General features: G+C 45.9%; 4 protein-coding genes across 4 annotated transcripts; 3 read left to right on the forward strand and 1 right to left on the reverse strand.

Moving 5' to 3' along the window:
* Positions 1-7405: 7405 nt before the first annotated feature.
* On the forward strand, positions 7406-14441 carry LOC123151313 (probable E3 ubiquitin-protein ligase XBOS36). The gene is made up of 5 exons (XM_044571040.1): positions 7406-7882; positions 10243-10302; positions 12911-12982; positions 13092-13725; positions 13823-14441. Exons 1-5 carry the CDS (start codon positions 7703-7705, stop codon positions 14200-14202), a joined length of 1326 nt encoding a protein of 441 aa, XP_044426975.1. The 5' UTR covers positions 7406-7702; the 3' UTR covers positions 14203-14441.
* Positions 14442-20015: 5574 nt separating this feature from the next.
* Positions 20016-21457, reverse strand: LOC123151314 (uncharacterized). The gene has a single exon (XM_044571041.1). It carries the CDS (start codon positions 21211-21213, stop codon positions 20557-20559), a length of 657 nt encoding a protein of 218 aa, XP_044426976.1. The 5' UTR covers positions 21214-21457; the 3' UTR covers positions 20016-20556.
* Positions 21458-43547: 22090 nt separating this feature from the next.
* Positions 43548-46159, forward strand: LOC123151629 (V-type proton ATPase subunit e1). Its single transcript, XM_044571310.1, has 3 exons — positions 43548-43778; positions 44519-44566; positions 45876-46159. Exons 1-3 carry the CDS (start codon positions 43681-43683, stop codon positions 45937-45939), a joined length of 210 nt encoding a protein of 69 aa, XP_044427245.1. The 5' UTR covers positions 43548-43680; the 3' UTR covers positions 45940-46159.
* Positions 46160-46702: 543 nt separating this feature from the next.
* Positions 46703-48289, forward strand: LOC123151694 (uncharacterized). Its single transcript, XM_044571362.1, has one exon. The coding sequence runs from the start codon at positions 46744-46746 to the stop codon at positions 47890-47892; it is 1149 nt and encodes a 382-aa protein (XP_044427297.1). The 5' UTR covers positions 46703-46743; the 3' UTR covers positions 47893-48289.
* The last annotated feature ends 23800 nt before the right edge of the window (positions 48290-72089 follow it).

The raw sequence follows: 72089 nt of genomic DNA on the forward strand, positions 1-72089 counted from the left end.
CAACGTTCAAGTAGCTTAATCCAGGCTTTCCATTGAAAAACACTTTTCAAATAACTCTGCATGCTTTCTAGAAATTCTACGTCATTTCTGATCAACAATATGTCAATAACATATATTCATCAGAAATTCTATAGTGCTCCCACTCACTTCTTTGGAAATACAAATTTCTCATAAACTTTGTATACACCCAAAATCTTTGATCATCTCATCAAAGCATACATTCCAACTCCGAGATGCTTACTCCAGTCCTTAGAAGGATTGCTGGAGCTTTGCATACTTATTAGCATCTTTCAGGATTGACAAAAACCTTCCGGTTGTATCACATACAACCTTTCCTCAAGAAAATCGTCGAGGAAACAATGTTTTGACATCCTATTTGCAAGATTTCATAAATAATGCAGTAATCGCTAATATAATTCCAACAGACTCTTAGCATCGCTACGAGTGAGAAAGTCTCATCATAGTCAACTCCTTAAACTTGTCAGAAAAAATCTTAACGACAAGTCGAGCTTTCTTAATGGTGATACTTACCATCATTGTCCGTCTTCCTTTTAAAATCCATCTGTACTCAATAGCCTTACGACCATCGAGCCGTTCTGCCAAAGTCTACACTTTGTTTTCATACATGGATCCTCTCTCGGATTTTATGGCCTCGAGCCATTTATCGGAATCCGGGCCCACCATCGCTTCTCCATGGCTCGTAGGTTCATTGTTGTCTAGCAACATGACTTCCAAGACAGGGTCACGTACTACTCTGAAGTAGTACGCATCCTTGTCATCCCACGAGGTTTGGTAGTGACTTGATCTGAAGTTTCATGATCACTATCATAAGCTTCCACTTCAATTGGTGTAGGTGCCACGGGAACAACTTCCTGTGCCCTGCCACACACTAGTTGAAGAGACGGTTCAATAACCTCATCAAGTCTCCACCATCCTCCCACTCAATTCTTTCGAGAGAAATTTTCCTCGAGAAAGGACCCGATTCTAGAAACAATCCTTATTGCTTTCGGATCTGAGACAGGAGGTATACCCAACTGTTTTGGGTGTCCTATGAAGATGCATTTATCCGCTTAGGGTTCGAGCTTATCAGCCTGAAACTTTTCCACATAAGCGTCGCAGCCCCAAACTTTTAAGAAATGACAGCTTAGGTTTCTCTAAACCATAGTTCATATGGTGTCATCTCATCGGAATTACGTGGTGCCCTATTTAAAGTGAATGTGGTTGTCTCTAATGCCTAACCCATAAACTATCGTGGTAATTCGATAAGAGACATCATGGTATGCATCATATCCAATAGGGTGCAGTTATGATGTTCGGACACACCATCACACTATGGTGTTCCAGGCTGTATTAGTTGTGAAACAATTTCCACAATGTCTTAATTCTGTTCCAAACTCATAATTCAGATATTCATCTCTATGATCATATCATAGACATTTTATCCTCTTGTCACGACGATCTTTCAACTTCACCCTGAAATTACTTGAACCTTTCAATAATCCAGACTCGTGATTCATCAAGTAAATATACTCAATATCTAGTCAAATCATCTGTGAAGTAAGAACATAACGATATCCACTACACGCCTCAGCACTCATTGGACTGCACACATCAAAATGTATTACTTCCAACAAGTTGCTTTCTAGTTCCATTTCACTGAAAACGAGGCTTTCAGTCATCTTGCCCATGTGGTATGATTTGCATGTCTCAAGTGATTCAAAATTGAGTGAGTCCAAACGGTCCATTTGCATGCATATACACTAATAGACATGGTTCGCATGCCTCAAACTTTTCAAAAACGAGTGAGTCCAAAGATCCATCAACATGGAGCCTCTTCATGCGTTTTATACCGATATGACTTAAGTGGCAGTGCCACAAGTAGGTGGTACTATCATTACTATCTTATATCTTTTGGCATGAACATGTGTATCACTATGATCGAGATTCAATGAACCATTCATTTTAGGTGCAAGACCATTGAAGGTATTATTCAAATAAACAGAGTAACCATTATTCTCCTTAAATGAATAACCGTATTGCGATAGACATAATCCAATCATGTCTATGCTCAACACAAACACCAATCTCGATGGTAGAGGGAGCGTGCGATGCTTGATCATATCAACATTGGAAACACTTCCAACACATATCGTCAGCTCACCTTTAGCTAGTCTCCGTTTATTCCTTAGCTTTTATTTTGAGTTACTAACACTTAGCAACCGAACCGGTATCTAATAACCTGGTGCTACTAGGAGTACTAGTAAAGTACACATCAACACAATGTATATCCAATATACTTCTATCGACCTTGCCAGCCTTCTCATCTACCAAGTACCTAGGGTAATTCTGCTCCAGTGGCTGTTCCCCTTATTACAGAAGCACTTAGTCTCGGGTTTGGGTTCAACCTTGGGTTTCTTCACTAGAGCAGCAGCTGATTTGCCGTTTCATGAAGCATCCCTTTTGCCCTTGCCCTCCTTGAAACTAGTGGTTTCACAAACCATCAACAATTGATGCTCCTTCTTGATTTCTACTTTTGTGGTGTCAAACATCGCGAATATCTCAAGGATCATCATATATGTCCCCGATACATTATAGTTTATCACGAAGCTCTAGCAACTTGGTGGTAATGACTTCGGAGAAACATCACTATCTCATTTGGAAGATCAACTCCCACTTGATTCAAATGATTGTTGTACTCAGACAATCTGAGCACAAGCTCAACAATTGAGCTTTTCTCCTTAGTTTGCAGGCTAAGAAAATCGTCGGAGGTCTCATACCTCTTGACGTGGGCACGAGTCTGAAATCCCAATTTCAGCCCTCGAAACATCTCATATGTTTCGCGATGTTTCAAAACGTCTTCGGTGCCTCAACTCTAAACCGTTTAACTGAACTATCACGTAGTTATCAAAATGTGTATGTCAGATGTTCGCAACATCCACAGACGACGTTAAGGTTCAGCACACTGAGCGGTGCATTAAGGACATAAGCCTTCTATGAAGCAATGAGGACAATCCTCAGTTTACGGACCTAGTCCGCATAATTGCTACTATCAACTTTCAACTAAATTTTCTCTAGGAACATAACTAAACAGTAGAACTGAAGCGCGAGCTACGACATAATTTGCGAAGACCTTTTGACTATGTTCAGGATAATTAAGTTCATCTTATCAACTCCCACTCAGATAGACATCCCTCTAGTCATCTAAGTGATTACATGATCCGAGTCAACTAGGCCGTCTCCGATCATCACGTGAGACGGACTAGTCAACATCGGTGAACATCTTCATGTTGATCGTATCTTCTATACGACTCATGCTCGACCTTTCGGTCTCTTGTGTTCCGAGGCCATGTCTGTACATGCTAGGCTCGTCAAGTTAACCTAAGTGCTTCGCATGTGTTCCGAGGCCATGTCTGTACATGCTAGGCTCGTCAACACCCGTTGTATTTGAACGTAAGAATCTATCACACCCGATCATCACGTGGTGCTTCGAAACGACGAACTTTTGCAACGGTGCACAGTTAGGGGGAACACTTTCTTGAAATTATTATGAGGGATCATCTTATTTACTACCGTCGTTCTAAGTAAACAAGATGCATAAACATGATAAACATCACATGCAATCAAATAGTGACATGATATGGCCATCATCACTTTGCTCCTCTTGATCTCCATCTTCGGGGCTCCATGATCATCATCGTCACCGGCATGACACCATGATCTCCATCATCATGATCTCTATCGTCATGTCTTCATGAAGTTGTCTCATTAACTATTACTTCTACTACTACAGCTAACGATTAGCAATAAAGTAAAGTAATTACATGACGTTTATGTTGACACGCAGGTCATAAATAAATTAAGACAACTCCTATGGCTCCTGCCGGTTGTCATACTCATCGACATGCAAGTCGTGATTCCTATTACAAGAACATGATCAATCTCATACATCACATATATCATTCATCACATCCTTTTGGCCATATCACATCACATAGCATACCCTGCAAAAACAAGTTAGACGTCCTCTAATTGTTGTTTGCATGTTTTACGTGGCTGCTATGGGTTTCTAGCAAGAACGTTTCTTACCTACGCAAAAACCACAACGTGATATGCCAATTGCTATTTACCCTTCATAAGGACCCTTTTCATCGAATCCGATCCGACTAAAGTGGGAGAGACAGACACCCGCTAGCCACCTTATGCAACTAGTGCATGTCAGTCGGTGGAACCAGTCTCACGTAAGAGTACGTGTAAGGTCGGTCCGGGCCGCTTCATCCCACAATGCCACCGAATCAAGATTGGACTATTAACGGTAAGCATATTGAACAAAATCAACGCCCACAACTACTTTGTGTTCTACTCGTGCATAGAAACTACACATAGACCTAGCTCATGATGCCACTGTTGGGCACGTAGCAGAAATTCAAAATTTTCCTACGTGTCACCAAGATCCATGTATGGAGACATCTAGCAATGAGGGAGGAGTGGATCTACATACCCTTGTAGATCGCGTGCGGAAGCATTCAAGAGAACGGGGTTGATGGAGTCATACTCGTCGTGATCCAAATCACTGATGATCCTAGCGTCGAACGGACGGCACCTCCGCGTTCAACACACGTACGGAGCAGCGATGTCTCCTCCTTGTTGATCCAGCAAGGGGGGAGGAGAGGTTGATGGAGATCCAGCAGCACGACGGCGTGGTGGTGGAAGTAGCGGGATTCCAACAGGGCTTCGCCAAGCGCTGCGGGAGGAGGGAGATGTGTCATGGGAGAGAGAGGGAGGCGCCAGGGCTTAGGTGTTGCTGCCCTCCCTTCCCCTCACTATATATAGGGCCAATGGAGAGGGGGGGCGCAGCCTTGGCCCTTCCTCCAAGGAAGGGTGCGGCCAGGGAGGAGTCCATCCTCCCCAAGGCACCTCAGAGGTGCCTTCCCCCTTTAGGACTCTTCCTTTCCCTTATCTCTTGGCGCATGGGCCTCTTGGGGCTGATGCCCTTGGCCCATACAGGCCAAGGCGCACCCCCTACAGGCCATGTGGCCCCCCGGGGCAGGTGGCCCCACCCGGTGGACCCCCGGGACCCTTCCGGTGGTCCCGATACAATACCGGTGACCCCGAAACTTGTCCCGATAGCCGAAATAGCACTTTCTATATATAATTCTTTACCTCCGGACCATTTCGGAACTCCTCGTGACGTCCGGGATCTCATCCGGGACTCCGAACAACTTTCGGGTTACCGCATACTAATATCTCTATAACCCTAGCGTCACCGAACCTTAAGTGTGTAGACCCTACGGGTTCGGGAGACATGCAGACATGACCGAGATGACTCTCCGGTCAATAACCAACAGCGGGATCTGGATACCCATGTTGGCTCCCACATGCTCCTCGATGATCTCATCGGATGAACCACGATGTCGTGGATTCAATCAATCCCGCATACAATTCCCTTTGTCTATCGGTACGATACTTGCCCGAGATTCGATCGTCAGTATCCCGATACCTTGTTCAATCTCGTTACCGGCAAGTCTCTTTACTCGTTCCGTAACACATCATCCCGTGATCAACTCCTTGATCACATTGTGCACATTATGATGATGTCCTACCGAGTGGGCCCAGAGATACCTCTCCGTCACACGGAGTGACAAATCCCAGTCTCGATTCGTGCCAACCCAACAGACACTTTCGGAGATACCCGTAGCGCACCTTTATAGTCACCCAGTTACGTTGTGACGTTTGGCACACCCAAAGTATTCCTACGGTTTCCGGGAGTTGCACAATCTCATGGTCTAAGGAAATGATACTTGACATTAGAAAAGCTTTAGCGAACGAACTACACGATCTTTGTGCTAGGCTTAGGATTGGGTCTTGTCCATCACATCATTCTCCTAATGATGTGATCCCGTTATCAACGACATCCAATGTCCATGGTCAGGAAACCGTAACCATCTATTGATTAACGAGCTAGTCAACTAGAGGCTTACTAGGGACATGGTGTTGTCTATGTATCCACACATGTATCTGAGTTTCTTATCAATACAATTCTAGCATGGACAATAAACGATTATCATGAACAAGGAAATATAATAATAACCAATTTATTATTGCCTCTAGGGCATATTTCCAACAGGGCCCTGGGCCGTCGCCCCCCTGCCCATGCCCCAGGGCCGGCCCTGCATGAGCTCAGGAACCTTCTGACAATTTTTTTTGACATTGGTAGTATATATGAAGGGGGTTCTGGTTGTATGAAATCAGATCATGCATGCGAGTGAAGAGTACGTATTGATGCACTTGGGGTTGAATGAAATGGTACTTGTCTCTCTCTGTGCATGGCATTGGGACCCAACATGCTATCTTGGGATTGTTTTCTATTTTGCGGGAAAATTGAAAGTCGATTGAATTGGTTGAGACATGTCTTTCAGTACATAAGTTTTCTACAAAAATCAGGAAAAAAAGTTATTCCACAAAAGGCACTGAAAATGATCGGAAAGCCTTGACTACTTATTAACCAGTAAATAACCTTTAAAAATAAACTGATGACAATGAAGGTGATAAAACCATAATAGTGTTTCATTTCGGTGAATAGACACGAAATGCAAGTGGCAGAAAGTGAAGGGAACTGACGCTACCAAGTGGAGAAACTTGATCCACTAGCTAGCTAGATTAGTTGCACCCGTGAGTTAGTGCTAAGTGGGGGTTGGCCGATACTTACATCGATCACACTGTCATACACTTACGAATATATCTTGCACGGTCTCTTTGGCTGTGGATGATTTCGACACACTGTAAGGAGATCTTTTCCATGCCAACTTAGCACCACACAACCAGGTGTGCAACACGTCGACTCTTTTGGCGCTAGGGTTGACTCTTCATAGTTCACCGTTTAACACGAAGGGATGGTACTATATATGATCGACAATGAATTGACTTGTAGCGTTTTCAGTACAATTTTATGCATGCCTCACTTTCACTTCCTCGGGACATTCTCCGACCATAGGATGCAATCGAGATGATACCATGTTGGCGAGCGACACTTTGTTGATAAGAGCTTTGGAGATTTGTCGGCGCGTATATTTTTTCTTGGAGATCGACCCTTCACTTGTTGACCGACGCCCCACTTCGACATGATACTCCGGAGTCACTTATAGCCGGCACCCGTCTTGTTCGACCAGACAGTCTCCATGCGGCGCCAAAGATACACATCACTTCAAAAATAACATTTGTAGGGGGTTATTTCTGAAGCTACCCCTAGGCCTAAGTGGTGGGCATGCGAGTGAATCCACGCAAGTACAGGGGTTAATGTGCAAAAGCAGCCATGCACAACTAATCAATACACTAGTGCCCAGCTGTCTGGCCTCATACACTGACACCAAGATATCTTAACAGTGAGAGAGGAAGAAGGGAAAAAGAATTCTCTCATGGGTCAGGATCACACTAAGCCAGAACTAGAAGAGTGCACATATAAAACTTTCTAGGCTAGCCGGAAGAGAAATGCACGAGAGATAGACACAAATCTCAGATATATATGTGGTGACCTAGTGTTAGGCTCACACGCAGCTAGCTCACCAGATTCAATCTCCTTTGCCAACAACGACCGGAGAAGTCCCGTGAGCTTAGCTCTCCAGCTAGCGACGGGGCGCCGGCCGGCGGGTGCGCTTGCTGCGGGGTGTGGGCGGCGGCGGACGAGGCATCGACCGATCCTGTACGCATGGGGAACGCGCTGGGGTGCGCCGGGCTGGGCGAGCGGCTGGCCGCGGCGGCGAGGGACGGCGACCCGGCGGAGGTGCGGCGGCTGCTGGCGGCGGACCCGGGGCTCGCGCGGTGCACAGCCACCTTCGGCAACCTCAGCTCGCCGCTCCACCTCGCCGCCACCAAGGGCCACCACGAGGTACGTACGTACGTGCACGTGCCCTCGCGCGCGCGCGCGCCGGCTTGCCGGCCGGCGAGATGGCCCGACGACCCGCTCGCTCGACTGCTCGTACGCGTGTCCTCCGGCATCTCGACGCCGGCCACCGCCGCGCGCGCGCCTGCCTGCCTGCATGCGGATTTGTTTCCGTTTTGCATGGACTAGTTCAGCGGGTGCAATTTGAATTCAAAACCATGCAACGCGCGGGCCTAGTTCAGCATGCCATTTATTTTATTTCTTTATTACAAGTTCAATGTTCAATATGGCTGGTGCTTTACGGATTTTTTTTTTTTTTGCAATGGCAAGATAAGTTGCATTTTGAAAACCGACACTAGATGCCAACCCTACAAAATTCAAACTGCGAGTCTAAGAGTGTCCATTAAATTTGAGGCTCATTGACTAATAACTATTCTTTCCGTCCGAAAAAGCTTGTTCCATAAATGGATGTATATAGCACCAAGTTAGTGCTACATACATCCATTTGTGAAACAAGCTTGGGACAAAAAAATTTGGACGGAGGGAGTACACAAGCTCACATCATGGTGCTCAAAATATATATATTCGTGAAAAGCCGAAATAAATTCAACGAAACAAAACGTAGAGAAAACAAGTGGCCCGGATTAATCAGCTAGTACGTAGATCCCACATATTGATCCTCCTAGTAATGTCTCGAAAGGTACCACCATATCCAATTTGTTCCCCAAATTAATTATCATTACGGACACCTATCTAGCATAACCACCGTAGCTTTAACTTAACCACGGACAAAACCGTGAATAAATAAAATAAAATAAAAATCGCGAGTCGATCGACAAGAAAACCTGCCGACTCCACCATATGAGATTTGATTTGGGGTGCATGCGTGCGTCCTCCGGCTGTGGTTTTCCAAGCAAGCACGACTCATTTTTCCTTGGTAGAAAATGACCCCTTCGTCGTCGTGTGGCCGAAAATTCACGGCAAGGAGGTCGAGTCACCATTGTAGTAGGGACGATGCATTCTTTTGCACGCAAGTTGGCACCAGTAGCTAGTTAATTAGTTGGGATATTTTCGGGCCGGGTTACTGTCAAGCTCATGTGTAATAGGGTAGATGGATCAAAAGGTTATTTGACTTGATGGTTTTCCTCTCACCCAAGTTGATGGTATATAATGGGAGCCAGGTAGGTGCGCTCACTAGATAGTGACACGCGGATTTTGATGTAAAATTGTAGGGAAATCCAACAAGTTGTCTATTTTTTTGGCAAGTTGATTTTTTAGCCTTCTCGTCTCTCATCTGTATCCAATGGCTGTCGTGCTTTCTCCTTCCTCCAGCCAACTACTCTGCATTCCTCGTGATCCGCTTGATCTGGCGCCGCCCTAACAGCTTGATGCCGCCACCCATGGCCAATGACGCTCCTGTGCGTCGGTGCGTGCCTTGCCGGCATGTCGCCCTACCCGCCCGGCCATCTCTCTAGAGTCGACAACCCACCTGGCATCCGAACCGTCAAAACTCCGACTCCCCTCCGCTGACAACGCCGCTACCGTGTTGTCCCCTGCTCGGCCCCACCTCCCTTCCTTCTCCCAGGAAATTGACTTGCACCAATTCGATTTCCAGGCAACTTAGCAAATGCGAAAATCTGAATATGATGTGATAATTCTTTTCAGGAATGAGTAAGGCGAAATGTGCGTACATGTTTGTGCCTCGAGTACCCTAAAGAACCTGTAGAATGTACGGCCAAATTTTCTTTAGGGCTTTGATGTAAAAACTAACTACCCCGTGCAACTGAAGCGCACACATGTAGTACAGTACTTTCACTTATTTTCGCAGCACAAGTTGCTGTGTATACGTTGTTGTCGACGCATGTGCTAAGTAAATTGTGATTAATAGTACAGCTAGCCAAGCAAATTAGTCCCGTGTTTTTAAAAGCCATCGCGTCAGGACGCCATCACGAAAGTCACGGAGAAATTAATCACACGCAGCGTCGTCCTGTCCGCTCGATCGTCCGGCTGGGGCTGGCTAGCTTTGACGATTTTGTCGAAAAACATATGGCCAGACAGTGATTACATGTGCAGTTGGAGTACATGAGTTGATGAGCAGTAGCTAGCGAGCCAGCCAGCTGGTTAACTGTTTCCGTCCGCAGTCGTACAGTCGTTAACGATCAAGTCACGCGTTCGCCGACCTAGACACACAACGCTATTAGTACCACGCACATACATAATTTAATTTAAGTTTTGGCCGCAAAATAAAAACAAAAATCGGTTCTCCCACTTTTACTTTCACTTGCACGCGTGTCGCCGCGGCGATTAAAAAGAGCATTTGCGTGTTCTTGAAAAAGTTCTGAAGGTGTTTACGTGCGTGCGTGCAGATCGCGGCGCTGCTGCTGGAGAAGGGAGCCGACGCGAACGCGAGGAACGTGTACGGACAGGTATGTATGTAATATCAATGTATGTGTGTATGTCAGTGCCAGAGTGTGAGGTGAACAGTGCTGGCCGGCTTGTGTTATTGCTCATCTCAAGTTCCCAACCAACTCAATGTGTCAGTCTCTGAGGCTGATCTCTCCGACTCCGATCGATCGGTCGTCAATGCAACGCTGCTGCCTCCTGTCGCGCGCGTGTTGCTGTTGGTACCACTTTTCTTATATATATATATATATATATATATATATATATATATATATATATATATATATATATATATATATATATATAGACTTGCTAAAGTGAGCCAGAGCGTAGAATTATGATTATGCGCGCTGCCCATTGAGCCGTAACTAGATTAGGAAAAAAGTAACTGCATGTGCATCCCTCCGCAGATCCACCCCACCCCACGTGGTTCCACACTTTCTTTTGATCGTAAGTGGCAAGCCGCATGTAGTAATTTGCATTTTATGTGTTACTACAGCCTGAAACTTTTCAACTTTACAATGATCAGCCATGTGAAAAATCGCTCAATTACTTTAGCAAATACTCTCGCTTTACCATTGGAGAACTCTTATTACTACTAATTCTCAATACATTTACTAGGACAATTGTCCACACAGTAACGGTTATGATGGTTGATTACTATATTCCATAGTTTTTTACGAGCCATGGAAATGGAAGCGAACACTAATAAAACAAGATCGGGCAGCAGTAACATAATAAATTCTTTTACTATGTTTCCTATTGTTCATTACTATGTCATATGTGCGCGGGATCGTGAACGAGTGGGAGGCAATAGTAATGAAATTAATATCGTTACTAGGTTTCCCACTAAATTTACTACTAGGTGGAAGAAAAATACGCGAGGTTCGATGGTTCCTTGATTACAGAGGCGAGGGAGTGGTGCGCGTAGTCTGACCGGAGCGCACGATTAGCAACTTTGCGCTCAGGCGCACTTTAGCGCAGCCGTATATATATATATATATATATATATATATATATATATATATATATATATATATATATATAGAGAGAGAGAGAGAGAGAGAGAGAGAGAGAGAAACAATGTGTGTTATTATTGGTTGGTTGGTTGCAAGTGCAACAACCACAATCGAGGAACTTATTGGTCCCTCAAATTCAAATAGTAGAATCATCTTTTTTGTGTGTGGAGAAAACTAGTGGAATCATCATACTATAGAACACGTGTTTTGTGTCGTGGTACCCAGTTTCCCACGCAAACAGATACAGCCTGGCCGGCGCCATAGAATTGACACAAGTCAACAAAATAATTAAGGGGGTGGGGTGGGGAGGGGGGTGGATAACAATGCCTTTCTTGTTTTTTAAAAAACTGGACTAATTTGAAGATTTGGACTACAGATGGTAATTTCATGAAACTAAAAGTTCAAAGCCAAAATCTATGGTTTTTTTCTGGTCCTGGATATTTACAAGAATAACTGCAAAAAAAAAACAGTTCTTGATACATTTTCTTACATGCCAGATTTGGAAAGCTTGGATCTGTTTAAAAAAAATTGTTGTAAATATGGGATTTTTTTATGGGAATAACAATTGAGAATAATTTCTTGTGTCGCTGAATTCCATGGTTTTACATGATATTTCGGCCGGTGTGATTTTGTAAAAGAACATAGAGTTCTTTTTTGAGAGAGAGAGAGAGAGAGAGAGAGAGAGAGAAATATAGAGTTCAACTAATCTTAAATGAATATTTTTATTTACATATTTTATTACTTTCATTTCACATAATGTTTTGCTTATTTCCAAAAGTTTGTATTACTCGGGGTTGCCACATGGGCGAGAAACATTGTAACACCATCCTATAGGGTTTACATTGAAGAAATGGACCAAGGCCGAGTGTTAAAAATTGTGTTGTATTGAAACTGAGGGACCAAACTTAGATTTTTGACAGTTCAAGGATCCATTATATATTTTTTCTTATAAATTTATGTTTTCTTTAAAGGTTTAATTATGGATTTTCTACTTAGTCGTCGACATAAGTAAGCAGTAACAGTAAGAGAGATAAATAGAAGGATCCATCCGACATCCGATTATTAGCCATAACAAATGTGACGTTTTTCTGGGCAATTTATATTGGCGAGATGATGGGAAATTAAGTTTGCAAGCACGTCAATTTTCTGACAAAAATATGAACCGAGACGGATTTGCCGTGCTAGCAACTAAACTTGCCATCCTTGGAGAACATAATTCTCCTAAAAATCATTCGATTTGCCATGATTAAAAATCTGACGTCACATTTGTAGTGGACTCCAAAGTGTTTCCTACATTAAAAAAATGTGGTCCGGAAATTATTATGTACAAGCATCATGGGAGAGATAATTTCTTGGCAGTAAAAAGTTCATGTTGAAAACTGCATACTTTGTTCTTTTTTTTTTGTGTGTGTACCTGTGCTGTAATCCCATCAGACAAATTTGTACTCCCTCCGTTCCAGAATAGATGACTCAACTTTGTATTAAAGTTAGTACAAAGTTGAGTCATCTATTTTGAAACAGAGGGAGTACTAGGTTTTCGTTTTGCTCGGTAAAAATGGAACCTGACCGCGTTTCTGTCTCACATGCGAATTGGTGGACGATTGAACTGCAGACGCCGTTGATGCAAGCGTGCCGCTCAGGGCACTGGGAGGTGGTTCAGACGCTTCTCGCCTTCAGATGCAATGTACGCCACTACTGTAATTGGCGCCAAGATTCAGCTCGCTTGCTGCTACTCTGTTCCCACAGACCAATCTAATCTGGTCGCGATCTTTGCTTTCGGCTGAACCGATCAGGTGTGGAAGGCGGACGGGCTGACCGGGCGCACGGCGCTGCACGCGGCGGCGGCGGGCGGGCACGTGCGGTGCGCGCGGCTGCTGCTGGCGGACGCGGCCGGCGCGGGCGAGGGCGCCGGGGCCCGGTACGCGAACCGGGCGGCGGGCGGCGGCGTCACGGCGCTGCACCTGGCGGCGCTGCACGGGCACGTGGACTGCGTGCACCTGCTGGTCGACGAGGGGGCGTCCCTGGACGCGCAGACGCTGCCCTGCGCCGCGGCGCCCATGGCGGCCATCGGCGCCGGGAGCACGCCGCTGCACTACGCGGCGTCCGGCGGCGAGGTCCGGTGCTGCCAGGTGCTCGTCTCCCGCGGCGCCGACCGGATGGCCGCCAACTGCAACGGGTGGCTCGCCGTGGACGTGGCCCGGATGTGGAAGTGCAACTGGCTGGAGCACGTGCTGGCGCCCAAGTCGCAGCTCCCCGTCCCCAAGTTCCCGCCCTCCGCCTACCTCTCCCTCCCGCTCCCCTCCCTCCTCGCCGTCGCCAGGGACTACGCCGCCGCCGGCTTCCCCGCCTCGCCGGACTCCGGTGCCGGCAACGACGACGACGCCTGCTCCGTCTGCCTCGAGAGACCCTGCAACGTCGCCGCCGAAGGTACCCTACTCTGCTTGTCCGTTCGCCCAATCACCTGCAAAAAATTTGTCAACCTTTCGATGATCTGTTGATCGTTTCTGGTACGATCGGCGTGCAGTGTGCGGGCACGAGCTGTGCCTCAAGTGCGCGATGGACCTGTGCACGGTGATGAAGGCGTACGAGGTGCCGGGGCTGGCCGGCACCGTGCCGTGCCCGCTCTGCCGGAGCGGCATCGCCTCCTTCAGGAAGGCCGTCGCCGCGGCCACCGCGCCGCCCGAGGACGACCACCAGAGCATGGGCGGCAGCGGCAGCCTGCCCTGCGCGTGCGCGCGCTGCCAGGACCGCCACGGCAGCCCGGAGGATGAGGAGGACGAGAAAAGCACATGCCGGTCTTCCGGGCACCGGAGCTACGGCGGAAGCGGCTTGGACGGCCCGGAGGCCGCCATAGCTCCCCTCTACTGCGCCCCGTTCACCGGCCCCTCCGCCATCTTGTCCTGAGAACCAGCGGCTCTGCCCGGATTAGTTTCGCAGGAATTTCATCGTGCACATACAAAAGTTTCACAGGAGTAGTATACACAGACGAAACTGGCATACCATTTTATTTGTTGTGTTTGTGGTGTGATGAAATGATGTAGATATGGTAGTGGGGTGTGGATGTGGTGGACATTCATAGAAATTCTTTCTTGTAAATTATACCACTAGTCACATTGATCTTATGAAGTTGCGATTCTTTCCAATCGAGGTGAGGACTACAAAATGCATGTAGGGTCAGTGGCGGAGCTTAGTGCATGGCTGGGGGGGGCTGTGGCCCCCCCAAGATTAGCACATGTAGGCATAAAAATATTAGGAAAATAATTTAGATTGTTAAATTTTGCATGTTTGACCCCCTCACTAGCCTATATATTTCATTTGGCCCCCCCAAAGATCTTGCTCAAGCTCCGCCACTGTGTAGGGTGACCGACAAAACTGTGTTTGTTTACGCAATGCATGCCATTTAGTAGTAGAAGAAAACAAGTACTCCCTCCAAAAGTTTAATCTTTTTATTTGTTTACGGATTTACGAAATGTTAACCTTTTAAATTTGAAAAATTGCTAATCAAGCATTTCAAAAGTTTAGAAGTGTCTTTAGGGAAATGTTGACCAACTATTCAAAAAATGTTAATCTTGCATTTGAAAATTGTTTAAAATGTGTATTATATAAAACGTTGACCATGTATTAAAAAAATGTTAAATTTGTATTTGGAAAATGCTAAACGTGTATAAGAAAATTGTTGTTGACATATACAAGAAATGTAAAATGAAACCAAAAGAAACAAAGAAGAGAAAAAAAATGAAAACCAAAAAATAAAATGAAAATGAAAAAAAAACTGAAGAAACAAATGCAGAAATAATGAAGACACGAATAAAATCAATGAAAACCCAGAAAGAAAGAAAGAAATAACGAGGAAAGAAAAGCAAGAAAACAATGAAAACTGAGAAAGGAAACAAATAAAAAAAGAAAAACAAGAAACTGGTGAAAACGGGAAAAAAGGAAGAAAATCGATGACAACCAAGAAAGAATAAATAAAACAAAAGAAAGAAAAACAAAAAACCAATGGAAATCGAGAAAAGAAACAAATAAAAACAAAGAATAAACAATAAACAGCGGTGAAAGCGGGAAAGAAAGGAAGAAAACCGATGAAAAAGCAAAGAAAACAAAAAAAAAGACAGCGAAGAGACGAAGAAAAAAGAAAAGAAAAAAACACGATGCGAGCAAACCAGCGAACTCACTCGATCAACGAACCCTGCGAAGGAGAAAAATCATACGAAAATGGGCCAGCCCAGTTGCTACAAGGCGAGAAAATATTCAACGAGATGGAAGAATGCGCTAGCTTAATGCGAGATATAGACCACGCGAGGTTCCAAGCCTATCATTAGATGTATTCGGCCCATTAACCAGTAAGACTTATTTATGACGTGTGACAACCTTTTTCCTATGGACCGCGATGCAGGAATAATGTCTCTCTTACACCATGATTGCAACACATTTGGTCGGAAAATAAATCTTGGTAAGTCCTCAGTTTTTTCAGTAAGGGGTGATCAAACGAGTTAAGAGGAAAGGTGAAACAAACTCGGAATGTATAACTTGAAACTTTATCTGAAAAGCAGTTGGGCATGCCCACGGATGTTAGTCGAGTTAAAATGAGGTGTTTAAATACCCGAAGGGCGGAGTTTGGAAGAGGGTATAGGGTTAGATTGACCAAATTCTATCATTTGGAGGTAAAGAGATTGAGGTTAAGTCGGTAGCCCAAGCCCTCTTCACATATGGTATGGGATGCTTCAAGTTTCCGCGAGGATTGTGTGAACATATCGATTCTTTACTTTGCAAGCTTGGGTGGGGAGCGAAGTTGGGTAAGAGGAAGGCAACTTAGGTTTCGTGAATGACATGTCACAACCAAAGTATCCGGGAGGAATGGACTTCTTAAAGATGGAACTGTTTAATTTAGTATTATTAACTAAACAGGGATCGAGGTTAATGCAAGAAAAAATTCCCTAAGTGCACATATCTTAAAGACTTTATATTATCCAGATGGGGAGTTGTTCTCGGCATCTCTGGGACTCTCCCATCACAAGAAATTGGTTGTTTGAGCTAGAGGATTTTCTGCCAGAACAACAATATGTAAAAGTTATGGTAACAATGTTGGCATTGGGAATGCAAAGAGAGACGCACGAAGACAAATATGAAGGTCCTTTTGTGACGTGCAAGTTCATTGAAAATTATCTGAGAGAACTGCAGGAGATAGACACACCACTAGTGCGGCAACCAAGAGGATCATTTGCACCATAAAGATGGGTTCCGCCACCTGAAGGATTGGCTAAAGGAACTGTCAACGGGTCGATCTCTATGACAAACAAAAGGGGAGTTGCAGCTGCTATATTCAGGTCTGGAACTGGTGTGTTCATGGGGGCTTCAGTTCTGGTGTGTATTGGTGTTATAGACCCTCAAGCATGGAAGCGATGGCTTGTCATCAGGCATTATGCCTAGCCAGAGATATCAACCTGTGAAAGGGAGTAATCGCAATATACTGTGTAGAAGTGCAATGACCTATTCACGATGGAAAGCAAAGGATTACAATCCATGATTATCAAAGATATTTCTTGTATGAAACTTTTATTACAAGACTTCGTTTTTACATATGAAAGAAGGGCAGGTAACGTGGATGTTCACAACATTGTGCATTATTATGTAAAAACCTCTATTACGTATGAATAAATGAGCTCGGGAGCTTTGCCTCAATTTTTCTAAGATAGCTCCTATTCCCTGACCCATGCGGGGAAAATCAAGCTACACACAACCCTGCTCCCCCCCCCCCCCCCCCCACACACACAATTTTGGCACGGCCACATCGCAGCGGGGTGCCCCTGTTTCTTTTTTAGATTTCCAAAAATTCCCAGGATTTCAAAAAAGTTTTGAATTTGAAAATATGCTCATAAATTTTAAAAAATAATTTCAAAAAATGTACATGAATTAGACAAAATTTTCACCAAAAAATCGCGGATTTTAAATAAATGATCAATTTTTTTTAAAATGTTCATGAATTTAATTTTGTTTCTCATATTTCGAAAAATGTCCATGATTTCAAAAAATCTTTACAAATTTGAAAGAAATATTCCCAAATTTCAAATGTTCTAACATTCAGAAATGTCATGAATTGGACACAAATCACGAGTAGAAAAAATGTTCATGGATTTGGAAAACAAATTTGAAAAAATGTTCTGGTATTTCAAAACTGTTGATAAAATTTAAAATAATATAAGATTTTAAAAAAAGTTCAAAAATTGGAAAATTCTCGATTGAATGAAAATTTTGCGAACTGCAAAAATATTCGTGATTTGAACATTTTTTAATTTCAGAAACAATTGACCAATTTTAAAATTGTTCCTGGATTTCAAAAAATGTTCTTGAATTTTAAATCAAAGAATGGGAAAATAAAATAGAAAATAAAATAGAAGAAATGGAAATTTTAAAATTTAAAAGGAAAATAAAAAAAGAACACCAAAAGAAAAAAAAAGTGTCATGGAAGGTTCTGGAATATTCACAAAACCGGAAAGGGAATCTCCTTGACAAGTCTATTTGGCCGACTCATATATGCATGCGCGACACCGCTTGAATGCGCGTTTGCTCGACAAACGTCCACCGGTGTGGTGAAAGGGTTTCCACCCATCTAGCCCTAAGCGTATCGCTAAAAAAATCTAACACTAAGCTTAAATTTACCCACACCTCTTTCGCAACCATAGTAGGCGACGCAAGCAGTCCTGCACCCATTCTTTTCTTCAAAATTCAAGTTGAATATTTTGGTCCAAAATACCAACCGCGGGATTTTTTTGAATTTTTTTTCCTGAAAATCATGTCGAATTTGGTGATCATTTTAGCCGAGTCTTATCTGAAATAGACACAAGGTTTGATAGATACTTGATGTTTTAGTGTTATGGGATGGGGGAAGAAGTTTTGAAGAGAGAGAAACGAGATGATGTGGTGGATATGTGAAAATATATGTGACATGTCACTGCTGATTATCACAAAAGCAGAGTCAAATAAGCTAAAACCCGTTTAAACATAATGAGGGTTGTAAAGTGAAAGATTCTACATTTTACGTACTTGAAGGCCACGACTGCTACCTTCACATAAGTTAGGCATTGCGCCACGAAGATTGCAGCTTTACCATTCCTTCCAAAAGCTCTGACCATTGGACCGACGCTTCATGGCATATCTTACTTAGAGCAGCATGGTATCCCACGGTTTCATGAGTGTGGCGGTCGACGAGTGGCACGTGTGAGCCCCCGTTCCCCCGGTCTAGAGGTATATGTGGTCACATGCCGATCGCAGTATCCGGAGCACGTAAGCAAAGCTTACAAGAGGTTCCATGGCACATCCCCTGATGCCCAACATGTTTGTATTTGGACGAGCACACCCCATTACTAGTCCATGTCCAATGGATACTCTTAGGCTGGTCATAATGGGAGTGACTTAGCTAGTAACATGACGTATTTCAAAATACTTTTGCTTTGTGACATGTAGTTAATGAAGAGAGAGGTGTTTGGAATAACATAATTCCCAAAGACAAAATGAGACTACAAGCTAATAAATACAACCACGTCCACATGTGACACTACATCTATGTTACTCCCCACTATGAAGGTAGTAACATAGACTAGTGTCATATGCATGACACTAGTGTAAATTACTCCCCACTATGACTAGTCTTAGGGGTATCGTGCGCTTATCGAAGGAAGCAAGGTCTAACAAAATGTGCAGGTTGAGGGATGTGCATAACCTTAGATCCTGGCATTAATCCAGTAGCCATCTCCTTGGTGGCGTATAAAAAAAATACTAGCCTACGAGGTGTCAACAGTGGTGGACCTAGGCAGTAGCGAACAAACTTGGGCATGGGCAGCCAGGCCCGACGATTCAGCCCAAGAAACCCAGGTCAGGCCAAGCCGAGCTTTGTCTTTGGGGCGGGCTCGGGCCTAAAAATGCAGCCTGTTGCGTATATCGGGTCGGACTTGGGCGTAGGAAATCAGGCAGTTTACACAGAAGCCCGACCCGGCCTGGCCTGAAATTGCTCCGTTTTCTCCCTTTGGGCCGGGCTTGGGCTTATGTATGCGTTTTTTTGGCTGGGCTGGGCCGGGCTCGAGCCTAAACTTTGTAAGTTGGGCTTTGACAGGCCCGGCCTGGAGAATGCCCAGGTCTAGTGGCGGAGCTAGCTTGGGATGACTAGGGCCAATAGAAAAAAAATAAACTCTTACAAAGGTAAAAATCTGTATTTTTCTCAATCTATGCAACTATAGAAAAAATCTCTTCAGACAATTAATATCCCAAGGTTGGGGGGCACTGCCCCCTGGCCTCAACATAGCTCTGACATTGTACCTAGGAATCTGTCAATGCCAGGGAAGAGCAACAGCGACACATAACCCGGGAGCAGGAGATATTGGAACATCAATTTGAAAGGAGCGATTGAAGCAAGAGCCCAATTTGACCACGGTATTAAGAAATAAATTCTAAATGGACCGTTAACATTTCGACAAAGTTTAAAGATACTAATACCATAAGTCTCACGGGCGTGGGGCACAACCAGGTAAAAGCGTGTAAGGTTTATAGCCGGGAAGACAGATCAAATGCCCAAAAAAGAGGGACGGTAGATCCACCGCCGGTGGTTGTGACCTCATATCTATGGACTAAAGGAGATCAACTAAAATCTACAAAAATAAAATCAGTTTTGCTAAGTCTCAGTCGATGCTATGTCCCCTAGATCTTGCATGGAGTATCGTACCAATATTCTTTTTAGATTTTTCTTTTTCTTTTTTATATACTATATCACTTGACTGAGACCTAGCCACATCCAAATAAAATGGCATTCAAAGTTGTCTAGTTTGCACTGAAAACTTCACTTTATCCTTTGTACATGTTTACTGAATTTACACTTTGGATGACAGAGATATGCATGCCCTCACACATGACCTCCATCACTAGGAAGGAACCTTCCCTAGACGATGACGTATATATACACCGGCACGTTCGATCGGCCGTATTCCACACGTCGGGGTCAAGCACCGCCGCCGACGGCCGGCCAGCCGGCAGCGCGTACGTCCAATCGGATCCCGTCACGCACGTCCGTACGCAGCTGCGAGGAATCAGCCCGGCAGCTAGCTTCGAGTTTTTGACTAATCCCCCGTCGCTTTCGTCTCCCGGTCCGGCGGCTACGTACGTACGTACGTGCTCCGGGCAGCGATTAGTCAAACCCAAGAACCGGTCGCCGCGGGCGCGCGCGCAAGTTCCACCGTTCTTCCACGGCTAGTCTCGGGTCATCGTCGATCAGCGCGACGCCTGGCTCCACGCCCAGGGGGACGGCGTGCCGACGACGGCCGCGGCGGCGGCGGAGGGGCCGGAGACCGGGATGCCCATGGCGACGCGGCACCAGCCGGGCTGCGCTGGCGGGGCCGGGTCCGGGCGGGCGACGTGGACGTGGACGTCGCCGAGGACGCGCACGGCGAGGTGGACGACGCCGTGTCCGGGCCCGCCGCGGCGCGGGCAGCGGAGCGAGTAGCTGAGCCTGCGGAGCGCGCGCGGCGGGTGGAGGCCGTCCAGCACGTCGGCGGCGGGCACGCGGCACCAGCCCAGCGGCGTGTCGCCGACGAGCCGCGCGCAGCCGGACTCCGAGAGCACCGCCACGCGCACGTCGTCGCGGCCCTCCAGGAACCCCGCGCCCACGGGCACCACCAGGCGCGCGTCCTCGCCGACGTCCTCCCACGAGTGCTCGCCCGCGCCGGACGACGCGGGGGCCACGCCCGTGCTGCAGCCGGCGGACGAGGACGAGGAGGAGGAGGAGACGGCGACGTAGGGCCGCAGCCGGCGCGGGAGCGGCGAGTAGGTGGGCGGCAGGCGCAGCGACTCGGCCGACAGCACGGTGACCTCCAGCGCCACGCCGCCTCCCCACTCGCCGTCCTTGGGCACGAGCCTCGACGACGGCATCGCGCACGCGCTCTCTCTACCTAGCTAGCTCACGGCAGACAGATATAGTTGATCTCCCTCGATCGATAGGCGGCGGCGTACGGCACGGTGGCGAACGGCGGGTGGGAGTGGGAATGGGGCTGGCGTGGTCGCCCGCCGGTGGTTTATACCCATGGGCGGGGTTGAAGGGTTCCTCGATTTGGACGAGGAAGCCAGGAGGAGGCAACTTCTGCATGGAGCGCGCGAAAGCGCGGAGAAGGTTGGCGCGAACGGAGGAAGGAAAGACGAAGCCTTTTGCTTTCAGACAGACGTAGCACCCGCACCGGTCACTCACTCACACAGACAGACACAGAAGCTTTCTTGGCGCCTTCGCGCTGCCCACTTGGAAGAAGAGAAGATGGTCGAGTCCAGATCAGTTTTTGTCATTTTTTTTGTTACAATGTCTCAAATATTTAACGGATTGGCTAAATCACATCTAGATGAAATTTAGCTATATCACATCTAAGTCCACAGCCATTAGATCAATTTGCTGAGATTTGTGCAACTAACGTAATCGTTGTCCATCCTGCGCGCGTCGATGTGCTACCCGTTCGTGCCGGCTTGTTTTTCCTTTCTCTGAGTGGAACGTGTTGGCCTGTTTTTCTGCGGGTGCACGCCAGTGCTCTTCCACTTCCGTGTCAAGGCCTCCTGGTGCTTGTACATTTGTGGGCCACTGTTCCTTAGTCTGAGGGCAGCGCTAGTGCGTTTTTGCCTTTTTTTTTATCATTTGCACACTGTCTTCAGATCTTTTTCAAGTGTACGCTGTCAAATTTGTTTGTTTGGAACTTGTTTCTTGACATTGTTTGTTTGTTCACCGGCAAAGAAAAACATTGTTTGTTTTTTTGAGGGTTTTTTTCTCAGATAAATTTTCAATCTATTCGTCAATAATGACAGTGTAAAAACACTATAGATAATAAAATTTACAACCAGATTCATGTATCACCTAGCGATGACTATAAGCACTGGAGCAAGCCGAAGTCACGCCGTCGTCATGGCCCCTCCCCCACCAAAGCCGGACAAACCTTGTTGTTTTGAGCTTGTTTACCAAATACACTATGTGGTTTTGAAACTTGTTTCTGAATACACCAAAAACAACACATTGTACGTTTAGGGCGAGATATTGCAATGTTTTATCTAAATCGTTGTCATTTTGGATCTTGTTGTTGTAATGTTTGCATAAACTCGTAATTTCGCATCGATGTATTCTCGTGATGCCTTGTTTTTTTTTTGCCCACTTGTTGGCTGTTCGCGTCGCACGTATGTGTTTTCTTGTCAAATTTTGTTATTACGCTCTTATGGCTCATTTTATCTGGTCTGCGTTGTTGAAGTGGAAGAGACATGCTACGTCGCTTGTCACTATCTATTTCTTTTTTCTTTTAATTTGATGTCAAAGTGATAGGCTCTAACTTGCCCTTGACGCATAACTGGGCCCAACCTATTTTTGTCTCGGCTGCAAGTCTACCATCGACTCGCTGCTAAGGGGAGTGGGCGTGTTTGTAGGGGGTCTAGTTGCAAGTTAACCAAGGACTCGCAACTGGGGGGCAGTGCCTATTTTTTGTAGGCTGCCCAGTTGCATGTCAACCATCGACCTGCAACTAGGGAGGCTATGTGTTTTTGTAGGGGCCTCAATTGCAAGTCTACCATCAACTCGCAACTAGGGGTGGGGAGTGTGTTTGTCGGGGGCCCCAGTTGCAACTATCAACTCGCAAACTAGGGAAGGGTGTGTGTGTGTTTGTGTGTGTGTGTGTGTTTGTATGTGTGTGTACGGGTCCAAGTTGCAAGTCAACCATCGACTCACAACTAGGGGCGGCGTTTTTTTTGGTAAGGGCCTTAGTTGAGAGTCAACTATTGACTCACAACTATGGGGGTGGCGTGTGTGTTTGTCGGGGCCCAGTTGCATTTCAAATATCAACTCACAACTAGGAGAGGCGTATGTTTGTAGGAGCCCAGTTGCAAGTCAACCATCGACTCGCAACTAGGACGTGTCGTACTTTTTTGCAGTTGCCCCATTGCAAGTCAATCATCGACTCGCAACTGGGGGGGGGGGGGTTGTTTTTAGGAGCCTGGTTGCAAGTCAACCATCAACTCCCAACTAGGTGGTGGACGTATGTTTATATGAGCCTAGTTGCAAGTCAACCATCAACTCACAACTGGGATGCATCATACTTTTTTGTACTGGACCCAGTTGCATGTCAACCGTTGACTTGCAACTAGGGGGGCTATGTTTTGTAGGGGCTCAGTTGCAAGTCAACCATAGACTCGCAACTGGGACGCGCTGTACTTATTTGTTGTTGCTCCAGTTGGAAGTGAACTATCGACCCGCAACTAGGGGGCGAATGTTTGTAGGACTCAGTTTCAAGTCAACCATCGACTCGCAAATAGGGGGCATGTGTATGTATGGGCCCGAGTTGCAAGTCAACCACTTACTCGCAACTAGGGGGCGTATGTTTGTAGGGGACCCAGTTGCAAGTCAACCATCGACTCGCAACTAGGGTGCGTATGTTTGTAGGTCCCAGCTGCAAGTCAACCATCGACTCGCAACTGGGACATGTCGTACTTTTTTGTAGTTGCCCAGTTGCCAATCATCCATCGACTCGCAACTAGGGGGTTTGTTTTTAGGAGCCTAGTTGCAAGTCAACCATCAACTCGCAACTAGGGGCGGACGTATGTTTGTATGGGCCTAGTTGCAAGTCAACCATCAACTCGCAACTGGGACGCGTCATACTTTTTTGTAGTGGGCCCAGTTTCATGTCAACCACTGATTTGCAACTAGGGGGCGTATGTTTGTAGGTGCCCAATTGTAAGTCAACCATGGACTCACAACTGGGACGTGCCGTACTTATTTGTAGTTGCTCCAGTTGCAAGTCAATTGTCGACTCGCAACTAGGGGGAGGATGTTTGTAGGACTCAGTTTCAAGTCAACCATCGACTCGCAATTAGGGGGCATATGTTTGTAGGGGCCCGAGTTGCAAGTCAACCACTGACTCGCAACTAGGGAGGCATATGTTTGTAGGGGCCCCAGTTGCAAGTCAACCACCGACTCGCAACTAGAGGGGCGTTTGTTTGTAGGGCCTAGTTGTAAGTCAACCATCGACTCGCAACTGTGACGCCCGGATAATTAAGCTGCAGTGAACCTCTGCTAATGATGCCATGTCACCTCGAATTATAATTGCTAATCTCGAGTTAGTTCGAAACCGATTCAAATTCAAATTTAAATTAAAGACAAACAACAAAAGTTTTCAAACATTAAAACTAAAATGTTCTAAATGTGACGAATAGTTCACGGGTAATAATGGTGGAGAAACCAACATTTCTTATAATATTTAATTTCACTAAAATAACCAAAGCTTAGGGCAAAACAATTACTTTAATGCCTTTTATAAAGATATAGTAATATAACTAAATTAATAGTGTGCCAAAATAATTATGGCAGAGGCCTAATTAGTAATACTAATTTAGGTGCTAACTTGGTATTTTATAAAAAGAAAATAATAGAAACTTTAAATGAAAACAGTAAAGAAATAAAAGAGAAATAATAAAAGAAAACAGAAAAAAAAGGAAAGAACCCCCCCCACTGGGCTACGGCCCCGCAAGCCACCGCCCCCCCTTTGGGGCCTCGACCCACTAGGCCCAGCCGGCCCACTTCCTCCCCTTATCCCCCACCCCGCAAACCCTAACCCACTCCACGATCTCCCACTCGCCCCCTCCTCTGCCTTCCCCCGATCCAGATCGGATCGGGGCATGGGGGGCCGACCTCGCCGCCTCATCCCTACGCCCGTCCACGCCGGCGCCTCCTCGTCTCCTCCCCACGCCCCATCCTCACCTCCTCCCGACTGGCGCCCAGCGCTCGGCGCCCCCATCCCGCGCCCCCGATGACGGTGCCTCCTCCCTGGAGCCCCCGCTCGCCGACGCCATCGTCCCGCCCTACCTCTCCACCACCGGTGCCTTCGGGCCTCACCGCGCCCCGTGGTCGTCATCCACCCCACCAGCGCAAGGCCACGGTGCCCCCCATCATCGAATCGTCGTCGCTTCTCAGCGTCGGCCAACAACACGACGACCGCGTCGACTTGCTGCTCCGACGCCTCCACGCCCCCCCCCCTCGAGCTCGCACGCGACCTCCCCTGTGAGCCCCTTGCCCAATCCCCCTCCGCCTCCCACCGTAGGTCGCCGTCCGCGCTCCGACCCTGCTCCGCCCTGGACGCGTCGCCCCGTGCCCGTGCGCGGCCTCGCCATGTTTGCCCGCCACCATGTGTGGCTGCGCCCGCGCCGCGCCTGGGCCGCGTGCCCCGCTCACGCCCTGGTTGTGCTCCGGCACCACCGCGCGTTGCTCATCTCCGCCTCTGGCTCCCGCCGCTCCGGCCACTCGCCGTGGCCTCGCCACTTCCACCGGAGGCGGACAGCCCCCGTCTCTGCGGGCGGGCGTCCTGGCGCCCCGCACCTGATCCACCGCCCGCGCCCGTTTGGCCCTATGGGCCACTGCCCAGTGGGGCCCCACGTCCCCAGAGAACGTTTTGTTAAAAAAAGGAATTAAAAATAATATATAAAATAAATAAAATAAATAATAATAATTTAATTAATTAATTAAGTTAATTAATCATAATTACATTAACCTAAACTAACTAATTAGTTTAATTAAACAGTAGTTAGATTAGTTACACACTAATTAGACTAAACAGTCAATGACTAGTGGGACCCACACGTCAGTTGACCAGTCAACATCTCTATTGACTGCTGACGTCATGCTGACGTCATGATGACGTCAGCAAACACTGTTTTGGATAATGTTGAAGTTAAATAAATAATTAAAATCAAAAAATGATTAAATCTTTAGAAAATCATATCTTTTAATCCGTAACTCGGATTAAAATATTTTCAACATGAAAGTTGCTCAGAACGACGAGACGAATCCGGATACGCGGTCCGTTCGTCCGCCACACCCCCCTAACCTATCGAACACGCAACTTTTCCCCTCCGGCTCCTTTGCCCGAAAACGCGAAACACCGGGGATAATTTCCCGGATGTTCCCCCCTTCACCAGTACCACCTCGTACCGCGTTAGGGCACACCTAGCATCACGCTTTGTCATGTCATGTATCGTCATGCATTTGTTTGCATTATATTTATTGTTTCTTCCCCCTCTTCTCTCGCTAGACACCGAGATCGACGCCACTGCTACCCAGTACGACTACGGAGTTGACGACCCCTCTCTCTTGCCAGAGCAACCAGGCAAGCCCCCCCTTTGATCACCAGATATCGCCTACTCTTCTTTATACTGCTTGCATTAGAGTAGTGTAGCATGTTACTGCTTTCCGTTAATCCTATTCTGATGCATAGCCTGTCATTGCTGCTACAGTCATTGATACCTTACCCGCAATCCTAAATGCTTAGTATAGGATGCTAGTTTATCATCATTGGCCCTACATTCTTGTCAGTCTGCCTTGCTATACTATCGGGCCGTGATCACTTGGGAGGTGATCACGGGTATATACTATACTTACATACATACTATACAGATGGTGACTAAAGTCGGGTCAGCTCATTGAGTACCCGCAAGTGATTCTGACGAGGGGGCTGAAAGGACAGGTGGCTCCATCCAGGTAGAGGTGGGCTTGAGTTCCCGATGGCCCCCGACTGTTACTTTGTGGCGGAGCGACAGGGCAGGTTGAGACCACCTAGGAGACAGGTGGGCCTGGCCTTGTTCGGCATTCGCGGATACTTAACACGCTTAACGAGATCTTGGTATTTGATCTGAGTCTGGCTACGAGCCTATACGCACTAACCATCTACGTGGGAGTAGTTATGGGTATCCCGACGTCGTGGTATCAGCCGAAGCACTTCAGACGTCAGCGACGGAGCGGCGCGCGCCGGATTGGAACGTAAGCCTGCTCTTGTATTAAGGGGGCTAGTTCTGCTTTCGGCCGCGTACGCAACGTGCAGGTGTGCTATGGGCGATGGGCCCAGACCCCTGTGCGCTTAGGTTTAGACCGGCGTGCTGGCCTCTCTGTTGAGCCTAGGTGGGGCTGCGACGTGTTGATCTTCCGCGGCCGGGCATGACCCAGGAAAGTGTGTCCGGCCAAATGGGATCGAGCGTGTTGGGCTATGTGGTGCACCCCTGCAGGGAAGTTAATCTATTCGAATAGCCGTGATCTTCGGTAACAGGACGACTTGGAGTTGTACCTTGACCTTATGACAACTAGAACCGGATACTTAATAAAACACACCCTTCCAAGTTCCACAGACAACCCGGTGATCGCTTTTCCGCAGGGCGACGAGGAGAGGATCGCCGGGTAGGATTATGCTATGCGATGCTACTGGAGATGCTACTTGGAGATGCTACTTGGAGGACTACAATCTACTCTCTTCTATATGCTGCAAGACGGAGGCTACCAGAAGCGTAGTCTTCGATAGGACTAGCTATCCCCCTCTTATTCTGGCATTCTGCAGTTCAGTCCACCGATATGGCCTCCTTACACATATACCCATGCATATGTAGTGTAGCTCCTTGCTTGCGAGTACTTTGGATGAGTACTCACGGTTGCTTTTCTCCCTCTTTTCCCTTTTCCCTTCTACCTGGTTGTCGCAACCAGATGCTGGAGTCCAGGAGCCAGACGCCACCGTCGACGACGACCCCTACTACACCGGAGGTGCCTACTACTACGTGCAGCCCGCTGACGACGACCTGGAGTAGTTAGGAGGATCCCAGGCAGGAGGCCTGCGCCTCTTTCGATCTGTATCCCAGTTTGTGCTAGCCTTCTTAAGGCAAACTTGTTTAACTTATGTCTGTACTCAGATATTGTTGCTTCCGCTGACTCGTCTATGATCGAGCACTTGTATTCGAGCCCTCGAGGCCCCTGGCTTGTATTATGATGCTTGTATGAATTATTTTAATTGTAGAGTTGTGTTGTGATATCTTCCCGTGAGTCCCTGATCTTGATCGTACACATTTGCGTGCATGATTAGTGTACGACTGAATCGGGGGCGTCACAAGTTGGTATCAGAGCCGACTGCCTGTAGGAATCCCCTTTCCAACTCCTTGGCCGAAGTTGAGTCTAGCCATTGCAAAACTTTTACTAACTTGGCTGTGTGCCTTACGGGCCCACGTCGCCATTGGGTGGTACTAGGATCTTTTACTCCTCGACCTTTACTCTGGGACTCTGAACTCTCTTCTACTCGGGTTAAACGATTTTTATTAAAATCTGACTTTAGGTTCTCGAAAATTCTTTCTCCCGGAGAGCCCCTTCAGTCCAGGTGATCGCCGGCTACACCATAAGATTTCGAAGTTACTCGCCGAAACTCTTTTGAGACTTTGTGCCCGTTGCCTTTGCAATTCCCTACCATCGAAATATCCCTATGGATAAATACATACACTTGACGTTCTTACTTTTATTCTCAGTTGATCTTGTTATTACAAGATACCCCGAAGTTTGCTCTATTGTTCCGAGAATACTTTGTGCCTACTGCCTAGCAGTTCTTTGCCACATGAATACCCCTTCGAATAAATCCTCGCACTTGTCGAGTATCCGCTCATCCCCAGTTGTTCATGTGTTTCACAAAAGTCTTCGAAATAATATTCGGTCTTCCGAAAATCCTTTGGGGCCTTTGGCTCTTGAAATTCTTGCCTGCTTGCATTATGGATGCTTTCCATATGTCTGGCAATATTCGTTAGTATCCTTAGGCATCGTCATTTTGATCCTATTGATTCAGCATGTGTGCGAATGCACACAATCATCTATCAACCCTTCTAAATTATCCTTCCGGCTCAGACATCATTTTTGAACATGAGCTGGTTCTCGACCAAACTATTTGTCGTCAATTGTGCCTCTGGTATATCCAACTTATCCATCCTTGATTAGAGCGACTGCTTCTGATCCCTTGATTTGAAAATCATAATCCCTTTGTTATTTAAACATTGAATTATTCAGATGTTCTATAAACCGATGCATTTGCATTCTTTCTTCCTCTGATTGGGTATCGATACTCACATCAGCTCCATTGTGGATCGCCATATCCACTGTTGGATTATTATCCGACAGTGTCCTTCATAATTAATTACCTTGTGAGTTCTTTCCCCTGATACATAATGCCTTTGGTACATTGTATCCTCTGCTTGACCAACCATGCTCTGCTTTCGAGCTGGTGGTATTTACTATTGAAGCTTGTGGTATATGTTTCCACGATACCCTGACGGGTTGAACCTATGCCTTCCTTTATATGTGTGAACTCGGAAGTTTTCACGAGTCATACTCATCTGGTATTTCACCAGGTAAAACTTTCAACACTAATGCCTTTATCAAAGCGAGAAGTGAATGGAAGGTTATACATTGAAGAAGTGGGAGTCGACCTTGAACCTTGCGTTCATGCCCATGGACATGACGTATAACTTATCATGGAAGCTGCTCGTAGAAATAATTACCCCTTGTTATAAGTTCATCTTGTATCCGTGGTTCGATCCTTTATGATCGTGGGTTCCGACCATGATTGTTCTCCTTTGATTCTATTTCTTGGACAAGTTAAAGTACTTGCCATCTACAGATCAGTATGCCTTCCCAACCTCTATTTTGTTCTACCTTCGAGTATTACCCCCTGGTATCTCGAGGATATCAACCCATTGCACTTCATCTTATGAATTTCTGATGAAGTAGTACGTTTCCCCATCACAGTCACTCCACGGGTTATGGGTTGTCATCAACCGAGAACCCTGATTTGTGAATCGAATCAACACTGAGATTCGGTACCCCCAGTACTTTGTGGTTGAGAAGTTTAATACTGCATCCTGTTACTCCTAGCCTGATCGGCTACATCATTATCGTGCTAATTTTAACTGTGCTACCGGGTCCTTAATTCCGGAGCACAACATTCGACGATTGAGCTAAGCTTACGTCGGTTTCCTTGTCTTATCGTTCCATCTTGAACAACAAACTTGATCTCGGGTCTGTGTCCTACTCGTGGTTCCAACAACCTTTCGCTTCATCATTCGTTTGACTTGATGTCATCGTCGATCGATTACATCTTCGTGAAATCGCTCGACAAATTGTCATGATCATCATCAGTATTCCGAGCTTTTCCAAGATATCAATTTAATTCGTGATGAGAAATACCATCCTTGCCCTCGATGAGTTGTGTTATCATCAACCACTTATTGCCTTCCCTCCAACACAAACTTGTTCGTGTTTCGTGTTATACCTTGAATTCCTTGCTACCCAGCATTGTTCTTCTTTACCTTGGAGTATTACCACCCTTATGTCAAGAATGCCGTGGGAATTTCACCACCTCTTTAGGATTCTTGGTATAGTGATACTTCTCACCATCACCATTTTTCTTGGTCCTTGTGTTGATCCCGACCGGGGTACCAACAAGTGAACGATGTTGTTTGGATTCTGCACTTCTAGCAACCCTATTGCTTTGAAGTTAATGGTCGATAGTTCCATTCTAAGTTTATTGCTTATTGAGTCATCATTCGAACATTGGTCGTGCTACCTAATCCAGATTCCTGGGTGCACCCTACTATCATTGTTCAGTTGTGTATGTTTTCCCTCGAGCATACATCGTTATATCATTTGATCCGACAAATGATATTTCCTTGTTCACCTAATTGTGGAAATTCATCCCTTGGAAATCTCGATGATTTGTTGTTGAGCCTATCAGCTACCACCTTATCCCTTCATTGGTTTAATGTTGGGCTTTTGTTTCGGAACTCGCTTCCGTAGTACATCTCCCGAAAATCTTACAATGTCATCTCGTCAATTTGCGTTGCACCTTTTCTTCTCAGGTATCCTAAGTCTGAGGTATCCTGACACCAACCGGATCTGAATCTCGGTCAGATATGATGGTTGGGACATATCTCCAAGAGTTGTAACATTGATTTCTACGTGACCCGGTAACATGATGTCATGCCTAGCACCCCCCCCCCTGGGTGGAGGACCTATCGTTATAATTTCTTTTGCAAGGACAACCATTCTTCATGGAAGAAATTGTAAGACTTATTCTACAAGTTATTCCTGATGGATCCTTCGTGTTTCCAAAGTCTGATCTTCACCTGAAGACCATGTCAATGCTATCTCGAAGCATGTCAATGGTACTCCGATTTTCAACAGGAACATTTGAAGCACAATGCTAAATTTTCTTTATCATTTATCCTTACACCGTTGCATGGGTAATATCTTGAGATTCCTTCCTCCTTACCTAAATGGTTTTCTACCTTCTATCCTGTCATGGATATCATGCTCAGCTTGTCCTTGGGAAGGATATACCCCCGAAATATGTGTTTTAACGCAATTTTCCTTTCCGTTGTTGTTGTTTAATCTTTCTTGTGATCTATATGATCTAAGCACTAATATTCTCTTACTTATGTAAACCCCTCGGTGTACAGTTCTGTCACCAAGACCCTATTTTTACTGTTGATGACTTTCCGGTAACCGCCGATGGACGAGAACTTTGCCTATTGGTCTGCCTCGTTCAACGAGCAGGAAAATGGTTCTCTTTGTCCCTCGCCCTTGGTACCGATGTTGTTGCCGACATAACTGACAGGCTATCCTCTGACATGTCTTGCTTACATGATCGTGCGAGCCATTAGCGCCCTTTCTACTATTAACCCACATGGTGGGCCCATAACCCACAGTTCCACAGGATCAAAACCTGACTCTCCTGTAACCCCGGTTTCCAAGGTTATTCCTCGCGCTTGACTCCGTATGCATCCATAGGTCACCTTCCTAGAGATGACCTATTCTAGTATCAGACGCAATATTTATTCGCGTTGCCCTGAAATCCTTTCATCTTCTGGCTAGGCATTGAACGATGGCCTGGCTGCTTAAAACTTCTTATTGTACCTTCGAACTTTACTCTTGATGTGTTTTATTTGTTCAACTCGAGAGGTACTCGTATGATCATTCATGGGTTAATCCCAGATTATTACCCTTATAGCATTCTGTCGTTGCCGATCTGCCCCGTTAACTATTCGTAAGAACGATGGAACCCCGAAGAAAGGGTGAAGACTTCATAATGATGACCTGAAGCAGAGAAATGAAGACATCAACGTAGTGGATCTACCTCTTCGAGAAGAGTAACCAAGACCAAGAAGGATCGTTAGAGTTTCGTAACCTAGTCTTTCCCTTTACTCCCCTCTTAAATCTCGGGACGAGATTTCTTGTAGTGGAGGAGAATTGTGACGCCCGGATAATTAAGCTGCAGTGAACCTCTGCTAATGATGCCATGTCACCTCGAATTATAATTGCTAATCTCGAGTTAGTTCGAAACCGATTCAAATTCAAATTTAAATTAAAGACAAACAACAAAAGTTTTCAAACATTAAAACTAAAATGTTCTAAATGTGACGAATAGTTCACGGGTAATAATGGTGGAGAAACCAACATTTCTTATAATATTTAATTTCACTAAAATAACCAAAGCTTAGGGCAAAACAATTACTTTAATGCCTTTTATAAAGATATAGTAATATAACTAAATTAATAGTGTGCCAAAATAATTATGGCAGAGGCCTAATTAGTAATACTAATTTAGGTGCTAACTTGGTATTTTATAAAAAGAAAATAATAGAAACTTTAAATGAAAACAGTAAAGAAATAAAAGAGAAATAATAAAAGAAAACAGAAAAAAAAGGAAAGAACCCCCCCCCACTGGGCTACGGCCCCGCAAGCCACCGCCCCCCCTTTGGGGCCTCGACCCACTAGGCCCAGCCGGCCCACTTCCTCCCCTTATCCCCCACCCCGCAAACCCTAACCCACTCCACGATCTCCCACTCGCCCCCCTCCTCTGCCTTCCCCCGATCCAGATCGGATCGGGGCATGGGGGGCCGACCTCGCCGCCTCATCCCTACGCCCGTCCACGCCGGCGCCTCCTCGTCTCCTCCCCACGCCCCATCCTCACCTCCTCCGACAGGCGCCCAGCGCTCGGCGCCCCCACCCCGCGCCCCCGATGACGGTGCCTCCTCCCTGGAGCCCCCGCTCGCCGACGCCATCGTCCCGCCCTACCTCTCCACCACCGGTGCCTTCGGGCCTCACCGCGCCCCGTGGTCGTCATCCACCCCACCAGCGCAAGGCCACGGTGCCCCCCATCATCGAATCGTCGTCGCTTCTCAGCGTCGGCCAACAACACGACGACCGCGTCGACTTGCTGCTCCGACGCCTCCACGCCCCCCCCTTGAGCTTGCACGCGACCTCCCCTGTGAGCCCCTTGCCCAATCCCCCTCCGCCTCCCACCGTAGGTCACCGTCCGCGCTCCGACCCTGCTCCGCCCTGGACGCGTCGCCCCGTGCCCGTGCGCGGCCTCGCCGTGTTTGCCCGCCACCATGTGTGGCTGCGCCCGCGCCGCGCCTGGGCCGCGTGCCCCGCTCACGCCCTGGTTGTGCTCCGGCACCACCGCGCGTTGCTCGTCTCCGCCTCTGGCTCCCGCCGCTCCGGCCACTCGCCGTGGCCTCGCCACTTCCACCGGAGGCGGACAGCCCCCGTCTCTGCGGGCGGGCGTCCTGGCGCCCCGCACCTGATCCACCGCCCGCGCCCGTTTGGCCCTATGGGCCACTGCCCAGTGGGGCCCCACGTCCCCAGAGAACGTTTTGTTAAAAAAAAAGGAATTAAAAATAATATATAAAATAAATAAAATAAATAATAATAATTTAATTAATTAATTAATTAAGTTAATTAATCATAATTACATTAACCTAAACTAACTAATTAGTTTAATTAAACAGTAGTTAGATTAGTTACACACTAATTAGACTAAACAGTCAATGACTAGTGGGACCCACACGTCAGTTGACCAGTCAACATCTCTGTTGACTGCTGACGTCATGCTGACGTCATGATGACGTCAGCAAACACTGTTTTGGATAATGTTGAAGTTAAATAAATAATTAAAATCAGAAAATGATTAAATCTTTAGAAAATCATATCTTTTAATCCGTAACTCGGATTAAAATATTTTCAACATGAAAGTTGCTCAGAACGACGAGACGAATCCGGATACGCGGTCCGTTCGTCCGCCACACCCCCCTAACCTATCGAACACGCAACTTTTCCCCTCCGGCTCCTTTGCCCGAAAACGCGAAACACCGGGGATAATTTCCCGGATGTTCCCCCCTTCACCAGTACCACCTCGTACCGCGTTAGGGCACACCTAGCATCACGCTTTGTCATGTCATGTATCGTCATGCATTTGTTTGCATTATATTTATTGTTTCTTCCCCCTCTTCTCTCGCTAGACACCGAGATCGACGCCACTGCTACCCAGTACGACTACGGAGTTGACGACCCCTCTCTCTTGCCAGAGCAACCAGGCAAGCCCCCTCTTTGATCACCAGATATCGCCTACTCTTCTTTATACTGCTTGCATTAGAGTAGTGTAGCATGTTACTACTTTCCGTTAATCCTATTCTGATGCATAGCCTGTCATTGCTGCTACAGTCATTGATACCTTACCCGCAATCCTAAATGCTTAGTATAGGATGCTAGTTTATCATCATTGGCCCTACATTCTTGTCAGTCTGCCTTGCTATACTATCGGGCCGTGATCACTTGGGAGGTGATCACGGGTATATACTATACTTACATACATACTATACAGATGGTGACTAAAGTCGGGTCAGCTCATTGAGTACCCGCAAGTGATTCTGACGAGGGGGCTGAAAGGACAGGTGGCTCCATCCAGGTAGAGGTGGGCCTGAGTTCCCGACGGCCCCCGACTGTTACTTTGTGGCGGAGCGACAGGGCAGGTTGAGACCACCTAGGAGACAGGTGGGCCTGGCCTTGTTCGGCATTCACGGATACTTAACACGCTTAACGAGATCTTGGTATTTGATCTGAGTCTGGCTACGAGCCTATACACACTAACCATCTACGTGGGAGTAGTTATGGGTATCCCGACGTCGTGGTATCAGCCGAAGCACTTCAGACGTCAGCGACGGAGCGGCGCGCGCCGGATTGGAACGTAAGCCTGCTCTTGTATTAAGGGGGCTAGTTCTGCTTTCGGCCGCGTACGCAACGTGCAGGTGTGCTATGGGCGATGGGCCCAGACCCCTGTGCGCTTAGGTTTAGACCGGCGTGCTGGCCTCTCTGTTGAGCCTAGGTGGGGCTGCGACGTGTTGATCTTCCGCGGCCGGGCATGACCCAGGAAAGTGTGTCCGGCCAAATGGGATCGAGCGTGTTGGGCTATGTGGTGCACCCCTGCAGGGAAGTTAATCTATTCGAATAGCCGTGATCTTCGGTAACAGGACGACTTGGAGTTGTACCTTGACCTTATGACAACTAGAACCGGATACTTAATAAAACACACCCTTCCAAGTTCCACAGACAACCCGGTGATCGCTTTTCCGCAGGGCGACGAGGAGAGGATCGCCGGGTAGGATTATGCTATGCGATGCTACTGGAGATGCTACTTGGAGATGCTACTTGGAGGACTACAATCTACTCTCTTCTATATGCTGCAAGACGGAGGCTACCAGAAGCGTAGTCTTCGATAGGACTAGCTATCCCCCTCTTATTCTGGCATTCTGCAGTTCAGTCCACCGATATGGCCTCCTTACACATATACCCATGCATATGTAGTGTAGCTCCTTGCTTGCGAGTACTTTGGATGAGTACTCACGGTTGCTTTTCTCCCCTCTTTTCCCTTTTCCCTTCTACCTGGTTGTCGCAACCAGATGCTGGAGTCCAGGAGCTAGACGCCACCGTCGACGACGACCCCTACTACACCGGAGGTGCCTACTACTACGTGCAGCCCGCTGACGACGACCTGGAGTAGTTAGGAGGATCCCAGGCAGGAGGCCTGCGCCTCTTTCGATCTGTATCCCAGTTTGTGCTAGCCTTCTTAAGGCAAACTTGTTTAACTTATGTCTGTACTCAGATATTGTTGCTTCCGCTGACTCGTCTATGATCGAGCACTTGTATTCGAGCCCTCGAGGCCCCTGGCTTGTATTATGATGCTTGTATGACTTATTTTAATTGTAGAGTTGTGTTGTGATATCTTCCCGTGAGTCCCTGATCTTGATCGTACACATTTGCGTGCATGATTAGTGTACGACTGAATCGGGGGCGTCACAGCAACCATGGAGGATATATCTTTGTAGGGGTTCAGTTGCAAGTCAACCATCAACTCGCAACTGGGACGCGTCGCACTTTTTTATAGTTGCCCTAGTTGCAAGTCAACCATCGACTCGCAACTAGGGGCGTCTTTTTTTGTAGTGGCCCCAGTTGCATGTCGAACATCGTCTCACAAACTAGGGTGTGGGGCGCATGTTTTATGGGAGTAAAGGATTGACTTGCAACACTAAACTTAAAATTAGGACTCTTTTAGTTTTTGGGTGCCACATTTTTATTAGTAAACACCAACTCACAATTGGGGTCCTTTTCTCAAATTGGTTTTGAACCATTGTCATATGTTTTTTATTTTTTTGTCAACTATTTTTTAAATCATGATTATTGTATAGTAGCTGTTTAGAAAACAACTTAACACTATTTTATGTAGGAACGTACACAGCAGTTTTTGCACTCAATTGCACTTTTGTTAATTTTTTGAAGGGGTTTTATGCAAGATCTCCACAACACTAACGAATCTTTTCATCCTTTTTCCCCATCAAATATCCACCTAAAAACTTGTGTGGCTGAGTTCTTTTTGTTCATTATATGATTACTTTTTTTGTTAAAACTATACTGCTCTAGTTGGGAGAGCACAGATTATGTATTGCACATTTTAATTATTTTTATCTTTATCTATCATCTTTGTGCGGGGATTTGAAGTTTTTTTTTGCACTAACTGAGATGTTAAGAGGTTGTTTTCGACAAAAATGGGTTCAATAGTAGCGTTTTTGGGTCTTATTCAGAGAGTAACTTTTTTGAGATAATGTGAAGCTACTACAGGATGTTTATTTCTCTTTTAAGCGCAAAATATGGCCATGTCCCCAAGAGAACACAGGCCTGGCTTGGGATGCCCCAATTTTTTTTTACCCATATATGGGAATGTTTTTCCATGAATCTAATGTTGTTTCAAACATTTTATACAAAATGTTTTTTTGTAAATTAGAGACATATTGTTTCTGAAATTTCATGAACTAAACAGCAAGCGGACATAATCGTCTGATGAACTTGTTCTAGATTAGATCATGTATTGCAAAACTTATAAAAGCAAGGAATTCTCCCTGTGTTTGATTGCTTTTCAGAAGTTTTTTTTGTAGAAGCCTAGATCTAGCCCGTCAAATAACTACACCCTCTTTACCCGCAATTTTTTTTTACAACTACACCTTCTATCAGCTTTTTTGGCTGACATATGTATTTTTCCTGTGCAACAAGAACAATCAAAATTGTAAAAGGCCCAGGCATTAAGAAACAAACAACAACCATAAGGCCCACGAACTGAACTTGTCCGGTGGGGCCGTCCTTCTGGGCTGGGGCTTTGCCCTCACGAGAAACAAGCAAGCAACGCTAAAACGATACAAACAAAGAAGGAACGATACAACAGATGGGATGTGGGATGATGTCATACTTAGATGAGACATAGTTATGTTTCATCTAGATGAGTTTTAGACAGACCCAATATTTAAATTGAATCGGGAACTCTCGTGGAATTCGGAAAGGGGTGCGTGACTTTGCCGCTTGATGTTTTTCCAGGAACTTTAGAACTACCTACCTTTTTTTTGTTAGGGAACTTTAGGGGTACTACTGGTAGACGTGACGGGTCAAAACTAATTTCTACGTCTACGTGAGTTCTTGTCTCTATCCTGGAGAATTTACCTTGCAGGTCAAGGGAATGTTCCTACGTACAAATCTGGCAAAAGCATAGGAAGGAGCCTGGCCAAAACCCTAGCCGTCAAAGGCGACCGACCTGGCAAGAGGAGGGAGGAGTGCCCCGGCCGGACTCCAGCGTCACCGGGATTTCCTCGCCACCGGCGAACGAGAGGGGGGAGAAGCCCGAGACATTGTTCCACTTGCGTTCAGTAGTCTGTGTCTTAGTTAGATATTTGGTTTTCCATGATTTCGGCTCCTGCGACGGGCAAATAGGTTTTCTCCAAATATCTCATCCAATAGGTGGTTCTCTCGGCTACGGGCGCTGAATTAGAGAGGCAATGTTTAAGACGTCTTGGATCCACCAGATCTCGGCAAGCGCTTCATGTGACGTCGTGTTGGTGTTGAGATAATGATTCTGTTTGTCCTGCTATTTGCGGTGGTGGTGTTGCGGAAAACCAACACCTACTAGATAATCGAGCATCGGAGGCGGTTTTAGTGCATGGGCATGTGGCGGTTTTTCTGTTCCGCTTCAAACATTGTGTTGTTGAAAGTGCATCTAATCACCAAGGAGAACTTTGGTACTTCCCGTCAACATATCTCAAAGAACTAGTGATGCTTCTAAGTATATAGTAAAGGTGCCCCCCTAAAAATGCTTAAAGACAAGTGTTGGACAAGCCAAAAGATTCTACATTTTCATTTTAGTGATCCAAGATCACATTGAGTCTTTTGCTACATTTCGTGCTGCAAAAGCACTTTCACTCGGAGCCACATCCTCATCTTGTGGTCGTTAAAAAAATCGTTTGACATTTACTTCATACCCCTAACTTCGGCCTTTGGTATCCAAAGGGTCGATCTTTTGACCTTGTAGGTTACTCAGATTCGGACTATACCGGTGACAAGGTTGATAGGACTTCGGGTACATGTCAATTCCTTGGGAGATCCCTCGTATATTGGTCCTCCAGGAGACATAATTCAGTATCTCTATGCACCACCGAAGCCGAATATATCTCGGTTGGATCATGTTGTGCTCAACTCTTGTGGATGACACAAACACTTAAAGGTTATGGCATTCATCTCAAACATGTTCCACTTCTTTTTTGACAATGGAAGTGCCATAAAACTACCCATAATTCCCATCCAACATTCTCGAACGAAACACATCGATGTTCGTCATCATTTCATTCGTGACCATCTATCCAAAGGTGACATTGATCTTAGCCATGTTCAAACCGACAAACAACTAGCCAACATATTTACCAAACCTCTTAATGAGAACACGTTTGGTCGTTTCAGGAGTGAGCTAATATCCTCAATGCTTCTAACATGCAATGAAATCTCACCCTCATGCATGCACATTATATCCATGTTCTACATTTGATCCTTGATATTTCTCTTATGATGGACTATTATATGTCTTGGATATCTTGTTGGATATTGAGATTTGCATCTAACCCCTCTAGGTTGCTGGATAAGCTTAAACAATGAGTACTTGCTTGTAATTCTACAAGTTGTATGCCACCAGTCATCACAAGCAAGAAATTATCCCATGTTGTTGGTAAGTCATAGGGACAAGGTAACTCAATTCATCTATAGACATAATATTGTGTAATCCATCACTCCATGTCTATTGGATATCCTTGTTGTCCCCTCGTCTTATTAATGCGTGTAGGAATTGAAAGTTCTTCAATGCCAAAGGATTGCTCCAAACTCTTGATGTCATCATCAACAATAAGCATACACAACGAGTTGAACCACACGAATTCATCAACAACCATACCGATGTAAGTCCATCCTTCTTGAGTAGGGATATAGTAAAAAAAATTAGTGTAAGGGATATAGTAACATTTAGGGGGAGTATTACTGAAAAACTAGTTCATTGATGGCGCGCGTTGCTGCGCCCGTCTCTTTTGGTGGTTAAATTATACAGTAATTCATAAATATTAAGACACCAAACATGGATGTTAAGATGGATTTATGTTCACAAGATTCCCATTTTATCATATGATAGAATAATAATTTCCACAAAAACAATCATGCACGAGAAGCTTGCATAATTTAATTATTTCCAACTTGAGTTGGTAACAAAGATAATAACCGAGGAAGTTCAAATGGTAGCAGCAAAAAATAGATCCAAATGGTATAATTTACTTGCAATTAACATTGTCACCCAGTGGGAAATCTGGCAATATATACCAGAACAAAACCTAAATCAAACTCACAACAAATAATAGAACAATGACATAATGATCAAACATTACACTGAGATTTCAAACACTATTCATACTTTGTCCTTCCATGCTAGAGTCAATGAATGCAAGAAGGAAAATAAAATCTAGGTCAATTTATACCATTTTTCGTATTGTTCATTTTGACAAAAAAGAGCACCTTTTAGGGTTATGAGATGCCCAATCGTGCCCTATCAAAGCAAAAGCCTGAAGTGACAGTGACATCAAGATGCAATCCCAACTGCTAGGGAATCTTAATCACTTTATTATTAGTCAGCAGGTGTAGCTAGTACGTTTACATGGCACCATTATTGGTAAGGAAAATAATAATAATTCTTATGATGCTATTAGTTGGATGTTAGGAATTCCTTTCTGAACAATCCCAAAATTAAACTGGAAACTCATGTCATCAAAGTGCCATCATACTCATAAATAAGATGACAAGTACAAAGGATGTTCCATTATGAAATTGCTCTACCTAAAGACTTGGAGATAATCTCTGGTACTGCGCTTTCTCTTCACTAAACACATATTAGTGCTAAAAACATATGGATAAATGGCAAATCTGTATTAATTATGTAAATAACTCAACTCATGAACATTCAAATTTTTAAGCCTAATCACAACCATTAATCTATGTAAAGCGAGTGTACCGTGAGCTAAAACAGTAATATTATAATATATTTATCTTCAAATAGCATATATACATGCTCTACGCTTACTTACAGTAGGTATAATATTAATAATGTCCATGCATTGTTACAATAACAGATCATTACACGTTGCTTTCATATTTTTCCTAATTCTTTTATGGCGCTGAGGTGCTCAACTTCAGAACTTGCCTCCTGCTTCCTTTGCTAAAATGGCTAGTTCATTTCGCCAATATAAACAAGAACTCCATTCACATATTTAACATATAATCAGCGCAAGACAAATCGTATAGAGAAGAAAAAATTAATTAGCACTTGGTCTAGGCAACAATTGAGCTGCCTGCTATTAATTAGCACAATTATCTAGTGCTTGTCTCAAATAAAAACTATCTAGTGCTCTCTGTGCATTGACAATGACAATTCATATTATTTTGTTGGTAACAATGGAAAATAGCAAGCAATTTGCACATAGAAGAGTCATTCGGTTTCCAATAATTTAGGAGAGCATGAATGCATGAGTTTTTTCGCAGTTTCCCACAGTTATGAACAGAAAAAAAGGAGGGAAACCTTCACAAGTCAAGGATATGATCTAGGTAAAGCTTCCATTAGGAATTGTCAACATAGCAGCAAAACAACCCTAACTCACAAATTGTGCCGAATAACGTAATCATACCTACATAGATGAACTCTTAGTCCAAGATCCATAATTGCATTTGTTAGCTTACTAACTGATGTTTAGTTGCAAAAACAAAAGCACCATATGGGTATTATAATGTCTCTTGAAATGTTGCCAAAAATTCATGCGAGTGCTCTTTTACAATGCATAATTATTAGCTATACTGAACAATTATAGTTTCGCCATCCAGCCATCTCTTACATTTAACATCACGTACGACCAACAAGCTGTGTGCACAATTCTAGCAGAGATAAAAATGCAAATATTCAAGTTGCTATGGAAATTCACAATTGATGCAGCCGGTGGAACATACCTCTTAGCAAAGTAAGTCTCAGGTATCTCTATTCTCATAGAGATGACATCAAAACACACATTGTTATATTTTTCATTGCTTCACCATGCCTGCAAAAATAACTTATTTGTTTGATGCAGTAAAATGCAACATCATTGTTCCATGGTGGAGAAGTAGCTTCTTAGAAAAAGAGAGATCGGCTTGTTTCCCTCCTTGCTCAGTAACTTCTACAATACATTTTCATTGTCTCACTCGTTGTAATAGTATCACCTTTGTAAGGTAATACTTATAATATCAGGAGATATAGTTCATAAAGAATATAAAAAAGACAGGACATGGTAAACAAAAAAAAGTTCATGCAGGACATTCCTTAATTTGATGCCAAATAATAATTCCCTTGGATTTGTTTTTCAACAATACATTCAGAGAAAGTTGTCAAGTCACATTATATTAGCTTTGACTAACATGGATAAAAATATTCAGTAACCACTGCCAATTACAGATTAGCTTGTATAGAAGTGAATAGGCGAAGCACGATGCTTTCTCAATATATCAGTACAAAGATTACCTAAGCACTGATACGTGGCTTGATCGACTATGGAACAACCACAAATTCTAGCACCAAAAATGATATGCGATGAAACATCATTCTGCAAGGACGAAGAGGAGAAAAATTGGTGGAGACACTGGAGCCTTGTTGTAGCCCATATCAGGTCGTCCAGGAGGTGGAAGACATTAGGTGTTTGGTTGATTAGACGGTGAAGGGACCAGCAACATAGATTGAAGCTTTGAGGCCGTCTTGCTGCTTGCTTGCCTGTATCTGGCTGTTGAGGTGGAGGACGAGGAGTCAGCCAACAAGTGAATTAGTTGGGAGATTCAAAGCACTCCTAGGAAGATGTCACAAGACTGGTTTGCTGCCTGCCACCGAGAAGGCATGGAGAGGGTTAGCCGTTGCGGTAGAGTCGACGGGAAGGAGAAAAGGGGAGGCGAGGTAGATGGATCGAGAGAAAGGATGACGCTTCCCTACCATCACTGACACGGCGGTGAAGTTTGGCCCTCACCAACAGAACCTGGAACCCTGACGTGGGATCCATCTCGGCGACTGCGGCGGGGGCATCGCCGAGGGCGCCGCGTGCATGCTCGGCGAGGATGAAGGGATCGACGCCGACCACTTTTAGATGGGTAGACCACCAGCACTATCTGTCAGGAAGAGATGCGACACCAGGGCCGTGAGAGGAGAGAGGGTGATAGGGGTGGGATCTTGGAGGTGGGCATGACCTAGGAGACTGCTCTCTCTCGATGACGACGACTCATCTAGGTTTTGCCTGAGATCGAGATTGGTTGGATGTGATGAGGGTGTGAGGTGCGGGGAGGCATCACGAAGAGTTGCCGCGAATTTTGTTGACGCGTACCTACCTTGCGACCGTCCACGGGGATCCAATGATAAACCTTTGATTTTGTTCCCGGAGCAGCGGGCCTTTGACGTCTGGCGGGCCTGGTGCATCCGACGACCAATAATGATTGGAAGAGCGATCGGACGGCCGAAAGCAGTGATGGCGTGAGAGGTCTCCTAGGGTGCACGGTTATAATGTCTTTAAATTGAGCTTTTTTTTTTGAGGGAACTTTAAATTGAGCTAAGACAACTCCAAAGACTAACAAATCTGAGCTAAAGTGGGCCGTTAATGTGGGCTTTCCACCTCTCGCAGCGGCCCGCGGCCCGCCGGTACTCCTCCAGATCCGATCCGATCCAGGACGAGCGCGCACGTCACGTGGCAACCCCACACCCCCGCATCACCTCCTCTCGTCCCCCCACCGCGTCTCGTCCTCCTCCTCCACCCCCGACCCGGCGACCAACCCCGCGATCCGGCGAGCCCGAGATGGGGTTCCTGGCGACCTCCGCCATCTTCTTCCTCGCCGGCTTCATCGCATGCCTCTTCTCGCTCCTCTGCTGCAACCGCGGCGCCTCCACCAACATGTACGTCAACCCCCTCTCCCCCCCGCCTCCGATCCCGCTCCCTCTTCCTGCCTGCCCATCCATCCGGTTCGTCTCGCCGCCGGTCCCGTCCCTGGCTTCGGGTCTGGCGGTGCTGGACACGGCCGGCCCCTCCCTTCCCGCCGGATCGCGGCGGGGTTATGTGGCGGGACCTCGATCTAGGGTTAGGCTGGGCGGTTGGGTCTAGTCTAGAGCTTGCCCTCCCCAGATCCGCGGGCGGATGTCTGTCCGCCGTCGCGTGATCCCCCGGTCGGGCTCCCAGTAGAGTGGCTGCATCGCTGGGGCGATGCTGTGTTCCGCGGGAGCCGCAGCCCCGCGCTGGAAATCCTGTCCAATGCTTCGATTCGTCGCCGCTAGTTGCCTCCGCGAGACGAATTCGGGGCATAGGCTTGGTTCCTCGTTGCACAATTGCGGGGCGGGGGAAAATAGCAGGTTTTGCGATGTTTTCCTGCTTCTGCACATACCACCAGTTCGCCCAAGTTGGTGTCTGATTCGGGGCATCTAAATTGGCACCTACTGAGCAGTCAGGTTACATACCATCATTTGTCCATGATTTGTGCTATGTGCCAGTGTATTCTTCATTTTATGCCGCAAGGACAAAATTTTGTATGGCTGGAAACTATATCTTACATTCCAGGATGCCTCCACTTTTGCACTAATTTATATGCATCTAATTATTGTGTATAACCTATCAATTGATGTTCTTGACTCTTGTTTTGCAGATTCCATTTGACCCTGGTCATTACCGCTACAGTTTGTTGTTGGATGATGTAAGTTCTTATCCACTTAACCCATGTGCATATTTGATTTCTCCTTTCTTCATATACTTAATACATAGTTTGGTTGCCCCAACAACTGTTGATGTCCCGCTCATATCATATTTTTTAAAATCTGCTCATATCAAAATTTATGTTGCTAATTTGTGTTTGTCACGTGAAAATTCATGGCTATCAGACTTGCATGCTATTTGACATCATTTGGCATAAATTATCTGTTGGCTTGCTCTAGGTTGCCATTTTGCATTAAGTAAAGGTAATGTTTTAACACCAAGATGTCTGTCAGATTTGGGCCAATATAAATGATGACCAATAAATCTTGTATACAAAAAATGGTATTGTTTGTAGCAGTGAAAAAAAAGCTCGCCTAGGCATGCGCTTAAGTGTGCCTATGTATTGGGCGACAACTGAATGCGTAGCGGCTAATCATGCTTGGCTTGTGCATACGTGTTCCTGGGCGTGCACGTACGCGAGTTAGGCGCCATGCAGTGGCAAAATAGCGCTTTTCTTCCTTGATTTGTAGCACAACTCGTACATAAATCTTTCTCTCAACTTGTTCTTGTAATATCTAATATGCATGCCGTTCAATGTTGTTCACATTTAATATAGGATAAACCAAATATTTGTAGTTCAACACTAAGAGTAAATAATTTGATCAATCGAAAGAGGTCTACCGATTTGTTTTGTTTCCGTAGAAGTCGAATACTCCAGTCATAATACAACAAATTAGATGCTTGGGTTCCATATAGAATAATTGGCTACCCAGGAATCCGAACACAGTATTTAAGCCTTGTAGATTGGATTTTTATTTGTCAAGCAATATATTCTACTCCCTCTGTAAACTAATATAAGAGCGTTTAGATTACTACTTTAGTGATCTAAACGCTCTTATATTAGTTTACGAAGGGAGTACTAACTAGTTTGACGGTTTTGATTCTAATGTTTTTTTTGATCAAAATTAATCATGATAATCCTCTTACCTATGCAACTTGCTTATTAGAGCCGCCGCTGCTGCTATTTTTCTATTTTTGTTACAAAAGCAAGAGTACAATGGTTCTAGGAACCAGAAGAGAAAAGTGACAGAAATGTTGAAGATGCATGAGCAGACGCTTGCTGTGCCATTCTTTTCTAGCCATGCCAGATTTTCCTGCGTTATCTTAATTGTCCTGTTGCTGTTTCCTTGTATATTGAAAAGAATCGACTGACCTCATCCTGCATTCAGGAGCGCCTCTTTTTGGCATGGTTTCACATCCTGCTTGCCCCAGCTCTCATTTTCTAACAAGCCATTAATCTTTCTGTGCAGGTGGGCAATCGTGTACCTCGCCCAGATGAAGCCTTTGATCAACCCCATCCTGAGCGGCGAGTGAGCCCCGATCTGCCCCGAAGACAACTTAAGATCCACTGTTGATGTATCATTATTCGGTTGAGAACCTCTATTCATTTTGTTGCCATAACTGAAATAAAGAACCCGCTGTGAGATTTTGCTACTCCGTCCGTCCTCCGGAGACGCTTCCGAGGAGGCACGCTGTGATTAGTGTATGCAAATTGTATTATATACACAATAATAATGATGATTCTGTTTATCCATCCCGCCAGCTCTCTGTTCTTTGGTTGGATCTCTCAACCGCTTGTCATCGCACCATATTTGCTCCGATTTGCAAATTTGTACGAGATTACTAGTAGCTTTTTATTTGGAACAAAATGTGCGGCGTGAAACTGTTTTTGGTTGGGCAGCCTGGTTTTACGGTGCAACATTTGATTTTGCATGTAGATTCTAGGATGCGAGAATTCGTTCATGAGAATTTCAGGATCCCATTCCTCAAACACATAAATTTCAAGTTTCCTTCAAGTTTTTATATGCGGTATAAAAAGTTGATATGTACACGTTCTTTTTAGAATCTAATTTTCTTTTAGAGAATCGAGAATCTGATTTTTTTTTGAGACAGGAATCGAGAATCTAATTTTTTTAGCAAATCGAGAATCTAATAAAGACACGGTGCGAATGCTCTGCACATGGGCCTCGGTAGCCTCCAAACCCAGCCCAGATCTAAGACAGTAGGCCCGGCCCATGTACTAGTCAGTCCTCGCCTCGTCTACTCCGTCACTCCCCTACCCAGATCTCCAATCGGCCGATCGATCCACCCACCCACCCCCAGCTCCGGCCGCCGGCGATGGCCGTCTCCGACCTCCTCCCCCTCCCCTTCCCCGTCCCGCCGTACGCGCTCCACGTCGCCGCGTCGCTGGCCCTCGCGGCCGCCGCGCACTTCCTCCACGTCCCGTCCCTCCTCCTCTACGCCGTCCACACCTACATCCACCCGGACGCCGTGCCCTCCACGGGGCCCCGCGCCGTCCTCCGCCCGCCCGGCTCCGCCCCTCCCTCCGGCAACCGCGGCGCGGCCGGCCCCCCGGCCTCCGACGGCTCCGCGCAGCTCTACCGCCTGCGCCTCTCCCACGCCACGCTCGCCTCCCGCCCGCACTTCGCCGGCTTCCACCTCTCCCTGCTCCTCCCGCTCGCGGTCCTACCCCCCGCGCTCCTCCTCCCGCCGCCCCGCTCCCCGGCGGCCCCGCTCGCGCCGCTCCTCCCGCTCGCCTTCCTCTTCGTCGCGCTCCTCCGCCAGGTCGCGCTCGCCTCGCCGCCGCGCCCGGCGCACCTCGTCGCCTCCCTCGCGGCCCTGCTCGCTGCCACCGTGCTCTCCTCCAGCCCCTTCGCCGGCTCTGTCGCCTCGCTCGCCGCGCTCCCGGCCTGGCGCTTCGCGCGCGCATTCTGGCTCGGCACCGACCAGCCCCGCACCGGGCTCGCCGTCCTCGCATCCTCCGCCCCGGCGCGCCTCCTGCTCCACCTCGCTGTCCTCGTCTCCTCCGCCGCCTCCATCCTGCAGTGCTGCGGCTTCGTCGACGGCCCCGAGCTGGAGGTCAAGCTGCTGGCCGCCGTGGCCGGGCTGCAGCTGCTCGCCTCCAGGGCTGCCGTGCAGATGTACCTCAACGAGGCTGTGTTCTGCTGGTACCAGCGGCTGCATGCCAACCGAGCGCCGGACACCGAGTACGGACGTGCCAAGGTGTTCCTGCACAACCACCATCTCTGCGCGGCGGCCACGCAGTTCGTCGCGCCGCCACTGCTCGTGCTGTCGCTGCTGGCACTGTGGTGGGTGCAAGGGAAGAACTTCTTTGAGGGCGTGGAGGGGCTGGACTGGCTTGTCGGGTGGTCCGTCGCCATGAAGGAGGCGGCATTGCTTGCAGCCCGTTGGGTGGTGGCAGTGTGGTCGGCGGTAACCGTGGGCACGCTTGTGGGCTACAAGCGTGGATGGTTGTTCGTCTTGTGACCGGTCATGCCTCTTAGTTTGTTTGCTGTGTGATTGGTTCAGATGGACTTGTATTTGATAGAGCCGGATTCCACGCCGGATTGCCGGAGTTTTGATAGGACGGCGCAAGTCTTTGTTATGGGAGCAATCTGGGATTGAACCTTTTGATTTCGTTGAGGCCCTGCTTTACTGGAGAAGCAATGTATGATCAGTTTATTTTGTTTACACTGTTGGGCAGAGATATTTGACAATCAGAAACTGACTGGTCAGTCACCCTGTTGTACTCTCACTGTATCCTCTTTCATAGATACCAATGAATCATTTCTTTTTCAGTTGGAGCGAACATGTAAATTGTATCATGATACAAAATCATCTGAATGGAAGTGGTTAAGTGTGTAAATTTCTGCTTCCAGTTGAAGAAAAGAATTGCTCTTCAGTATTTTGTCTCAAATGTGTAGCTCTTGAAACATACTATGTACTATTTGAGAGGCAGACTGCATGCCAGCATTGAAACTTTTTTTTTTCTTCTCCGCGTAGCTTAGAGAAAATTAAGATTGGAATTGCCATCTAGATATAAATACTTATAGAGTAAGATAGTTTATCACCAGCCAAATCTGCATATTCCGACGCTTGTAAATACTTATAGATGTAAATACTTATAGAGTAAGATAGGTTATGTAGGTAGTAACCTATTGACCTGATTACATTTCTGTATATGTGTCTGTTCCAGTTTACTTGTTCCACATATTGTAACAATTTTAGCTTCTTTCAGTGCATATCTGGGAAAGTGGCAATAGTTGTGGCATACAAGGAAAGTGGATTGAGCTGCAAAGCTCAGATTTTGTTTGCGATTGCGAATCTACATATGAAACATTTCTTATATTTTGAAAATTTGAACATGCTTCTTGAACTTCCCATGTAATTGGTGGCTGCAGTTCTCCTGATGCTGACACATCTACCATAAAAAAACATTACTCTTGTTCACACTCCAGTTGCACAATCTAAGCTTTCAAGTTGTACTGAATGATGAGTACTTCATTCTGGACTTTCTAACCGTCTAATCTATTTTGCAGTGATCAAGCAAGCTGCAGAACAAGTGTATTTCTGTCCAGATTAAGCAATAGATGCTTACTCTTTCCTAAATGAACATCAAATTTGGTTTTCCATCTCAACATTGAGTTGTTTCTTGTTCCCTGTGGTTTAGTGGGCACTATTAAGCCAGTTGAGAAAATTTGATCTTTATTCTCATCAACATGTACAGGAAAGGACTCTAGATAAGTGTATTTCTAACCATCAAAATTTTCTGTATTCATGAACCGGTTTCTACAAGGGTCCACCTTGTCCAGATACATCAACATGTACAGGAATGGACTCCTGGATCCTTCTTCTCTCTGAATTTGAGTTATAAGGAAAGTGCATTGTGCTGCAAAGCACAGATTTTGTTTGCGATTGTGAATCTACATATGCACCAGTTCTTAAAATTTTGAAAATTTGAACATGCTTCTTGAACTTCTCAAGTAACTGGTGGTTGTTCTGTCTGAGTTATGACTTCGAAGTGTGCTGATTATACTAGGAATGTAGGTAGTAACCTATTGATCTGATTACATTTCTGTGTATGTGTCTGTTCTCTGTTCCACTTTACTTCTTCCAAATATTATACAGTAACAATTTTATCTTCTTTCAGTGCATATCTGGGAAAGTGGCAATAGTCCTGGCATACAAGGACAGTGGATTCAGATTTTTGTTTGCGATTGCAAATCTACATATGCACCAGTTCTTATAATTTTGAAAATTTGAACATGCTTCTTGAACTAACCAAGTAAGTGGTGGTTGTTCTGTCCGACTTACGACTTCCAAGTGTGCTGATTATACTAGGAGGTAGTCTGGCCTGCAGTTCTCCTGATGCTAACACATCTACCCTATAAAAACTGTTCTCTTGTTCACACTCCAGTTGCACAATCTGAGCTTTCGATTTGTACTGAATGCTGAGTACTTCATACTGGACTTTCTAACCGGCTAATCTATTTTGTAGTGATCAAGCAAGCTGCAGAACAAGTGTATTTCTGTCTAGATTAAGTAATAGATGCTTACTCTTTCCTGAATGAACATCAAATCGGGTTTTCCATCTCAACATTGAGTTGTTTCTTGTGCCCTGTAGTTTAGTGTACACTATTAAGCCATTTGAGAAAAAATAAATGATCTTTATTCTCCTCAGTCTGCATTCATGAACTGGTTTCTAGAGAGGTCCACCTTATCCAGATACATCGACGTGCACAGCAATGGGCTCCTGCATCCATTCTTTCTCTCGGAATTTGCGTTGAATTATAAGGAAAGTGGCTTGAGCTACAAAGCTCAGATTTTGTTTGCGATTGTGAATCTAAATATGCACCAGTTCTTAAATTTTTTTAAAATTTGAAAATGCTTCTTGAACTTCCAAGTAACTGGTGGTTGTTCTGTCTGAGTTGCGACTTCGAAGTGTGCTGATTATACTAGGAAGTAGTCTGGACTGCAGTTCTCCTCATGCTAACACATCTACCGTGCAGATACAGTTCTCTTGTTCACACTCCAGTTCCACAACTATAAGAATTCAGTTTCCAATGTAAGGTTTTGATTTGTACTGAATACTGACTACTGCATTCGTGGCTTTCTAACCAGTTTTACAGTGATGAAGCTGCTTGCTTATCATCACGATGCATGATCCATAGAACAAGTATATTTCTATCTAGATTTAGCAATAGATGCCTACTCTTTTCTGAATGAACAGAAAATTTGGTTTTCCATCTCATCATTGAGTTGTTTCTTGTTCCCTGTAGTTTAGTGTGCACTATTAAGCCAGTTGAGAAAAAAAAACATCTTTATTCAGTAATTCACAAGTTTGCACTGGATGATTTCCGCTTATGTTTGTTTTGTTGAGATTTCATCTTCACTTCTTTAGCAATTGGTCATTGGTTTGCTAGGATCACCACACTATCATCCAAATTGTTGTTTTTCTAAAGCAAATAAATTAAAAAAAATACATATCCATCATATTGTTGTGTCTCCTTTTATATAATCTGCTTTTGGAGAAACATTTAAAATACACATATATTAATAGAAGCCATTTTATTAGTGATGGCAGAGTAGTGTGATGAGATAACTTGCATCGCAGAAATAGTATGTACCTATCTCCAGTCTCTTTCACACTTGTTAGACTGATCATGCCTTCACCACCTGTGGTGAGTGTTTGCTGATAGCCTAAGATAGCCTCCACTTCACCTTGCGTCTTCCACTTGAAAACAATTGAGCACCACTTTGTATAGTCACTCATCATTGAGGCTTAATCTATGACTTTGCAGTGCAGGGTACCGGAAGGTTGAGCTAGTATGTTACTCAGTGGGTTTGACTCTGCCACTTATCCTATTGCCATCGCCGGAGATTTGAGACGATACTGGTTCTTGTATGTCAAAGAATGGGCTTTCGGTCAGTGCACGCGCTAAACTCTCTTTTGCATTACATTACACTTACACTTACACCATGCTCTTGATCTTAGCCGAAAAGTCCAGAGAAAGGCGTCCAAGTATTGTATTGCTGTGCCAAGAAAGGAGCAAGTATGGCGCGCGTGTCCTGGGAGTGAGTACATACATGATAGAATGGTCCAAAAGACCAATCCTGCACGCATCACGGCATCAGGGAAGCATCTTGGAGATGGAGGTGAGCATATTATTATTCTGTGAGCGAAACGAAGCTGCTTTATATTTGGAACTAACTTCATCGGTGCTCGTAGTGGAGTGTGGGGCAGGAGTAAGATACAGTTAACGTCACCCGGATCGGCTTCCATTGGTTTGTGTGCTTGTTGGAAGAGCAGGTGACACCGGGAAAGGAAATCTAATGGAATCCCCCATCCTGGGGGATAACATTTTGGGTTTGGAAGTACACTTGTTGTCCACTACTAAACTCATGCACTAGCAGCTGTGATTAGTGTGTTTCTTAATTGAGATTTGCTGATAAGATCAGATTCAGTCCCAAGAGAAGCCAAGGGGAGATGCCTGTTTTCTAGGAACAAGTTTGAAGGATCCTGGGCAGAACCAATTTATCTGACGTGCGTTCCGCCTAGATATCGACGCCCACTTTGTTTTCTCTTGTTGCATATAGTTTTATTATTCTGAATCATGTTTACACTGTAGGATTCCACGTAAGCAAAATATTATGCATCGTTTCCCAGGAAGAACAGAAGCATTATAACTTCCTTTTGCTATTAATTCACTTGTAAATATGCATACAGAAGAAAAGGTGAGAATAATCGTTGAAAATTGGGACAATCTTGTTAGTCTTGCATCCTACTCATAATTTTCTCTATCTATCAAGCTAAGAGTAGGTGCTCTGATAGTCAGACTACTTTCTAGTCTCTAGGATAAACAATGAAGAACAAAGTGGGGTTGAACTCTAAACAAGAGGCTAGGACTTGGCAATGATTGCAACAGCCATTGGTAGCCAAAATGGGCATCACCTTCACAGGTCATGCAGCCCTATCACCTTGCTTAATTCAATTCTTTATCGCCCATTGGCCTCATGACAAAACCTTTTATATTTTCTTTTCTCCTGGCATTAACCTTGCAGCATGAGAACAAAAGGGCGAACAGAGGTCAAGCAGATTATTGCAGGGAGGGAATCCATCAAGGTGACACCTTACCAGACCTCCCATCCCTGGTGTTTTCTGGAAGAAACAATAGCAATTTGTGCGTGTGCTACTGACCTGATAAATTGTGTCACTACTTGTTGGGGAAAAGAAAACAGCTGGGCAGGAATAGTTCTGTGTATATCTGACTGATCAGGGTAAGACGTACAGGTATACCTGCCTGGAAAGAACTGTACCGTTGCTTCGTTTCGACTTTCAGCCAATTATTTGCAAAGTTGCTGCTGTATGCAGTTTTGTTTTCAGGGGAGCCCACAAAAATTAAGCTGCAAACTGGAGAGCTTAGAATATATGGCTACTGCAACAATTGGGAGATCTGTCATAGAAAGCATCGCCTATAAAGTGTTTCCAAATTAGTATTTTCTGGAGTCAAGAGGATCCTCATGGGGCCTTCTTCCAGAAAAGAAGCATAGGAATCACAGGAAAAAGGGAAATGGAGGATCTCCTTGTGCAGTGCATTCCATATATATATTTGGTTTGCTGACCTATAAGTCCTTAATTTAGTATACCATGCTACTTTCTTTCTTGTCAGAGAGCTACTGGACTGATTGTGCATGCTTGCATATACTTAATGATCATCAAAATAAAAAGAGAAGAAAATTATATAGTATTAAAAGATGATAATTTTACAGAAGCTCTATGATAAATTATAAAAGGGGTCGGATAACTACCTATTCTTTTCTGAAGTTGTACTTTTATTATTTATTTATTTATGCAGGTGGTGCATATAACAATCAACATGGCTTAATTTCCTAAAACTTTCTTATACAATTTGTTTATTTACTTTAGCACCGAAGGTAATAACATCATCTAGAAGATCAGAGGAAGGAGGAAGAAAATGCATGCACACAGGAAAGCTACATCCTTCAACCCATTTGTATGGTGTTGCACAGTTGCACTCCCTTTTTGTTACTTGTGATGCAGCCATGCACACACCCTAAAACAATGGCCACAAAATCTCTGCGCAGATATGGATTACCACGACTGCAACTACTGTTCCATAATTATTAAGCTTGAGTCTCCATCACCTCCTAATATCCCTCTAATTTTGTTTAGTTTACTTTTGGCGAATGTGATCTGCTCCTCTTTGCTATCACCCAGCCTTGGAGCTATCTATCTCGCTCCCCACCCACCACCATGGGCCTACTGGAGCTTCTGTTTGACTAACAACACTACCAAGTACTACTGACTAACAACAACTTCTAATTTCAGTTTGCAAAATCAAACCTAACTCCCACTACTAAGTACTCCCTCTATAAACTAATATAAGAGCGTTTAGATCAGTAAAATAGTAATCTAATTGCTCTTGTATTAGTTTACGGAGGGAGTAGTACCTTTGTTCCTAAATACACCGCCAAAGCGTCTTACATTTAGGAACAGGAACAGAGGGTGTACTGACTAACAACACCTTACACTGGTAGAAAAAGGGTCTATAGTCCCGGTTCGTAAGGGCCTTTAGTCCCGGTTCCGGAATCGGGACTAAAGTGTCGGTACTAATACCTCCCCCCTTTAGTCCCGGTTCAATCCAGAACCGGGACTAAAGGCCCTCAACGTGGGCAGTGCGCAGAGCCCAGTCAGGAGACCCTTTGGTCCCGGTTGGTGGCACCAACCGGGACCAATAGGCATCCACGCGTCAGCACTTCTGTGGCTGGGGTTTTTGTTTTTTTTTGAAAGGGGGGGGGTTGGGGGTTTTGGGGGGTTAATTTAGGTGTTTCATATATTGTGTTAGCTAGTTATAATTAATAGAGAGAAGTGTCCTCTGTTATGTCCGTGCTTGGTCGACGCTACATACTATACATACGTATAGAGAGGACTAGACACGCTAGCTAGCTAGTAAGCAAACGAAGGAAACAGAAGATCGTCATGAACATATATGCATACAGAGAGAAGTGATATCGACCACCTCTCCTTCTCCGAGAGATTGGTCGAACAACAAGTTCTCGTATATCTATCTGACACTACCGGCTACATATATACAATAATTATCTCTTACAAATATAATCATACGGACTCAGGGTCCACATAGAATTCTCCGTCTTCAGGGATCACGTGGTCAAGAAAGAATGCCGCCAATTCCTCTTGAATTGCTCGCATGCGAGCTGGTGCTAGGAGTTCATCCCGCTTCCGAAACATCTAATTTGAAGAAGGGGGTCAATACACAATAAAACATATATATAATATAAATGAATGAAACTCAACACAAATGATGGTAATAAAATAAAATTGTGAATGTTGTTATTTACGTACTTCATATTGTTCGTTAGAGTACCCGCCCCGCTCACAGGTCGTGTGGCGGATGGACTCGCAGATGTAGTATCCACAGAAATCATTCCCTTGTTCCTGCCACAACCACTTTACAAGAAATAGAGGTCAATCAAACTGATAAGCAAGAATGCTAAATGGTATTGATGAAACTAGCGCTTGAATCACTAGGAGATGCGCGGAACATGCTACTATAGTACTTACTTTCGGGTGTCTAAATTCCAGCTCCTTCGGCAGTCCCGGAACTGTTTTGGTGAATTTTCTCCAAACCCTGCCGGACAAAGAAAACAATTACTTGATATCAGGAAATGAACAAAGTTGCTGATATGGTGGATAATGATCGATTTAACTTACTTCTTGAGGATTTCAGTCATGTCCGCATACTCCTTGGGATCTTTTCGTTTAGAGTCCAAGACGGTTACTACTCCCTGCTCAAGCTTAATCTCTAGGAGAATATAGTGGAAACTGCACACACATGCATAACTCATGAATTACATTACTATAACCTTGACTAATATATAAGGGAAATCGAATACGCACAAGACAGTAACACTCACCTGAAGTTGTAAGGAAAGAGTATTATATCTTTGTTTTGATTTATTACGAACGATCGTAGCAAGTTGGCCTCGGTAGCTGCGGCATGAAGTTTAACCTGAGTTGCATCTATGAGATATGTGTTAATGAACCCAATATCACCGACTTGTCTTTTCTTCAATTCGGCGATCTTCAATCTGCATAATATAGTGAGGATGATTATAAATACATGCAATGAAAGAGCTAAGCTATATAGAGAAACTTAATGACAGAAGTAGTACTACTTACAGACAGTAGCAGGCGACCGTTGTTTTATCGAGGGCCAATTGATTGAAAAACTGATAGAACTCCTCAAATGGAACAGGCAACAGATCAATTCCAACGAGGTCATGCTCCTTTTTAACTTTCACATACAAAGTACTCCTCCCCCCAGAGTCTCTGCAGATTTTCAAGTACCAATCATGCAATCTTCGCATCATCGTTGATAGAGATCTTTCATCTTTGACGAGAGGCTTCCCGTACTCGTATCTTTGTATCTGCACGTCCATGGGTTCATAATGTACTTCGTCGGGCAGGTAATCTGCAAGATTGCTATAACCGGGCACCATCCTCGGATCATTAGCGACGTTGTGGCTAGGCACCTTGAGCGGGGGGCACGATTGCTTCGCTTGTTCGCCGAGCTGGGCAATTTGTTTCCCAGCTCGTCGTTCTTTCAGCCTTTGATCACTGACAGTACTTCCCGACCGCTCCGCTTCGGCAAATTCCTTTCCAATAATGCGGTCATAGTTTCCTTTCGGCGGATCAGACTTCGGTGGTTTTGTCAGGGCAGCCAGAGTGCGCTTCACTTTCACCCGATCTACCTTCTCCTCCGGAGGTGGATGTTTCTTTGCTTTCACCCCTTCAAAGAAGTTCCTCACTTCTTCTCGCGCGATCTCGGCGTTCTCCTCCAGGGTCCTCTCATATGGTAACTTCTCTGGAGTCTTCAGAGAAGGACCGAATCTGTATGTCCTCCCGCCTCTGGTTGTACTGCTAGACGCCGACCGAGCAGACGGAGCGGTTGTCTTCTTTACTTGCTTAAGAGGCGGAGGAGAAGGACTACGACGCGCCGGAGCAGCTGGAGCGGCGGCAGGTCTCTTCCGCCCTTGCTGACGAGGCGGAGAAGGAGGAGGCTGGCTGCTCGGGCGCGTCGGCGCAGGCGGAGAAGGAGGCGGAGTGCCGCCACGCGCCGGAGAAGGAGCCGGCCGAGGGCCCTGATCGTCACTCGCCGGAGGAGGAGGCGGTGGAGGCGGAGTGCCCTGACTCGCCGGAGGAGGAGGAGGAGGCGGTGGCGTCCAGTTCGGAAGGTTGATGAGCTCCTTCCGCCATAGGCATGGAGTCTTCAGAGCAGACCCCAGCCGAGTCTCCCCTTCACCGGTAGGGTGGTCAAGCTGGAGGTCCTCAAATCCCTCCGTTATCTCATCCACCATCACCCTAGCATATCCTTCTGGAATCGGCCGGCAGTGAAAAGTTGCGCCGGGTTCAGTAGGATAAACAGAGCCAACAGCCGCCTTGACCTTCAAATTCATCCATTGCGTCATAAGGTGGCAATTTTGAGACTCCGTTATAGCATCCACGGGATAGCTGGCAGGAGCCGTCAAGGCATGCTCCAGCTGAAGCAGCTCGGTGGAAGCCACGCTGCTTCTGCGCTGAGATGGCGGGGTAGCTTCGGGGGAGGCTTCGGCAGTACGTTTGCTGCGATTTGCTTCTCGTTCCTCTATCGCGTCTACCCTTGCTTGCAGCGCCTGTATTTGGGTCTGCTGCACTTTTTTCCTCCTCTCATGGGATTTGTAACCGCCTGCGTCCGGAAACCCAACCTTCCACGGAATGGAGCCTGGCGTGCCTCGTGTCCGTCCAGGGTGCTCAGGATTCCCGAGGGCCATTGTGAGCTCGTCGTTCTCTCTGTCTGGAAAGAACGTCCCTTCCTGCGCTGCTTCGATATACTGCTTAAGCTTACTGACTGGTATGTCCATTTGATCGTTCGTCCAAATGCACTTCCCTGTTACAGGGTCCAGTGTTCCGCCAGCCCCGAAGAACCAAGTCCGGCAACGGTCTGGCCAGTTAATTGTCTCTGGTTCGATCCCTTTATGAACCAGATCATTCTCAGTCTTGGACCACTTAGGCCGGGCTACGAGGTAGCCACCTGACCCCGTGCGATGGTGAAGCTTCTTCTTCGCAGCATTTTGCTTGTTTGTCGCCGACATCTTCTTACTCTTTTCTGATGTCTTGTGGGCCACAAATGCGGGCCAGTGATCTCTGATCTTCTCATATCTGCCCTTGAATTCTGGTGTCTCATTATTTTCGACAAACTTATTCAGCTCTTTCTTCCACCTCCTGAATAGTTCTGCCATCCTCTTCAGAGCAAAAGACTTGATTAATTTCTCTTTAACTGGGTTCTCTGGATTATCCTCAGGCGGTAGGGTGAAATTTGACTTCAGCTCAGTCCAAAGATCATTTTTCTGCATATCATTGACATAAGACACCTCAGGGTCTTCTGTAGCCGGCTTAAACCATTGCTGGATGCTTATCGGGATCTTGTCCCTAACCAGAACCCCGCACTGAGCAACAAATGCGCTCTTTGTCCGGAGGGGTTCAATAGGTTGGCCGTCGGGCGCGATTGCTATGATCTCAAACTTTTCATCCGAGCTCAACTTTTTCTTCGGGCCTCGTCTCTTTACCGAAGTTGTGCTCGATTCGGAGGGCTAGAAAAAAGAACAAAGACTTAATTAATATGTGTACATACCAAAACAATGAATGCATCAATCAGCTAGTCAGCATAGGCTTAACTAATATATATACCTGGCCGGACTCGGTTCGGTCACCGGAGCCGTCATCACGGTCTCCTTCTTGCACCGGCATTGGGTCACCGGAGCCGTCCTCATGTTCTTCTTCTTGCACCGGCATTAGGTCACCGTAGCCAGCTTGTTCACCCTCTCCTTCCAGACCATCGGTTTCGTTGAGAAACAACGAGATGGCATCACTTCCTTCTGCGATTATGTCCCTCAACAACGCTTCTTTTGTTGCTTCGTCTAGGGCGGTGTCCATAGTTTCTACAAATATTTACAACATGGCAATTATTATTCAAACATGACAGATGGATATATTAGTGCCAAACGTAGAACTAGCTACCTAATCATAGTAAGCTATCGGGAGGGGGTATATATCGACAACGACGACACTACATCTATGTCCCTCGACGACCCTCGTTCCCGATAAAAAAAGAGGAAGAAGAAGAAAAATAAGAGGAGAAGAAAGAATAGAGGAGAAGATCTCCTCTATTCTTTCTTCTCCTCTTTTTTTCTTCTTCCTCTTCTTTTTTTATCCTCTTCTTCCTCTCATGTTCGATAGGATCGCCGAGGGGTCGGGAGGTTGCCTAGTGTCAAGGGATTCAACAAAACCATGTCTTCATCATTAGGCGAAAGTAACATGTGCATGATGGTACGAAGCTCTTCAAAGTTGTTCTGGAACGGAGTCCCAGATAGGATAATTCGCTTTTTGGTACAAAGTTCAGCAAGAGCCTTCCGAATATCGCTATTTGGAAGGCCTTTGCTGAATTCGTACCAAAAGGCGGATTATTCTATCCGGGACTCCATTCCAGAACAACTTTGCAGAACTTCGTACCAACATGCCCTGGTTACTTCCGGCTAATGATGAAGGCATGGATTTCTTCAATACTTTGACACTAGGAAACCTCTCTCTACTTCCGGCTAATAAGAAGAAGAAGAAGAAGAAGAAGAAGAAGAAGAAGAAAAGAAGAAAAAAGAGGAGAAGAAGAAGGAAAGGAGAAGAAGAGAAAAAGAAGAAGAAAGGAATAGTGGAGAAGAAGAGAAAATAGAATATATTCTATTTTCTCTTCTTCTCCACTATTCCTTTCTTCTTCTCCTCTTCTTTTTCTTCTTTTTTCTTCTTCTTATTTATTTCTCCTCTTCTTTTCGGTAGAGGAAACCCTAAATAGCTAGCAAGTATCGTGGGTGTGAGATACATGTGGCCTTCGGTGTCGGACACTACATCCACGTCCCACAAGTGACGTGGGCGTCGAAGCCCGCGCCACTTGTGGGATGTGGGTGTAGTGTCCGACACCGATGGTACATGTATCTCACACCGACGATACTTTCTATTTAGGGTTTCTCCTCTACCGCTCCTCGACCTCTCGACGACCCTCGTTCCCGATAAAATAAAGAGGAAGAAGAAGAAGAAAAAAGAAGAGAAGAAAGAATAGAGGAGAAGACTTCCTCTTCTTCCTCTCCTCTTCTTCTCCCTCTTCTTCCCCTTCTTCCTCGCCTCTCTCATGAATGTCCGGCGTTCTCGACCCCCCCCCCACGTGTCGAAGAAAAAAAGAAGAAAAAAAAGAGGAGAAGAAGAAAGGAATAGAGGAGAAAAGAGAAAATAGAATATATATTCTATTTTTCTCTTCTTCTCCTCTATTCCTTTCTTCTTCTCCTCTTCTTTTTCTTCTTTTTTCTTCTTCTTATTTATTTCTCCTCTTCTTTTCGGTAGAGGAAACCCTAAATAGCTAGCAAGTATCGTGGGTGTGAGATACATGTGGCCTTCGGTGTCGGACACTACATCCACGTCCCACAAGTGACGTGGGCGTCGAAGCCCGCGCCACTTGTGGGATGTGGGTGTAGTGTCCGACACCGACGGTACATGTATCTCACACCGACGATACTTTCTATTTAGGGTTTCTCCTCTACCGCTCCTCGACCTCTCGACGACCCTCGTTCCCGATAAAATAAAGAGGAAGAAGAAGAAGAAAAAAGAAGAGAAGAAAGAATAGAGGAGAAGACTTCCTCTTCTTCCTCTCCTCTTCTTCTCCCTCTTCTTCCCCTTCTTCCTCGCCTCTCTCATGAATGTCCGGCGTTCTCGACCCCCCCCCCACCCTCGACCCCTAGGCGACCGTCGACCCCTCCCGATAAAAAAAGATGAAGAAGAAGAAAAAAAGAGGAGAAGAAAGAATAGAGGAGAAGCTCCTCTATTCTTTCTTCTCCTCTTTTTTTTCTTCTTCCTCTTCTTTTTTATCCTCTTCTTCCTCTCATGTTCGACGACCCTCGACCCCGATAACATTTTTTCCCCGATAACATTTTTTTCTCCGAGATAGTTAGTGTTCCCGAGTGAACCGGAGGGGGACATTGGTCATATCGGATTCGTCATATTTCTACGAATGTTCTATATACATACATCCATCGATATCATTCCATACATACATATACATCTACATTATATATGAACAAAAAAATATCAAAATTCATCATACATACATGTACAGTATATATGAACAAAAATTATAAACTTTCTCCCCAACTCATACATACATACATACATACATCTACATCATATCAATATTTTGCAAATTAAGGAGCAGGGAAGGAAGGAAGGGGGGAGGATGGGGCGGTAGCTACCTCTCCCGGAGGGATCGGGGAGGAGACGCGGGCGGCCGGCGTCGGGGCGACGGCGACGAGGACGGGCTCGGGGTCGGCGAGGGCGAGGGCGACGGCGGGGCGCGCTCGGCGGCGGCGGACGGGCTCGGGGGCGCAGGGGGTGCTCGGGGGCGGCGGATGGGCTCGGCGGCGCAGGGGGTGCTCGGGGGCGGTGGACGGGCGGCCGGCGACGACGGCGAGGCAGGGCGCGCTCGGGGGCGGGGCAGGGGCAACGGCGGCGACGGCGAGGCGAGCACAGGGGCAGCCTGGCGGCGACGTCGGGGCGGGATCGAAGAAACTGAACCAAAATTTTCACAAGTGTGGCTTATATAGACGGAGCATTGGTCCCGGTTGGTGGCACAAACCGGGACTAATGCCCCCTTTAGTCCCGGTTGGTGCCACGAACCGGGACCAAAGGCCAATTTTCAGCAGCCCAAAGGGCGGGAAGCGGCGGCCTTTGGTCCCGGTTGGTGGAACCAACCGGGACTAAAGGGGGGCATTGGTCACGGTTGGTGCCACGAACCGGGACCATTGCCCCCTTTAGTCCCGGTTGGTGCCACCAACCGGGACCAATGGCCTTTGCTGCCCCGAGCCCAAAAGTTTAGTCCCACATCGCTAGCTGAAGGGCTCCGGCACTGGTTTATAAGCGCTGGTGTTCCTACCCATTCGAGCTCCTCTCTAATGCAGGCTTTCGGGCCTAAACTTGCTACTGCCTGTGGGCCTATTGGGCCTTCTGCGGGCCTGAATCCTGCCCCATGTAGGGTTTCTAGTCGTATTCAGGCCGTGGAGGCCCAGTAGGAGGCATTTTTTTGGTTTTTTCTTTTTATTTCTATATTTTTTTGGTTTTTTATTTTTTTATTTCTACTTAAAACTAAATACTTACAGTTTTTTAGTGATTTCTTTTTGCTTTTAGGTCACAAAAATTATAAACTTTTTGTTAGTGCCATTAGTTTTAAATTTTAAATAGTTTAAATTTGAATTTTTAAAAATTTGTGTGAATCACTAGTTTATGAATAACTTTACTATAAAAATAGAATTTTTTTCTATTTATTTTTTATTTCTACTTACAACTAAATACTTACAGTTTTTTAGCGATTTCTTTTTGCTTTTAGGTCACAAAAATTATAAACTTTCTGTTAGTGCCATTAATTTTATATTTTAAATAGTTTAAATTTGAATTTTTAAAAATTTGTGTGAATCACTAGTTTATGAATAACTTTACTATAAAATTAGAATTTTTTCTTCTTTGCTATTTATTTTTTATTTATACTTACAATTAAATACTTATAGTTTGATTTTAGGTCACAAAAATTATATTCTTTTTGCTATTGAAGAATATTATAGTTTTATTTTAGTTGATCATAACATAATATTTTAATTGATTGTTTTTATTTTCATAAAAGTTTTGTAGTTTATTCTGTTTGCTATTAATTCATTCTTTGAGCTAAATGACTCTGAAATTGGAAAGCATTTCAAAATGAACTCTGAAAAGGTTGAAAGTTGGCATGGTATCATCATTTCACCCACATAGCATGTTCCAAAAAGTAGAGAGGGTTACGACAAAAACTTGATGCACTTCGTGTACAAAATGGACAATCACTTTCGAAGTATCAAAGTTTCAAACCATAAGACATGAAAGCATTTCAAATGAACTCTGAAAAAGTTGAAAGTTGGGATGGTATCATAATTTCACCCACATAGCATGTGCATGTACAAAACGGACAATGGTAGCATGTTCGTCTGTTACAAATTTGGCATGGTATCATCATAATAGTTGCGGGAGAAAGTCTTCACTTTTTCTTTGCTTGTGTCATTTGCTTATTGCGCCGTAACCATGGATAATCTTCATTGTTTATCAGGATGCTTGGGTCAGCCTTGACATTGAAGGGAGGAATTTCATGAAACTTTTCATAATCTTCAGACATGTCTGTCTTGCCGTCCACTCCCAGGATGTCCCTTTTTCCTGAAAGAACTATGTGGCGCTTTGGCTCATCGTATGATGTATTCGCTTCCTTATCTTTTCTTTTTCTCGGTTTGGTAGACATGTCCTTCACATAGATAACCTGTGCCACATCATTGGCTAGGACGAACGGTTCGTCAGTGTACCCAAGATTTTTCAGATCCACTGTTGTCATTCCGTACTGTGGGTCTACCTGTACCCCGCCGCCTAACAGATTGACCCATTTGCACTTAAACAAAGGGACCTTAAAATCAGGTCCGTAGTCAAGTTCCCATATGTCCACTATGTAACCATAATATGTGTCCTTTCCGCTCTCGGTTGCTGCATCAAAGCGGACACCGCTGTTTTGGTTGGTGCTCTTTTGATCTTGGGCGATCGTGTAAAATGTATTCCCATTTATCTCGTATCCTTTGTAAGTCAATACAGTCAAAGATGGTCCCCTGGACAACAAGTACAACTCATCACAAACAGTGTTGTCACCTCTGAGACGTGTTTCCAACCAACTGCTGAAAGTCCTGATGTGTTCACATGTAATCCAGTCGTCGCACTGCTCCGGGTGTTTGGAGCGCAGACTGTTCTTGTGTTCATCGACATACGGGGTCACCAAGGTAGAGTTCTGTAGAACTGTGTAGTGTGCTTGAGACCAAGAATATCCGTCCCTGCATATTATTGAGTCTCTTCCAAGAGTGCCTTTTCCAGTCAGTCTCCCCTCATACCGCGATTTAGGGAGACCTATCTTGTTAAGGCCAGGAATGAAGTCAACACAAAACCCGATAACATCCTCTGTTTGATGGCCCATGGAGATGCTTCCTTCTGGCCTAGCGCGGTTACGGACATATTTCTTTAGGACTCCCATGAACCTCTCAAAGGGGAACATATTATGTAGAAATATGGGCCCCAGGATGACAATCTCGTCGACTAGATGAACTAGGATGTGCGTCATGATATTGAAGAAGGATGGTGGGAACACCAGCTCGAAACTGACAAGACAATGCGCCACATCACTCCTTAGCCTTGGTACAATTTCTGGATCGATCACCTTCTGAGAGATTGCATTGAGGAATGCACATAGCTTCACAATGGCTAATCGGACGTTTTCTGGTAGAAGCCCCCTCTAGGTCTTTCCAGTAGGGTAGGTCCCAAAATATAGATTTCTTCTTCCACATGGGTGCGTGTCCCTCAGTGTCATTCGGAACAGCTAGTCCACCGAGACCCTTTCCAAAGATTACGTAGTGTAAATCATTGACCATAGCAAGCACGTGATCACCGGTGCGCATGGCGGGCTTCTTCCGGTGATCTGCCTCGCCTTTGAAATGCTTGCCTTTCTTTCGACATGATGGTTGGTCGGAAGAAATCGACGATGGCCCAGGTACACATTCTTCCTGCATTTGTCCAGGTATATACTTTCAGTATCATCTAAATAGTGCGTGCATGCGTGGTATCCTTTGTTTGTCTATCCTGAAAGGTTACTGAGAGCGGGCCAATCGTTGATGGTCACGAACAGCAACGCCTTAAGATTAAATTCCTCCTGTCTGTGCTCATCCCACGTACGTACACCGTTTCCATTTCACAGCTGTAAAAGTTCTTCAACTAATGGCCTTAGGTACACATCAATTTCGTTGCCGGGTTGCTTAGGGCCTTGGATGAGAACTGGCATCATAATGAACTTCCGCTTCATGCACATCCAAGGAGGAAGGTTATACATACATAGAGTCACGGGCAGGTGCTGTGATTGCTGCTCTGCTCCCCGAAAGGATTAATGCCATCCGCGCTTAAAGCAAACCATACATTCCTTGGGTCCTTTGCAAACTCATCCCAGTACTTTCTCTCGATTTTTCTCCACTGCGACCCGTCAGCGGGTGCTCTCAACTTCCCATCTTTCTTTCGGTTTTCACTGTGCCATCGCATCAACTTGGCATGCTCTTCGTTTCTGAACAGACGTTTCAACCGTGGTATTATAGGAGCATACCACATCACCTTCGCAGCAACCCTCTTCCTGAGGGGCTCATCGTCAACATCACCAGGGTCATCTCGTCTGATCTTATACCGCAACGCACCGCATACCGGGCATGCGTTCAGATCCTTGTATGCACCGCGGTAGAGGATGCAGTCATTAGGGCATGCATGTATCTTCTCCACCTCCAATCCTAGAGGGCATACGACCTTCTTTGCTGCGTATGTACTGTTGGGCAATTCGTTATCCTTTGGAAGCTTCTTCTTCAATATTTTCAGTAGCTTCTCAAATCCTTTGTCAGCCACAACATTCTCTGCCTTCCACTGCAGCAATTCCAGTACGGTACCGAGCTTTGTGTTGCCATCTTCGCAATTGGGGTATAACCCTTTTTTGTGATCCTCTAACATGTGATCGAACTTCAGCTTCTCCTTTTGACTAATGCATTGCGTTCTTGCATCGACAATGACCCGGCGGAGATCATCATCATCGGGCACATCGTCTGGTTCCTCTTGATCTTCAGCAGCTTCACCCGTGGCTGCATCATTGGGCACATCGTCTGGTTCCTCTTGATCTTCACCAGCTCCCCCCGTTGCAGCATCACCGTATTCAGGGGGCACATAGTTGTCATTGTACTCTTCTTCTTCGCCGTCTTCCATCATAACCCCTATTTCTCCGTGCCTCATCCAAACATTATAGTGTGGCATGAAACCCTTGTAAAGCAGGTGGGAGTGAAGGATTTTCCGGTTAGAGTAAGACCTCGTATTCCCACATTCAGTGCATGGACAACACATAAAACCATTCTGCTTGTTTGCCTCAGCCGCATCGAGAAACTCATGCACGCCCTTAATGTACTCGCGGGTGTGTCTGTCACCGTACATTCATTGTCGGTTCATCTGCGTGCATTATATATAATTAAGTGTCCAAATTAATAGAAGTTCATCATCACATTAAAACCAAAGTGCATACATAGTTCTCATCTAACAACATATAGCTCTCCAGAGCATCTAATTAATTAAACCATACATTGAAACTATGTAAAACATTTCAATGCAAAAACAAATGCGATCATAATCGCAACCAAGGTAACAATTGATCCAACGGCATAATGATACCAAGTCTCGGTATGAATGGCATATTTTCTAATCTTTCTAATCTTCAAGCGCATTGCATCCATCTTGATCTTGTGATCATCGACGACATCCGCAACATGCAACTCCAATATCATCTTCTCCTCCTCAATTTTTTTTATTTTTTCCTTCAACAAATTGTTTTCTTCTTCAACTAAATTTAACCTCTCGACAATACGGTCGGTTGGCATTTCCGATTCACATACTTCCTAGATAAATAAAATCTATGTCACGTTGGTCGGCATAATTTTCATAAACAATAAATGAACCAATAGTTATAAAGATAATATACATACCAAATCCGAATCATAGACAGGACGAGGGCCGACGGGGGTGGATACCAAAACCATCGCACTATATAAGATGCAATAATAAATGTTAAAAAATGATACAAGTATCTATCTAAACATACAAGTAAGAATATTTTTCCTTTCAGAAAGAAGATAAGAACAAGAGGCTCACCACGGTGGTGTCGGTGATGAGATCGGCGCGGGTGATCGACGACGGTGAAGACGGGGACGGGGCGTGACAGACCGCTAAATCTAGACAAATCTCGAGGAAAATGAAGCTTGGAGGTCGAGCTTCGAGAGGAGAAAGCTTAAGTAGTGTGGCTCGGGCATTCCATTGAACACCTCATGTGCATAGGAGGTGAGCTAGAGCACCACAAAGGCCTCTCCCCCTCGGCCAGAAAAAACAGAGCACTGTGCTCTGCTCTTGCGCGAGGGGGTATATATAGGCACCTCATTGGTCCTGGTTGATGACATGAACCGGGACTAAAGGGAAGCCTTTGGTCCCGGTTCAAGCCACCAACTGGGACCAATGGTGGTGGGCCAGGAGTGAGGCCCATTGGTCCCAGTTCGTCCCACCAACCGGGACCAATGGCCCACGTGGCCCGGCCGGCCCCCTGGGCTCACGAACCGGGACCAATGCCCACATTGGTCCCGGTTCTACACTGAACCGGGACTAATGGGCTGAGCAGTCCTGGACCATAGCCCTGTTTTCTAGTAGTGTTATACAACTTCTTGTGAGTACTTTCAAGTTACTTTCAACTTCTAAGATATTGTATCCATAGTTTCTCACATCCAGTCCACCATGCATGCATTTGCATTCTTACAAATGTTTGTGTTGGTAAGGATCTAGAAAAGGGACATCCAGAGCCAGAGGGCATCACATATCTGAATTTCGTAGCTAGTACAAAGTGACATACATTCCTGAGAATGCACAGAAGGCATTGACAAAAATAAAAACATGGAAGAAACTACACTGCCTTCTTCTCCGATGAAACCATGGCTATTTCACAACTCTCATCACAGCCAGCGGCGCCACCTTCAAAGGAAGAGAGAATGGGGGAACTGAGTGTTATACACAATACATAATTTGTCATTAATTTAATTCCTTTACCTAGTACGTACAAGAGCAGGTTAAACAGGCAAATGGTTTTCTTCATAAGCATGCAGTATAGATTCACAAAGGAGCAGATTGATAGCACCCATCCTTGTATAATTAGCATGCAAAGGAAAACATCATGAAACCAGCGAGAACCATCTACAATACTAGTGACGGCAGAGTAGCAATACAGACAAATTAACATAAAGATACTGAATCTACCGAACACACACGACATGGCTGAAAACACTAGCAGCAGGAACAAAAAGACAGTCTAAAGCACTAGATAAACCTGATGGAGAATCGGCTAGAGCATGGACAGATTTATCTTGTACTAGTAATGATCAAATGCAACTTACAGTCTAGACGTCGGTGCACTTGGTGTTCGTGGATGGAGTTTGTCGGAGACGATCTCGTAGAGGAAGCAGCGGTGGCGGAGACGATGTCGACGAGGACGTCGAGGAAGTAGTGGTCGCCGGAGACGATGTTGTCGAGGACGTCGACGAAGCAGCCCTCGCCGGAGATGATGATGTCGAGCACGTCGAAGGAGCGGTCGCGCGGACGCTGCCCAGAAAACTCTAGACCGCCCCCGTGCAGGGTCGAAGGATGCAGCCGGAGTCACGGAGACACCGCTCGCCGGGCTGCCGTTGCACGACGGACAGCACGGCCGGCTTCGTTCCGACGGCGGCTCAGCACTTGTGATATGTGAGGAAGGAGATGAAGATGTGTTGTGTATTTCTCCCGATGCTCTCTACCATTTATAGAGATCAGAAAGGAAGCAGTCCAACGAGCAACGTTTCAATGAAACGTCTTGCCGAGCGAAGTGCGGTGCACTCGTTGGAACCAGGAGAATCGGGAGGAACAGCAGGATAATGCTCACGTTCTAGCAGAGGACTCGGGAAGGAGTTGCAGCTTGCCGAACGGCCAGCAAGGTGTGTGCATGAAGTTTCAGTTTGTTACGTGACAGGATATGCCCAAAGCATCAGACTTGGAATTCTCTGAACCGATGCATTATTTCCAACACTGAGTAGATCCAGGGCAAACCCCAATCATACGTAGCCTTTTTTTTAAACCGAGGCAGAAGATTTGCTTCATGTATTAATTAAGAGGAGAATGAAGTGTGAGTTACAAGCCCCGAGTAGGAGAATAGAGTGTGAGTTACAAGCCCCGAGTTACAAAAATGATTACTCTCCAGGCAGAATGATCCCCAATTCTTTTGCACCCGCGGAGATCCAAAGGCGGGCCTCTCCTTTGATGTTATTGAGCAAGATTGGAGGCGGAGTGCTTTTGTGGCTAAACACCCGGGCATTCTTCTCATTCCATATGGTCCAACTGATGAGCATTGTGAGGGATGCCATGGCCTTGCAATTGGCGGTGTTGATGTCGGAACGATTAGTCAACTAATCCTTGACGGAGCTCTCAAGGTGCGAAGTGGAGGTATCAATGCTCTCAAGATGAAGCCACTCGTTCGCTAAGTTCCAAAGACGGATGGTGAAGCGACACTTGAAGAAGAGGTGTGCTCCGGATTCTTGCTCCTGTTTGCTAAGGCGACAAAGTCTGCAATTTGGTCATCCACGCTTAGCCAATATATCGGCAGTCCCAATCCTATCTTGAGTGGCCAACCAAGCAAAGAACTTGACTGTTGGTGGTGCCAAGCCTTCCATATCGAGTGCTCCATGAGAGAGTAGAAAGTACTGAAGAATTGTGCCGCATAGGCAGAGGCCGCACGGGGGGTATTGCTCATTGCTTGTGTGCATCCACACAATGTCGTCTTTGGCATTCTCTTCAAGGTGAAAGTCATGATTGGTAGTCCAAAGGGCCACAAATTGATGGAGATGCTCTAATATGAAGTGGATGGAAATTTTGACCTTGGAGGCCCAAGCATCCTTGAAGAGAGCCTTCTTTATCTTCCAATTCTTTCGAGACGAAGCATCGTAAATGCTCCCGACCAGGGACCCATGGTGCATCCCAAAAAGGTGTCTTGGCACCATTCCCGATAGTGGAGGTGTAGAAAAGGCTTTTGAAGAACGCAATACACACCACTCTAAGGAGCTGGACAGAGACTTCGCTTGAAGGAAAATTTGCTCATGCGTTGCCCCACGACGACACCATCTTTCAACGTTGCCAAACACCTGATGACCAGCCGAATTATGACTTGTCTGTCGTGATATGAAGACCTCATATCAACACAAACAAAGTAGCATAGCTCGTATCTTCCCCGCCAGAAAGCCACCACGGGTGAGGAGTAGAAAAATTAGGCAACCCTGTCACTATCGCCGCCGCAACCTGCCAAAGTCATGTACAACGAAAACCCATGAGCTTGTAGAACTAGTGGTCGGTAAGTCGTCGGTGTAGACCAGAAGGCGCCAGCGATCGCAAGCCGGATAGATCGCCATCCTCGAGAAGCGGCCATTGAGGAGGGCCATAAGATAATCCCAATTCCGGCCGGACAGAGGAGGAGGACACAAACCTCACAAGTCCATGAGGAAACCGTATCTGGCTGAGCTTCCTCGGATGCCGTGAGCCAGACCGGTAAATAGTTGCTTAAGATCAATTTCCCAAAAAACGAAAAAAAAGGAAAAAGGAGTGGAAGTGGCAGGTTATTGGTCGCATGCACTCCCTTGAGCCCTTGAGCTGATCACATGGATGGATGAAGTGTTGGTTCGTGCACGAGATAGCAGCTAAGCCACGCACCACGCACGGGGGAAAGTGGCAGCAACGTAGCTAGTAGCCAACTCGTGCTTCGTTAGGGCTAGCTGCACGCGCGCTTTCAACCACCGCACGTCGGTGTGAGTGGCACGAGTTTAGTGAGATTGTTGCGCGTCTTTACTTTCTCCAGCGCTCTCCTTCCTTCCTTCCTTCCTTGTAGCTACATACATACATATGCGTGTGATTTCAAGACGCATGCACGCACACGATAAGAAGATGCACAGAGCCTACATCGCTGTAGCCGGCGAGCCAGCAGTAAAATCGGCTCTGATCGCATTGCCGGCGAATGTCATCTGGGCGGCGCATCCGGCGGCAACGGCTATAAGGCGTGGTCATGGCAACCATCGGCGAGACAACGGTGACCCAAAGGGATGCGGTGATCTTCTTTTTGTGTGGGCGGTCCGGTAGAATGGAGGGCGCAATACCCAAGCCTGTAGATGGTCGTCATGGTTCCGCCGCCGCCGCATCTGAGATGCACCGTGTCCATCTCATTGTTCACGCCGTTGCCGGACATGAACTTCCCCTGCGCTCGGTCGAAAGTGACCAGGTCCATGCCGGTGGTGTTCTGGGTGTTGAGGAGAAGGCTTAGCTTGTGGCCCGTGCCCGCACAGCCGCGGCCACGCAGAGCGCTCAGTCCTGCCGGGGGACATTGCCGCAGCACTACACAAGGCTCCAGATTGCCGAGGAGGAGGAGCAGACGATGGCCGTGTCGTAGTAAGCCGAGACGAGCGCCCAAAGAACTTGGTCGACGCTGGTTTGTGTCTCCGTGCTAGTGCAGTACACGCCGATCAGGTACATGCCAGAGCACGGACATGTCATCGAGAGAGCAGGAGCATGGTCGACACCGGCAGTGGAGAAGACGAGGAGGACGTTGCCAATGCATGCTTTTTTGATCCGGAAGGGAATCTGGTCGCTGATTTAGTTCTCAATCCATGGGCTGGAACGGTTTGAGACCGTTTGGTCTATGACCAGACCAAACCAGACCAAGCCGACAATAGGAAAAACCCAAACCAAACCAGTCTACATTAGGAGGTCAGCCCATTTATATTTATATTTAATCCAAACCAAAGGAGACCAACTGGAAAACCGATCTGAAACTATAGTTTCAGTCCAAACGTACCGTTTGACCGACGCGCACGTACATATACATGCGACGCCCGACAGACTCCCGACTCCGATCCTCACTGCCATGCACACAATTTCCTTTTCTCATCACACCACCACCCCCCTCCTCTCTTTATTCCTGTTCATAGGGTAAAGCTCGATGCCGCCTGTGGGCATGTAGACCGCCTGAGCTCTGACCAATGGAGTCAGGGAACACAAAAAACCTCACGTGGCTCCCCGATGCGACCGAGGCCTCCGTCTGTTGGAACGGGAGCCGGAGGACCAAAACGCACATCCATATTATCTGCTTCATGGGACAATGTCACCAAGACAAACATGCAGAAGAAAGAGTCGGACTAATTTGAAGATACAACATCCTCCACACGCCTTCCGGCGGCACAAACCAAAATGAGGGTGACACCGGAAGACCTTATTCCACGCCATCATCTCGCCACCGCCCTAGTGTCCCCGCCCCTCCCATCGCCAGAGGGGTAGATAGAGGGGGAGGGGGCCGCGGTCTAGTTGGGGAGGCAGGTGGTAGGCCGGCCTTCGCTCCTGCCGCTAAGTCACCGAAGAGGGGAAGAAAACCATAATTCCTCCCGGTCTAACTACAGATGTAGCCTGATACATCACCCAACCCAATATCCGATACGCCAAAACCCAATCGATATGAACCCGATATCCAACACTCTGAAACCCTCGTGAAAAGTATCTTCTTTATACATGAATTTTATTGATTGAAAGTCGATTAATATCTTGTATTATTGGCGTGTCGACAACTACGATGTGATAATAAGGCGTAAATGTTTCATCCTTGGTGGATTGATGGTACAACCACAACGTTGACCAACCTTGTAAATTTGTACACAATAGTTAAACGTCAGCCGATTGACTTTAGCTATTGAGGTCAGTCGATTTTGAAGGAAGGAGAAGGAAGGGGCTCGCCGGAGGGCTACCCCATCATCCATCTTAGGGTGGGGGTGAGGGTGGAAGAACGACGATGGTGGGGGACGGTGGTGCAAGTTTGTCGGAGAAAAACTGGTCATCGCCAGGACTA

The sequence above is a fragment of the Triticum aestivum genome, chromosome 7A, assembly GCF_018294505.1.
Source record: "Triticum aestivum cultivar Chinese Spring chromosome 7A, IWGSC CS RefSeq v2.1, whole genome shotgun sequence".
In the NCBI taxonomy this organism is placed as follows: domain Eukaryota; kingdom Viridiplantae; phylum Streptophyta; class Magnoliopsida; order Poales; family Poaceae; genus Triticum; species Triticum aestivum.

Excerpts from the sequence above, each read along its gene's own strand:
- LOC123151313 (XM_044571040.1), top strand. The coding sequence starts at position 7,703 with ATGGGGAACGCGCTGGGGTGCGCCGGGCTGGGCGAGCGGCTGGCCGCG. Across the intron at positions 7,883-10,242 it reads CCACCAAGGGCCACCACGAG|ATCGCGGCGCTGCTGCTGGA; the intron begins GTACGTACGTAC and ends GCGTGCGTGCAG. Across the intron at positions 13,726-13,822 it reads CTGCAACGTCGCCGCCGAAG|TGTGCGGGCACGAGCTGTGC; the intron begins GTACCCTACTCT and ends ATCGGCGTGCAG.
- LOC123151314 (XM_044571041.1), bottom strand. The coding sequence starts at position 21,213 with ATGCCGTCGTCGAGGCTCGTGCCCAAGGACGGCGAGTGGGGAGGCGGC.
- LOC123151629 (XM_044571310.1), top strand. The coding sequence starts at position 43,681 with ATGGGGTTCCTGGCGACCTCCGCCATCTTCTTCCTCGCCGGCTTCATC. Across the intron at positions 43,779-44,518 it reads CGCGGCGCCTCCACCAACAT|ATTCCATTTGACCCTGGTCA; the intron begins GTACGTCAACCC and ends CTTGTTTTGCAG. Across the intron at positions 44,567-45,875 it reads ACAGTTTGTTGTTGGATGAT|GTGGGCAATCGTGTACCTCG; the intron begins GTAAGTTCTTAT and ends CTTTCTGTGCAG.
- LOC123151694 (XM_044571362.1), top strand. The coding sequence starts at position 46,744 with ATGGCCGTCTCCGACCTCCTCCCCCTCCCCTTCCCCGTCCCGCCGTAC.